The sequence below is a fragment of the Trematomus bernacchii genome, unplaced genomic scaffold (assembly GCF_902827165.1).
Source record: "Trematomus bernacchii unplaced genomic scaffold, fTreBer1.1, whole genome shotgun sequence".
Classification (NCBI taxonomy): domain Eukaryota; kingdom Metazoa; phylum Chordata; class Actinopteri; order Perciformes; family Nototheniidae; genus Trematomus; species Trematomus bernacchii.
Genome location: NW_022987686.1, coordinates 2222705 through 2278280, shown reverse-complemented (window position 1 = coordinate 2278280; position 55576 = coordinate 2222705). Strand labels below are relative to the sequence as shown.

Below are 55576 nucleotides of genomic sequence, written 5' to 3'. Positions count from 1 at the left end.
CACCCCAGTCTGGGATGATATCGCACCATCTCTGGCAGCCCATGCTCTCGATGTGGATGTAAATATAATTTACATGTGGGTTGTTATGACAAGTAGATTATAAAACCTCCTGCTGCTTTTTCAGCAAATCAAAAGAATGGAATTATTTTGAGTTTAGTTCATGACATGTGTGCATCATCACACATTTGTCACGGGGCTCACTCATCTCTCTCAGTACCGAATAGTCTCACCCATCCCCGTTTTTATCGAACCTGAGCAAACAGAATGGTTTGATCCGCTGCAGGTGTCCAAACCTCTGTCAAACCCAGCTCTTTTATCTGGGGAGTGGATGGAGAGATAGCATGGGTGTGGGGGGGGGGGGGGGGTGGATTGGGGCATAAATAGATTGCTTTGACCCAATGAGGACAGACCACATAAAGCCACATATGAAAGGACTCCTTTAGTGTTTTATTAATGACCCAGAGGCGATGTCCTGCCTATTTATTGATTTCTTCATCAGACCTTTCATACAGTAAAATACTTTCTTTATGACGATGCAAAAGAATATGAGGAAGAATAGTTCAGCAATGATTCAAACTGCTGACGACTGTATTTGCGTTGGATTGGAAGAGCATTCCTTCAATGGAACCACAGGGTCACACATGTATTGTTGCAGAGAGTTCATGACCACACACTGAAGCAGGGGAACTGTCTGTCTTGGCAGCGGCTGATCCAGAGCCGGAGCAGACTGTAACCTGAGTGTGAGTGTAACAGATTGACAGTGAGCCACTAAGCACATTGTGCAGACACACTGCATTCATTATCATTAGGAGACAGGAGCGCTCTGAAGCCAGCCGGGGCTCCAGTGGGCAGAGCAGCCAGCACGTGATGGATAGCTCCTGCAGGAAACTAGGGGAAAAGTCTCATAAAACGTGCCGGCACACTGATGAAGAACACATTCTCACATGCCTATACGGGAAGGGTGTAATGAACTGCTCTTATAAATAATGTACAGAGATCACATGTGCAACTGCTTGTGCATGCAATATTTTGAACTGCTTTGCTGTCAAAAAATGCAGTCTTGTTATCGAGATGCATTTTTGATTAGTCCTTGTCGAGCTCACTGACAAACACATTTCATTTCCAGTGAGTACTTCAAAATGAAACTCAACTTTTGTGTCACCAGTTAAAGGGGCCCTATTATGCTCATGTTCAGGTTTCAAAATGGTATTTTGTGCCTCTACTGCGACATGTTTACATGCTTTATTGTTCAAAGAAGTTTTATTTTTCACACAGGAAAAGGAAAACCCTAAAAAGCATAATAGGGTCCCTTTAAATGCTTTTACTGAGAGGTTTTAGTTTGTATTGGCAGTAAATGTATACAGTATTTTTCTAAGAATACCGCCCCAGACACACAGGTGGTAATACTGCAAATATTTTGATATTGCAATACTGTCCTCTTTGGGCTGTATTCAGTATTCTCATTCTGCTATAGGAAGCCACTTAAGGACACTTTCATTAAAATTATAATCTGGATTGCCACATTAAGGTACATTTATGAAAACACTGTTACATTGAAGGTGTTGTTTGTATATTTAAAAACAATTATACTTGCTAAATAATGCTGATATTAGATGGTGAGATCCTCACTGGTTTCTTCTTAGCATCCTGGGGGAATATGTCTGCAATCATAAAAGAAAAGGTAGCTCAGGCAGTATTGTTGAGCACTATATTAATATTACATTCTAAATGTGATCATTTTAAGACCTGACAAGCAGTGTTTTTTGAGGAAATCATAGAAAGGGCACTTGTAATTTGCCACCTCAAGCTTGAGAGTAGTTACTGTGCCCTGCATTGGGTACAGAGAGTACAGTGTAGTGTAAAGTACTGCTTTTTAAATTATCCATCTTTCTGTCCAATAATGAGCCCATCACTGTCATCCTTAACAAAAGGCTACATGTTAATGACTCTCTTACACCATTATACCATTACAATGTGACGCAGATGGATTTCATGGGGAGCATAAATGTATAAATGTTCATTGTGATTCTGTGACAAAGTGGGTAAGATTTGTCCTTTCACTTGCTCCTTATTTGTCAATCTCCCTCAGATTTAACTATATTATTTGATGTGTTCACGTTGCTAGTATTGACAATTGCTGTTGTAACATTGGATCACCCTGGGTTTGTTGGTGTTAGCATTATGTAAGAGTTGGTTGAAGGAAACAAACAGCGGTAAGGTCGTTTCACTTACCTTTTTTCTGAGATTTCTAGGATTTATGTGACACAAAACAGACAGCCACTATGAGACATAATGACCACAAAAAGACACAAAACCACAGCGAGATGCATTACCATTATAAATACACTCAAACAACGACAAAAATAGGGTAAACACATATAAAGTCTATGTGTCTTGCTCCTAGGAAGGTTGGTGGTGGGGCCTTTTAGCACAATATTATGTGTATAGAAATTCATTAATTTGTAAAATGAGTCAGTTGGAAACTAACTAATTTCACCATACTCGTGAAAGTGACTCAGTTAGTCAGCGGATGATATCTGATCGTCACCTAGTGAAAGTGTTACAGTGCATTTGTCAGTCACGATGGGAAAATAAGGGCCTATTGTTTTGGAAATGAATAAGAATTTCTTGCTGCATATTTGCCATGCAAGAACAGAAACCTGAAAGTGTAGAACCCAAACTAATGAGGGTGTGGCTCATTTAACTGTCAATGCCAAATAAAGCTTATGAATATTAAGATGAGTATGATTTCCCAATTATCCAAATATACGTTTTTTGTTATTTCAGCACTTTGGGGGTTTTACACTTTCTGGAATTGAACTGCAACGGTGGCGTTTTTACATGTTTGTTCTAATAGCCAGTGAGTATGTTATGAAATATATAATTTCACCAGCTGTCTCCTAGTTCTCTTTAATTGCCATAATAAACACACATTGTCTTTTATAGCTCTGGCTACTTTCTTCTCTCTTCCTCCACACACATACGTTCAGCTGAATCCCCAGTGGCAGCAGTTTGTCCTCTCACAGTATCCTCGTCTTACCTTTACCGTGACCTATTTGCCTTAAGGGTAAGACTGTATCCAAAAAACATCTTAAGGGCATTTTCCAGGCTCGAATGGCCTTAAAAGTGTGGACCTGCAGTGTGGTGACTCAGCAGATGCACACATCGGATATTTATAAGGATTTAAAGGCTGTGGAGTGGCACTTTGGTTCCTTATGTCAGGTGTACAACAGTAAGACAGTGGAAACATGAGGACTAAAGAAGAGGCTGGCTTGTATTGCACAAAGGAAGTCTGCTCCACTTCCAAAAAAAGCTCACGGCATCGGTGAGCGAGTTTCACGGCTCAGTTGCCAGAAGTACAAGACTGTATTTTTACCAGGCAGTTCCCAAGTGTGTGGGTGTAATATTTCCTTGTCCTACAACTATTCCCCCTGCGTGTTTTTATTTAAAAAAAGAGTGTGTTTTAAGTCATCCTGAAGCTGCTGTTCATTCAAGGTGAAGAGCTGATATAATTTCTTACAAAAGCCAGTCAACTTTAATTATTTTTCCAGAACCATTTAGAGCTTTCCCTGTCTATCATTAGCATTAGCCAAAGCTAATAAGAAAATAAGCCTGGAAGCTTATTGCAAAGGTTAAAGAGGGTGTGAAATAAGACACCTTATTGCACATCATGTAGACAGAAGGTTCTGACAGAATGTAAAGCAGATATATATAATGTGTGAGTGTTTCACCAGAATGTGTTTATTCCCCCCAAACAGCACATGTACCACCTGTACAGACGTTAGCTGGAGCTTGCTAGCGACCTACACACCACCTGGTGTAGGTGCAGTGTGTGTGGTTGTGTTAATGTGCGTAAACACACTAACTGATCTATGAACTCAAACTCAAGAATTGGAGCTTTACAGATTTTACATAAATATTCATTTTGGTTCAAGTAGGAATTTTGTCACTTCAAAACATTTGCCACGGCTAATATTTGCCGGATTTCTGTTCAGCGTTTGCTTTAAAAACAATAAAATAAGGCTTACAAAACCAAAAACAGCATTGAAAACTTGATGAAATTAAATATGGCTTGTTCAAAACTTATGAAAACTTATGCCACTACATTTGCCTGTGCAGCTTTACAGAACACAGATTCAAGTCTTAGAGTAGATTCTGCTTTAATAAAAGAAGAAGGCTTTCAAAAGCACGAAACAGCATTGAAAGCATGATGTAATTAAAAGTGTTTGGTTATCTAACTTTAAACTTCTGGGTGAAACTTTGGGGACTAATGTTATTCTTATTTTTCGCTATATTTTATCCAGTGGAATTACATCTATTTGTGAAGAGAAAATGAAGCAATGGACTTTAAATGTCTCGGTTGTGGCATTTAAAGGTTTCAAGAGTTTTATATTAGGTTACTTTTTTAGAAATATAGAAACTGAGTAAAATATATACTATAATTTATGCTTTTCTTCTTTTAAACATGTATATCAGTGAGATCCTGGGGTCATTTATGTGCAGCGCGGGATCAACACTCTTCATTAGTGATAAAAGTCTGAAAGTTCAAACAGAAATATGACAAATTAAGGTCCACTGCTTGGACCTTTTCATGGGGGTTTCATCATTAATTCAGGGACATTTTACACAAATCAGGGTGATTCAAGTGATGTGGCAGCTGTGAGCCAATTAATTAATGCAACGGCAGCACACCATGCTTTTCATTGTGCCGCCTGTAATGGCACGATTGATTCTGCCACACCGGCAGATGTCATTACTTTTTCAGCCTGGTCCATGCAGTATTAACATGTGTTACGTAACCCTAATCAGAGAAGTAAAGCGAGTCGTTGAGAAACCACCACACCACAATTTCTCGTTAATCTTGAATTAAGCATAAGGTGCAGCGTTGATTCATCCTTTTTTTAGACCAGTGCTATTTTCAGCCACCGTCTCCCCCTCTTTCCGTCTCTGGGGACGCAGAGGGAGTCTTTAAAAGCAAAGACGAGGCGATCAAACTTCTCTGTCGAAGCACGATTAGATTGAGGAAAGCTATTTTAGGTCAATGCCCTTTTTTGATTGTAGACATGCAGGCTGGTTTAAATAATGGAGGTGTCTGCTATATGTGGCTTTTGGTGTTTTGCACCATGTTAAAGATTTAGATAATCTCATTAGCAGGGGGATATTCAATCACAGGAAGTCCCTCCTTATTCTAAATGTCTGTGTTGTCGCATGCAACCAAGATTACATTGTACACCCATGTTTAATGTCATTGCATGGTCATGTTTCTGACAGTAACATGATTATGACACACAATACTCTCAAAGACTGCAGCACTAAATATTGCAGGCCCATTTCTTTCACTTGATTGAGTGCTTGCATAGTACAAAGGTAAGTGCGGTATACATACTTCATGAGTCATTCTGATTCAAATATACAGTTGCAAGAACAAAATCCTATGACATCAATAATCTGCATACATATTATGCTAATTTTCAGGTTCATATTTGTATTTTCTGCCTCTAATGTGACATGTGTACATGCTTTAATGTCCAAAAAGTGCTATATTCTAATCCATACTCAATCAAAAAAATAAAATGTTGAAGGTTAAGGTGTTATTTGGTCTAACTACTTCTTAAGAAACTGTTAATTCAGTCAGACAACTGATCAAATGTCAGGAAGTCACTTGGCTGAACTGTTGTTGGACAATTTCAAATTCTTCTAAAACCACACAGTTTTTCTTCTATGCTTGGGAACAGATTAAATCCGGGGTTTCAGGTTCATTTTAGTCCATGGGCCTCTTACTGCCCAAAGTGAACTCAAGAGGGCTTGACAAGTTCAACCATTGCATAACAACCTAGAAGCAACAACACCTCTAAATATTTACCTTTCTTTTACTTGAAAGAAGACTAAGTACATTCTGAAAACATTCTCAATAAATGAATAGTCTGAGAAGCCTTAATAATCTACGACTAAAAACACACTGCTCTTTCCTCAAACCTGCAAACAACTCATTTATCTTCTCTATTCTCAGTTATTGTTGTTTCTGAGCCTGATTCTGGCACTGCCATGAGCACACAACCACACTGGCTTCTCTTTTAGAGCTGTCAAAAAATAGTAATTGGTCCATTTTTCTTCACTCTCTTTTGTTCTTTTTGACAAACATCACTGCAAATCCTGCGTAGCATTAGCCTTTGTAGTGTTGCGTTACGTAGCTAGCCCGGGGGGATGTTTAAAAAAGGTATCCAGTATCCAGAACAATTACTTCCCTTTAAGTCATCCAGTGGGCCAGACTGGACCTTTTTTCAAGGAGTATTTTTGACTTTGGCTTATTTTTGAACATTGGACAGAGCTAAGCTAGCTGTTTCCCTCTGTTCATTGCCCTCATGCTATGCTAAACGAAGCAGATTGCCTCCTGGCTCTACTTGTTGCAGCACATAAAGGACATTTATAATATCTAAACCAACAAACAGCACAGCAGCAGTCTGTGTTTGACACTGTTTGCCCTATTCTGTGGTCACATGTTGAACAGTTTCACTTTTCCTAATTGGCTCCAAGCAAACACACCCACACACACACACACACAACTATAACACTGTATTTAGAGAGGCTGTGCTAGATGAAAGGTAAACACAGATGCTTTTTTATACATAATTTAAATGCAGGATTATGTCCAAGTATTATGCAACAATATCAGGGTTGCAACCATGATTTGACAAGAGACTTCTGGGTAATGCAGTGCGAGAGGTTTTGCTATGAAGTGTAGCTGTCACAGCACAGAGGTCCAAAAGGATCAGCTGCTGTTGTGCCATCTGGGTCACCTTGGCCCGTCGCCCATGGTAACGTCAGCCCATCCCAATTTGTGCCTCTATGGTAACCCCAATGTTCACTTCATATCAGAGCTGCTGAGCCGCTTTTATTTTGGTAAGTTGCATTTTTTTTGTTCACTTTAGCAAGTAAGTGAAGGTTTAACTCATGGGAGCCTAACACGTAAACGTTCTTCCCATGATGACGTGTCGAAGGCGTGATGTAACACTAAAAGCAGAAAGATATTATGTAATATTGCATCATGAAACCAAACTGAATATGCCTGTGTACTGGGAGAGTGATACAATACTGTTCAGTTCTGTAAGCTAATGACGCAAATCATTAAAGAATGTTATTGTAGAATGAGACACTGATGAATTTTAATTACGTGTCTTTTGTTTTTATAAAGAAAAATATTTTTGACTTTGTTGATTGTATGGATAGTTTTGAATCAAAGACTTGCCATTTGTGTCATCCAAACTGGGCTCCCTGTTTCTAAGAAAATGCATTTTAGCAGTGTGGAAAAACTGTAATTGTCTAAAACTAATTACATGTCATCACTGTTTGTTTATTCCACAAGATAACAAATAGTTAGTTGTGATGGTTATACATATTTTTCCCTTTCAGACCAAACAAACCGATGGGAATTTCTACTATTTGTTTACAAGTTGTGTTTTTTTCCACCACTTAACTATGTATTTGTTGGGCTTGTTTGTCTACTGTAATAATGTCGTAAATGTTTGGTTACAATAACACAGCATCAGCACTTCTTGCACAAAGCATTTACCCTCACCACGGATTTCTGTTTATTTGTAACAGTTTTTGTTAGGTTTGGTTTACCATTCATCGGTTGTCTTCACATGTGACATTTTACTCCAAAACATCTTTATAAAAGCTCGATCTGAATTAGAAATATGTGTAAACACTTTCACTCCACATATTCATGCTTCCTGGACACTACAGTTGCTCACCAGGCGGTCATTTTAAAAGTGCACAAATAAAGAAAATCTATATTTCCTGGGAGAGAATCACACTTTCAGAGGCATCGCATTTTGTGCAGAACACCGTATTAAATTAACATCTCATCAAATATTAATTCAGTGGATTGGCTCCGAAGTGGCAATTTGAAAAAGCAAAAGTATGTTGATGCTGTGGATCAATCTGTGTTAAAAAGACAGGGTCTGTGTTCCCTGGACATACTGTTGCACAATATATCTTTCAGTTTATATTTAACAAATGAGATGGATCAGTAAATACACATTTAATAGATCAGACAACTTTCTACTTTATATTTAAACTGTGTGAATTGTGTAAATGCCAAGGAATGGCCCATGTTTGTCTATTTCCAGCTCTGTGTCGAGAAGAAGCACCGCCCTCGCTCGGTGCTCTCCACCGCCATCTTTTTGAAGAATGTCTTCAATGGTGAAATGTCAAATGAAAACATTTCCCCCCCCCCCTCCCCTCCACACACATGCACACACTCCCTTTTTCTCTCTCACAGTTCACACAAGGGAGCACCAGCCTAACACCCTTATCTTCAGAGTGTCACCGAGGTCTGAGTGGTGACGAAGGAGGGGGTGTTGCATTTAGTGAAGTGGGTATAGGTCTCCTGCAGGTACAGTATAACACAGTCAGTAGTAATTACATTAAAAAAAGACTAGAAATGTGTTATCTGTGTGACCATCTGGTTGTCAGCTTTGAGATATTGATCGAGTGCCTGGATGAGAATATCAAACTTGACTTATCAAGATGGAGAGGATTTAAGTTTGTGGACTTTTATGTGGTTGGAAAAGCCTGCAAGAAACTCCTTATGTTCAGTTAAGACAAAGTTAGAAAAGGTTGCTGTATGAGTATTAAATACAATACCTTTATAGTACTTTCAACATCATCCAGCTAAAAGATATTGCATCATTACAGAAAATGTTTGACAGTAATTAAAAGGTGACTCACCGATTGTATAGCTCGAGCAGATGTTAAGTAAAAAGTAAAAAAAATACATACATAGTAGGACAACGTCATTTCAACACATTGATTAAACAAAGTGGACCATTTAATCCATTATTCATATCTAAACAAAGGTAAGACTACCTCTTATTTTATAAATATAATTTCTGTAAGTATAAGAAGTTTTTTAGGGTTAAGATGAACTAACCCTCTAACATAAAAACTAAAATCACTTCATGAAACAAAATGCTATAGAGACACAGTTTACCTGACCATGTTAGCGTACGTATCGACGTTAGCTAACCGGTTTACTACCGATATTTACCTAGCATAATATCCAGGCCATTTGTTCGGTTTGGTTAGATCTTAGATTTGTAAAAAACAACGTTTGCGACAAATACATCTTCTGTGTAGCATGTTGGCACGGTGTGGTACAACCCAGTCTCACGGCATTTTGTGTTATTAGTCACGAAATTAATTTAATCTATTGATTCGTGTTCACCAACACGATTTTCACATTTTTTTCGTGTCACACAGAACGATTTTAAATGCAATGTATTTCTATTGGTAGTATGTTTCGTGCCTGCAACACGTCTTTTTGTCCGGTCGGGTCTTGGAAGACCAGAAGCTGTGTGGTTCATAAAAACATTTTCTTACTCAATATCTTACCCTAAGCCTAACCCTATCCCTTTTATTTTAAATTGTATAATGTCTGAGTTTTTTTGCCGTCAGTGAGGAAAATAAATGGCTCAGAGCCTCAGAATACTGAAATCTGTATTTTATGTCATCTTTTTTTCCTTCTAATTTGTTATTATTTGGTGCAGGCACGAAACATACTACCAATATAAATACATTGCTTCTAAAATCGTTCTGTGTCAGAATCATAGACTGTATATATAAAGGTCAGAATACTTAAATCTGTATTTTTTTAAATGTGTTTTTCCTTCTAATTTGTTATTATTTACATTGCTTTTAAAATCGTTCTGTGTGACACGAAAAAAAATGGCGAAATCGTGTTGGTGAACACGAATCAATAGATTAATTTCGTGACTATAACACGAAATGCCGTGAGACTGTGCACCGTGGTAACACGTGGATTACTTATTTAGCAGCCTTCCTGCTCCATTATCTAAACCTATCAAAGTTACTTTCGCCAAAAAACATTGATTACTCCTCTAACACGGAAAGTACAATTAAAAGTAAAACATAGCAACTGTTTTAAAATACAAGACGCCAGGGACACAGTTCTCAGACAACCGTTAGCTTGATTAGCTAGCAACAGCTAATACAATCTAAATCCAATGTCTGAAATAAATAATTGCTTCAAAAATTACAGTGGGTAAATCTGCCCCTGTTATCATTGTGAGAAGGAAAAGAAGATGTTTTTTAGGGCAACAATCAAACAAAAGAATACATTTAAGTGACAGCTGTCAGCGTCACATTGGTACACCGTTCCCTTCGCTCAGAGAGGCTTCTGTACGTGACCAGGCCCTATAGTGGCACACTGAATAAAGCATGAGGCAAACAGAGGAAGATATGTTGGTTTAGGCACAGAGATGCATCAACGTCTCCATGACCTAGATGTCAGGCATTGGGAGGGATTTTGTCTTTCTGCTCTGTGTTTCATCTGTCCTTTCACCATCCTTAATTTATTGCGTGAGACATTTTAAAAGCTGATGGGAATCATTCTTTGGAATAGCACAGAGTAGGGGTAAGAAACCAAGAAGAATTGAAAGAATTTCTCAAACATGAGAAGTACCATTTGGAATATAAACTGAATACTGTTTAGTATCAGACGTTGTGTAAGAAAGATCCACTTTGGAAGGTCAAGGAAAATGTTTTGTTTACATAGTTCACCACTGAAAAGGCAACACAATCCTAAGATGTAGAAACCAATACTGCACAAACAGGAGTTCATATTGATATGTGCGACTATTGATCTCTCCAATATAAATATGTTACTGGTTCTCAGCCTTCTTAGCCTGTTGCCTTTCAGCCCATACTCATAATCCCCCATCCCAGTATTGAAATGTACAAGTTGTGAGCAGTTCGACCGGAGTGACTTCCCTTTATCTGACAAGAAAAAAGCAAAGATTGGGGAAAGGTTTGGAAAAAATAAGCATTTGCAGATTATAATTTATTTCAAATATATTTATATTACATTCATTTAGAATATAGGAACAGAACAGCTCAGGCTTGAAATGACAGTTAAATTATTAGGTACGTGTATGCAGAGAAAACTGTTTTCTTGATTGCAGCAGTTGTTGTTTTTGGCACTAAAATGCATTCTTTGGGTGGGTGAGGAGTTGCCGACCTCCTATTCAGTGTTTACGTGAGGGCAGATTCCTCTGGTCTCTAGGCATTGGTGCAAGGCAGACACAGAGACATAATGATGGCTTATTAAACTGGGTTCAAAAGGTCATAGCAAGAATGGCTGTAAATGTGTGTGGAGTTGGGGATCTGGCAGTTGAACGCCTCCATGTCTCAATCCTCTGTAGCTAAATGTAGGGCAGCAGGTCGATTGCATCGGCAAATCTTTTCAGCAGGAGTATTTTCAAGGATGAATTTCTTCCTAGAAGCCTAATGACACAAGGGGGAAGGGCAGGAGATGGTGAAATGATTTGAGTAAGTCATTAAAACCCACACAAGTGAACATTATGACTGAGTACTACTTGTCAAAATACAACCACAATCAGTTTAATCTATCGCATCACTTAAATCTAAATGGCCAATTGTTCAGAAAACAATTACAGCTTTAGGCCTTTTCTCCATGTGTCGAACCTGTGGTCAGACTAAACACATGTATGTCTTCATCAATACCCAGTGGCACAGCCATTGAGCTGCAGAGGATACGGGGGCATCCAGTTTCATAGTATGTTACCAACCATAGGATCTCCATGTCAACCACAGTATGGATGTCATCCTCTGAACAGGGACACAAAGGAAGGGAATCTGTATATGATACACAACTGCTACCTGAGACAGGATTCAGATGGATGCCTCACTTCTTCAGTGTTTTAACTTATATTCTAGATATTTTCTATAATAAATATGTTGAAAATGGTGGTTTTAAGCTTACCTGTGAATCGAATCTTTAAATGTTGTCAACGTGACGGCCGTCTTGGTGTGTGGTGCGAGACGGGAGATGTAGTTCATTGAGCGGTTTCACACAAAAAAAAGTGTTGCTTCACAGTTTTATGACACATTTTTATTTGTTTGACTTGCAAAATTATCTTTTAAATTGACAAACATCATATGTGTAATTCGTGGCACAATTCAAACGGGATCGAAAGATAGTCTTTCTCTCGCCATTGACTTCAATACATACTTTTTCCGAAATAAGGTCCCATGGAGGTCCCCCGGAAAGGGAGGGACTTCGCCTCTCTATACGTCCACAGAAAAATCCAACGGGCCAGCCTCACATGCATACACATTTGGGTATCTGTTTTCTTTACCTGGCAGAAAAGGGCTTCCATAAAATACCATAAAAACTAAGAAAATGTCTTGCATACCTTTCATGTGAAGCTTTTATGAGGGAATACTGCACACAGCTTGCTGACTTAAAAAAATATCCTGACAGTATTTTCCACATCTTAATGTCAATTTCAATTCTTCATCTGAATGTGATTGTTCTAAATAGTCTGTCCTTATTGCACCAATAGTTTGAGATTGATGGCACAGACATAAATAAACTAACCCAGAGGATATACTTCCCATCACCATGCTGCAGTCCCTGGGTGGGCCTTACTGTTTTTGACATTTGAGCCACGGGGTGAAGGCAACTGTTAAGAGAGACACAGCAGTGAGCGCCCGTCCAGAGGGGACGACACGCAGCTCACCCCTCAACTCCTGCCAACAAATAATTCATGCCAGTAACATTTACTTTGTTCAAACGCCGTCCGTTCTTTATCCACCGCCCTGCCTGTGAACCTCAAAGTACCTGTTTGAGGTGAATTAACAGCCTTCAAAGAAATATATAACAGCTTTTAGAGTTTTTTCTGCAGTGGGAAAAAGTTGAAAAGTGGTCAACAAAAGAAAAGTCTATGAAGGACTTCATTATCTTAAAATAAAAGGAAAAATGTAGTTTGATATACACTTTAATCGATATTCAGTGTACAATTGTCTGAGCTTTACACAAATCTATTCCTTGAATAAATAAAAATAAAAGAATCCCTTGAAATTACAGATGTCAGCGAGCTATAACAGTGAAAGCTAAAGCTGCATCTGGCTCAGAGGGAGAGAATATTGTAAAAATTCCCCAGAAATGACGTAATGTTGCTTGGATCTGAACTTCTTCCTCTTTGTGGCTTCAGGGCTGGGAGTGGAGACTTATTCAGGAAGTTCTATGGGCAGAGATGGACATAGTGTTCATTAGAAAAGTTCCTCAAGTTCAAATAAAGGCGTTGTGTCTCATCTTCTTCAGAGGTTTGGTCGAGGGTCGCAGCTCATCAGGTCCATGGGCGAAGGCACAGAGTTCGGCCTGCAGAGGGCAGCGCTGAGGGTGGTGGTCGTAGAACCAGCAGGCGCGAGTTTTCAGGGCCCCGGGGGCGAGGGGCTTTCTTTTTGTATCCGCCCTGGAGGCCTTCCTGTCCCGCCAGTCTCTTATATACACCCGCCCTCCTTCCACTGAAAGAGAAGGAATGACGAGATGTAAAGCCTCTCCAGAATGAAGTGCTCCTTCCAAAAACTACAAATAAATCTATTTTCAGGATCCAGAACTCATAATATTTACTGCGTATCAGAGACGACACCTGGTTGAATCATCAGCAAAGATCTGAGTTACTGTGTTGGAAAATATCTGACTTGTATGGGGGAAAGTGGGAGACCTTGACATGGAATTAAGAATATTGAGGGAATGAGGAAAATGTACTATTGGATTTCACCAAAGAATAAATATTATGTCATTTTTCAGGTTCATATCAGTATTTTTTGCCTCTACTATGACATCTTTTTAGCCTTTGCAGACCATTTACATGCACAAAAACCTATATAACAAACTACAGGAAAGAGAAAACCCCAAAAAGCATAATAGGACCTCTTTAAAATATATCTATATCGTAGGACTTATGCGATAGAGAGACATTTAAATAACACATTTAAGACCAAATACCTGATATTAATATTGAGACTATATTGTAGCTTTCATAAAAATGTAGACACAATAAGATTTTTGACGAATAAATAACCATCAGTAATTTCGATATTGAATTGGTGGATAAAGACATATTGTGAAAATTAGAAAATCACATTGACGTATTGCAGCCTTTCAAAAACAGGGAAAGGACAATATGCCAAATGATGATATCGAAATCTAAGTCTAGTATCAAAATATTGATATATTGGCCAGCCATATTGTATTCCCTTTGTTAAAATCCATGTGTCCAAACACTTGTAGTCCTAATATGTTGCCCTTTAGGGGAAAACACACAATTTCCTCTATTGTATGATAGCTAAGAGAATGTATATAAAGCGTATGGTCCAACTACCTCTGAAGACTTGGTGGTTGTTCTTCAGCAGCGTCTGGAGGCCTCCACACTCCTTCTTCAGGAGCTGCAGGGTTTCCTGCTTCATCAGTCCAGCCGCCTCGTTCACAGAGAGGCTTCCTGAGGAGGGGGACAAAGGGATAGATAAGAACAAACACGAGTGACAAAGGCGCGGGAGGAGGTCTATCGATGTCACAATCATCAATATATTAACAAGCTGCCTCAGGCATGCACAGAAATCATTTTTATCCCACCACTACAGAGTTCAAAACAAGATTCAGATGAAGACGATTGGTTGGAGCCAGTTGTTTCAAGAGAGGCAGTGCTATGAGAATATGCTACAGAATATGCTAAAGGAGAAAAATGTGATTGATGCTATGTTGGAACATTTTAAAAGGACACCTCAGTCACTGTCTTTCTGTGTGAGTAAGGCCACTGAAATGTGCTCAATTACAGCTGCTCAAACAAGCTGTCAGAACGACCAGCATGCATTTCACCGCTGCATCCCACTAACATCTATTTCAGTGCGTGAGTCACTGTTGTCACCCCCCACTGGGACATTCATTTTAAGGGTGGATATTGAAATGCGTAAAGTCCTAAGTTAGCGAGTAGTAAGCATATAAAGGGCGTTGGAATGAGATGTTCTGTATTTTTGGAGTTGCCCTTTTACCCCCAGAAGACAATTCAATCATGGTTGACCTTTAGTTTGTACAATTGACAGTCTGGCTCCTTCTTCTCTGACATATTGGAGAGGGACACAAACGCATTCGTGCAAACAATATTTGACTTAAATCTGCAGACACCATAATGCAATCTTCATTTCAGGTATGCACTGTTGGCCTAGTGATTATTGAGAATGAGAGCATTTCAATGTGTCATATATTTTCCTTCCCTTTTGATCAGTCTTCAGTTTGGCAAATAAATAAATGTACAATTTGAAAGACAATATATGGAGTTGTATTTGTACTTCTACATGACATTTTTGATGGTGATGGTGATGGTTCTCAGTTTTCTGAAACATATTTTCCACCCAAATGCATCCTGGTGAGTTAATACTTAAAATATGCAACACACTCCCACATTCACAGACACTAGCAACGGCCAAAAGCAGTCCAGTGCTGATTGTGAATAATATGTCCTATAGCACAGACTCCAGGGAGCTCAAGGCCTTAATATAATATCAATACAACGTTTAGAGCTGCCCTTTAATGCCTACAAAGTTAATGGGGATTAATGGGAGAGGGGCAGTATTGACAGAGAAGACTGTGCTTGGCGAAGACCAAAGGAGATGATTATTAATTGATCGGCTTGATGTACAGTACATTTTTAAGGCTAAATGTCCCTTGTGCTGAGATGGCCGGTGATTGATTGCTTTTTGTGTTTTTGCCGCTCAAGCCAATTCAGAATCAGGCGGGATGGAGTAAAAAATGAAAGAGAAAAGCTGTTATAAAAATAGCATTAGCTTTACCCGAAAATCTGAGTTATCAAAATGGTTTAAGTCGTTTAACAAGTTAGGAGATAAAAGGAACAGAACTATCTTTTATTTTTGTATTATAAAATACAATTGTGTAAAAATTGAGAGAACAATCTCACTCATCATAATAAGATATATTATAACCAAAATCAAAAATGAACTGTACTGTAAATAATCCCAATCAATTGCCTCTAAATGAATGGCCCTGAAAACCGAAACATGCCAAACATCTTTTGTTTTTATTTCCCGACATTATATAATGTATTTTCATCATAGGATAATGAGCCATTTGCATTCCAGATTAATGGTTTGTTCTTTGAAACATTAGAAAATGCAATTTCCGAAGGTTTAAGTTGACATTTAAATTGCAATCACAAATGAATTCTCTACCATCATCGGTGCAATCTTTTAGATGGCTCATCAATAAATTCAACAAATGGTTATGGTTTTAATATTATAAGCAAAGGAATAATCGTATGTGTTGGGTGAGTGCAGCATACACTAGAAGAGTGCACTTTGATGTCCACCAGTTGTTTGTCCTTTTCGACTTCCAAATCAAAGAAGGGTTAAATCTCACTGAATTGTCCCTCTCAGCTTCCTTACAGTGAAAAGGGTGGCTAAGCTAACAAAAACACAGTGTTATTTATCTCAGATCATGCCTAATTTTAGTGGACCATCACATATCGAGTATAGAATTAATCTGCAGATGCTCCGGGTCAAAATTAGACTTACTGATGACAGTTTTAGAGCCCAAAAAAAGGCCCAAATGTGGCCTGCAACATACAAGTCAAGGCTTGTTTTTAACTTCCCCGTACGCTGGAAAGGCTTTTTGCTACTGAAGCAGTTGTTGATCACCAAGGGGTTAGTGGTCAATGACGGTATACAGTTGATCAAATAATTTCTTTTTTAATTGTGAAACCATAAGAGGTCCTTGAACACAGTCATATATTAGCACAGCTAATATTAGGCTCATGGGTCGAGTAGTAGTCTATGCAACATTAGTCATAAACAGATACACACACACGAACAAATGAATCACTTCCAAGCAGAGATAATCAGGGAGGGAGGATGATGATGATGATGATTGTGCAAAGAATAACAGCTGGGTCTTCTGAAGGATTGTGGGAATAAATTCAAAAAAATTGAATGCACCAGTCCGTTATAATACTGTACCCACTCTCTCTTTAATGCAGGCTATTTCTGTTTAGAACATGTATATAATAGATGTGCGAACTATACAAGGAACATTATCATGAGTCACCATGTGAACTTTTGGCTTACTGTACATGTCTTTTGAAATTATAAAATATTGCATTGAGTATAGTACATGTTAGATGGAGAGCAATACACTGACTTTCATTCTGAGCAGCTTACATAACTACCTGAGTCCGGTCAGCAGTAAAGCATGCATGAATTAGTAAATCCACTTAAAGCTAAAGTAGCAGCATCACACGTTTGCAACTTTCACGCAATAACGACTATACAGTATTTAAACCTCATTGCACAAATATGAAGCGAAGTAACAGCAGCAAGGCTTGTGTATTTGCTTCACATAAATAATGACATTTGCTTCAGTAAAACATAGTCTCTCATGATTTTGATACAAATTGTAATACACAAGCCAAACAATCACTTTTTAAATACTCAATTTCTATGAATAGAAAAACCCTAGCCCTAGATAGCAGTATTTTACACCCATATTCAAAAATCTACCTTTCTTTCCCCTTAATTATTGCTATTTAAATGACTGCTTGTGTTGTATTAAAGCTTCATCTTGCAACAACTCAGGAGCAACTGATAAATTGCTAATATTTTTAACAACATCTGGGCTTACACTAAAGCGAGGAAGCTATTTAACCAAACATCTATAAGTAATCATTCCAATATTAAAAATTAGTAGATTAAAACATCAAAAATCCTCAGTCTTTGAAGAGGCCATTTAAAATGGAGAGAATTGAATCTCAAATGCTTTTCGATGACTGAGGTTCTTGTGGATCTTTCCAATATAGGCTGGTTCACCCTGAATTTACCCTTTGTTCCTTCAGATAACTGGTAGGAATACCTCAATACAAATGCATTCTCATGCATAAATCATAGATGCTGGTGCATTATTCATCAAGTCATCTCTATACAGGGTTACTGACTCCCTTTATTTGCTCTCCCTCATATTTTCTACAACTAAATGCAACACTGACATCACGACATACCATTTTTCTGTTTTTAATCATAGTAGTCCTTATGTCCTTATCTCTTTCATATGGGATGTGTGTGTGTGTGTGGCAGCAGTGGTGCAGAGGCGTTGACAAAGGTGATGCGTGGGCAGTGCATATGTGTGTGTGATGCGGCGTGCGTATGTGGCACTCTCTGTAGCACGCAGTGAAGGAAGTGCGGCTGGCAGAGAGATAGCTACAGAGTTCAAAGTGGCGTCACTGTGTGTCATGAAAGCCTTTCCGGATGATGCCGAGAGGGGGACAGGGATAGAATACATGAAAATATATTTTAAGGTAGTACTGAATGTGAGAAGAGATAATTTTGTGTTGTTTTGGAAACACACCCTTTCACTTTTGCTGCTTCCTCGTTTGTATTCCTCGTGCTAGGCTAAGATAACAAGCTGCTGGCTTTAGAATTATATGAATGTATAAAATATTTAACTACCCATTTAATACCTGAATTACGTTTTGAGATCTGTTATACCATATAAAAATAATATGCCACACAAATGTATACAAATGTAGAGGTTTTATAAGTTGCTACAAAACTTAGCTAATGGTATGAATGCTACTGCTAGCGTTAGCCAAAGCTAAAACTAAATTAACTTATTGAATATTGCCCACCTGTTTATAAAATGTAACCTTTTTCATGTAGCCTACTGACCTCTTCTTAACAGTGTAAAAATACTAGTACCACATAGCTAAATGAGTCAGCTAAACCTAAAGCCTGAAGGAAAAAACAACAACAGGCCAACTCCTGCTAAAGCTAACATAACTAGCTTAGCCAGAAGCAACTATCTCAGATTTTGAATCTAGTTGAATTCATGCCATAGCAGGTGCCTTTAAAATCACACAATGTATTCAATTGAAAAACAGACACCTAGAAAAAGAAATGTAAACAATGATAATTATTTGATAAACACACCAGTTAAAGGTCCCATGTCATGCTTTTCCGGTTATTACCCGTCCCCTTGTGTGTTATGAAGGTTTGTATGCATGTAAACGGTCTGCAGAGTCAAAAACCCTGAAAGTACACCCTGTAGCGAGTAAAACTCTAACACAGAAAATACCTCCCCAAAACGCCTCGTTGGAGATTTGTCATTTTCTTCCGGGACTGTGACGTGTGAATACCCAGAGGCCACACCCTCTGCCAGCCTTTCACGAAACAAAGCTTCCCAAACCTTTCAGCGATTCATGCCGGATATGTACAGCGTAGGGCACTGAATAGACCCTCCAGAAAAACGCGATTATGCGATCGCATAATTTACGGCATAATCAGCAAAATGGCGCAGATTTTTAAAAGAGCGCATATTTATTAAAAGGTCGCATAATCCCCGCATTTTTCCACACAAAGTTGAGGGAAAAAAAAGTTAACGTGAAGTAGTGATGTCATCAGCTCGCGCAGGTAAACAACACCGTAGAGTGAATGTGTGGAACTCACACGAGAGAGAAAACAACAAGATCAGCGCCATATAGATTATTATATACTATTATACTATTATTATTATATACTATTATACTATTATACGGCTCTGACCAAGATGAAAAAATCGAATCCATCTCATTTGCCTACGAACATTTCTGCTAAAGACCGGGCAAAGCAGTACCCCGATGTCTTGCACGAAAGTGGGGGGGAACTATTCTGCACCCCGTGCAACTGTGTGTTGGAGCATAAGAGAAAACGTTGATTCATTCAAACATTCTAAAATGCTTTCTGCTGCTGCGGACAAGAAAGTCAAACAACTCACGTTCACCGAGGCATCAACCTCCAAAACCCTTTCGAGGGCTACAAGAAACGAGGTGAGTAGCCTACAAGATTGAAGCTGGTCAGATAACGAACGAGTAAATGAAAACAGAATGAGGCGGAGAAGAGTGTGTGTGTGTGTGTGTGTGTGTGTGAGAGAGAGAGAGTGATTAAAATAGCCCATAAATACATAAATAACACTTTGTGATGTAGCTTGCTTCTAGTATGCTTGTTTATCATAGGAACTCTTTAAAAGGGCTCACTTTCATTCAGTAGTAGCCTAGTAACAGGGTGTGGGAGAAGAATCACCTTTTTTCCGCCTCCCGCATATTTCGCAACTTTTCGCATATTTAGCATATTTCCGCATATTTCGCAACTTCACCCATAAAATCACATAAAAACCCCGCATGTTTAATCGCATAATCAAGGATTTTAGCCCGCATAATCAAGGATTTTAGCCCGCGTTTTTCTGGAGGGTCTAACTGAAGAACGATGCTGTTCCTACTTTGTTTGGACCAGCGGGAGATTCGGGTACACAACCTGTAAGTATTCATTGTTGTTTGTGTATTTATGATGTTTAAATCAAACAAGGTATCTACCATGACTGTTTAAATGGGTAAACGTTTTTCGGACTACTACGTTGGGATCGCGGAGAAATGCTCTCCGCAGACCCATGCTCACAGCATTATAAACCTTTTTCTTACTCAATATCAAGCCACACTTATGGTTTTTACTTCGGCTGTGAGTGTTTGTGTGCTCAGGATGAGTTTAGCTTGTTCACGCTGTATCGCCAAGCCTGTCTGCTCCTGCAGCAGCCCGCAGCAGTGTGTGTGTCTGTGTGTGTGCGAGCAGCAACGAGCCTGTCAGCTTCTCGACCAATCAGAGCACACTGGGCTCACAGGGAGGGGGGGCAGGAGCTCGAACAAGCCGTTTAAGACAGAGAGTGAATACCGGTGAATACACATACTTTACAGAGATGCTGTATGAGAAACCAATGTGAGTTTGGAAAATTGCACAGTATAAATCTATTTTAGTATACCTCAACAATGGAATTATGATCAGTAGAAATGGCCATGACATGGGACCTTTAAAATGTAGGACAAAGCTAAACTAAAACATTGTGTCTGTAGATCCAGAGTGTAGCTAGCACCTGCAATGTTTTAGTATTGTGTTGGTTTCAAAGCAGTGGTTCTTTAAGGTGACTTAATAAGTATTAAAAGTCCTATCACAGCCTTAGTATCTGTAACGTTTGCCAACCAGCCTGGAAACTTTGGCCCTTATCTCCTCAACTTCCCTGCTTCAGTAGATACTAATCTCTCCCTTTGTAGGAGATATTTATAGCTGCTCGGCAACAGAAGTAATGAATTCAGAAACTCCCAAAGTGCACAATAACATGACTGGATCAGTGAGATTCTCTGATAATGTGTTCTACTCTGGATTTAATTTGAGCCTGTTCATCGCTTCTGTAGCAGCTCATGCCCAGGGAGACAGATTTTTGGGGTGTTATGTGGGTGTTGTGGTTTACCTCCTCGATTCCAGTCACTGGAGGACCCTCCGCCATCCTCTTCAGTCATTCCCAGGATTACATTAGCAACCTGCAGGACCACACTGTTGACTAAGTCCCGCGGGAGAGCAGCACAGTTTCGAACCGTTTCCACCTTGTCTCTGGGCTGGAAACCAACTCCCCAGCTGCTGTCAGGGGTCCTGTCAGGGTCTCCCTCTCCATGGCAACAGTTCCCGTCACTTCTGATGTCTGACCTTTGAACTGTGGGCCCAGGGGCCTTCTGGCGGCTCTGTATGTATCGAGCTCTTCGCTCCTCTGCCTCGGCCTCGTCAGATATCTGGTAGTTTCTTGACTTTCCCACCAGACACACCTGTGGAAAAATAAGCTAAATGTCAGGGTTTGAGTCCCATGGGTGCCGAGTGTCCAAGGTGTACAAAAAACACTTTAAAATGAAGAATACGAGTCCTAAATATAGGTGTTATTGTGGACAGAAAACTGAATTATGCCCACGCAAATCATTTTGAATATATGTAGTACTGATGTTGGGGAAGCTTTCCCTCTTTCAAACAAGCATATTTTGACTGTACATTAACAGCCCTGTAAACACTTGCTTGTGTTCATTACGTGTCTGTGTGTATTGAAGCCATTAATGGCCAGCTGTGAAGGAAACGTCCCTTTGGGAATGATAAAGACCTGATTTATTTCTGTCTGAAGCACTAATTGAGGATCAGTTGGAGGAAAGGCAGGGATGTACAGCTGTGCCTGTTTGAGGAACAGTAATACACTTTATGATAATTTTGCAGAGAATTCTAATAACCTCTTTTATTAGAAAGAAATATGGAAATGTTATCTACTTTATTAGACATTCACAGTGGAGAAAGATTAAAATCATAGAGCAAAAAGAGATGAGTAACACCTACGACTTCATAGTTATATGAAGTTCATGTGCACTAGCTAATCAAGAAACCAACATTAACTTTATACCACCAACTGATTCACTATTTAGTCATTTGACACACTTCTACTGCCAAGACTGTGAAAGTGTTGTATGTATATCAACAGGTTACAACCATCTTTGCTATTATTGTGGTATTTTCATGAAAATATTCTAGGTAAAATGAATGGCACAAGTGATACCTTAGTCATGTTTCCATCTGTTTTGTTATTTAGGCAGACCACCACACTGGTACCAGCTTTACACATAAGGGTTATTTCATTGGTAATATAATGCATTGCTCATAAAACCAGTCTCTGATTAAAAACCAGAGTTTAGAGTTTGAAAGACGTTGGTATTTATCAAGAATGGTCCAATGACACCATTAAGTTGCATTGTGGGAAGTGAAGGATGTAGAGGTTTTGCTGCGTGACCCAGGATAAGTGGAGCTTTGTGTGTTGATATTAACCATTCAGGACCATAGGACCTTTTCACTTGTTTTTGAGTATACAATAAAAAGGAAAAAAACATGTTTATCCCACAATATGACAAATATTTAGAATGAGAGAAGTCTTATATTATATGAAGTCAACAACATAAGCATTGGTGTTTAGTCCCAACTCTGTGAGCCTACCCGTTTGGTGGAAGGTATTCTCAGGCAGTCCTCTTCCGTGTTGAAGCCACTGACTACGCTGACCTCCGTGATGAAGTCAATGTATTCTTTATACTGAGACTTCTTACAATGCCGTCTCTGGTATTTTGCAAAGAAGTCGAAGAAGCAGCAGGGGAGGACGAAGTACCGACAGGAATAAGATGATCTGAAGAGAGAGAAAAGGAATATAATCATACCCTGTGCCATCGAAAATAACAATTACACATTTTTTGTCTTTTCAACAGAAAGGAAACAACAATCCATTCCTAGAGATTATCCTCTGTGTCACTTCAAAGTAGATTTCTCAGATTGAGGCTCAACATCGCCACCAGGTGGACGCTTTAAAACACACTAACTTTTGTACTGACTAACACACACACACACACACATTCACACATCCTCTCTCTGGCCATAATGTTATTCCAAATTGGGGAGATCAGCTGGCCCTTCAGCTGCTGAGTGAGATTGTGTCTGCTGATGACTCGCCTGGCAGCTATAACGGGGATCCAGGGTGTGAGTTCGTCCGAATGGTTCCCAATCAGCCAGTCCGTATCCGGGAATAAGAAGCTCTCGCTGGGAGTAATTGCCTTTTCCTAAAATAGCAAAGACCCAAAAATCACAAGAGATCCTTAAAGCGGGGAAGATGCAAGCTGGTGTGATTTAATTCTGACTCAGGAATTTGTATTTAAAGGAAAAGTCTTATCTCAAACTTTTTATATATCAGTGTGAAATGTATGAAAGCTGATTTAAACTTGGGCTTGGTTGGTTGATTGGATTCAATTGCTTTCTTGGCAAAATAATGACTTTTGGATGATCAAAATGGGTTAGACAATTCCAGCAAATCAAGCTAATAATCTATGTAAAAACATGGTATATCGCACCAACATCCCACATATTGAAGCGTAGTAGCACTGAAACCTGTGAGGTTCAGAGAGAGCCTCCAAATAAAGGTTTGGGACTGCACACAGCACCCCTGGGGGCCCAGAAAAGATTGGTCTGGCACATCCGCTCCCAAAGAATCAGTCAATAATAGATGAGCTGAAATGGAAGCAGTCAGCAGCTTGATGTCAAATAAATGAGGAGGCAGAGAGGAGAGTGAAGTGTTTTTGGGACAGGGTACTCTGCAAATGTGTGAATGTTCACATGGATCCGTCTTGATTCACTGTTAGACCCCTGTGCAGCAGTGCTGTTTCTCATTTTAGTTTCTTTAAGTGTAACACTGCCAGGGTAAAATGTCAGGGTGAAAATGTTCCCGTTTTATGACGGGTAAATAACAGGTAAAGGTTTTTTCTTGCTGATTTCTGCAAAATGCTTCGAATCATCTGCAAGTATTGGATACATTAATCAATTAATTTTTTTGTCCATTTAACATCTTTCAACCCAAATATATTGTTTAATAACTTATACTGTATACAACCAATAAAAGAACGAAACCTCTAAAGGCAGGACATCTTCACATTGTCCATATAAAACAATGAATGGGTTATCAAAATTGTTAACAATGGATTTTTTTGTCAATCAATTAATCGATTAATAGACTAATCTTTACACACAGCATCCCGAAAGTCTAAAACAAATAATAGGATTGCATGAATTCAACTTTTAATGGCCAATGTTGGGTACAAAAACAGACATTTTAAAAAGGTGTTTTGAGTGTTATTAAAATGGAAAAAACAATGGAAATTAAACATGACTTTTTCTTTTTACCAATACATGTATTCATGATGTCTTATTATTTTATATCTGCAACTCAAATGTAATCCTTACTTTCTTTGGATTTGTACATTCAAAAAGAACAACACTTCCAGGTCCATAATTAGCTATCACATGACACATAGTGTTTACAAAATGATCATGGAGTTAAAGTGTACTGTTTCGAATCCAGCTAAACAGACACCTACAGCCTGTGATATGGCTTCCCTGTATTGTGTGAAGTTATAATAAACCTAAATAAGTTACAATGAGCCCCCCCTCTTCATGCTCAGCTTGCTCACCTCCAGCAGAGTCTGGGGGCCGAACATGTCCCAGATCTTCCTCCTCCGAACATCGATGCCCTTTCCAGGATGCTGCAACACAAGACGGCATGACGGTCAGCCGATTGCTGCGTGGAAATTCAATTACACTTGTCCTAGTTTGTGATTGGCCGTTTAAGCGACACGGTACTGTGGATGTTATGAATTCAGAGACGCGAATCCCCCTCACTACGCCCCACCAGCCCTGTGTCATTGATTAGGCTGCTGGTGAAGATTTAAAAGAACTCCAGTATTTAAATAGGCAGTTTATTTGTATTTATTAGTAGTTACATTTGTTATTCCTTCCTTATTATAATAAGCAATTATATTCATGTGAATCCATCTTATTAGAAGTGCCACTAAAGCAAGTAGCATGGCTCTGGCAGTCGGTCCAGACAGGAGATGCAATCGTTTTCTTTCAATCAATTGATTAGATGATCTAAAGACAATCAATCGGAAACTTTTTGAATAATTGGTTCATTGTTTATGTTAAAAAAAAAAGATAAAACTGTCCTGTTTTTCTATTTGCTGTTTGATTTAATCATATGTGATAGTTAACATAATATGTTTGTTTGTTATCTTTTAGATTTGGCCATTAAATTCTAAAACAATTGTCGTTTTTTTTAGTTAGTAGATATCTCCTGTCAAATGTACAAACCTCCACCATGGAGACACTACTGGCAATTTTCATAAAACTTTGTGGAAGGGTCAAGGAGGAACCAATTACATTTTGCAGCAGATACACATTCAAGAGCGAAAGCATTCATTATTTTTCATAAGTTAACATTGAGAGATAGGGGCATCTGGCCTTTGCGGAGGTCACTGCTCTCGGTTGTGCTTCTGGGTTCAGTCTGTTGTGGGTTTTAGGTGTAGGAATTTAGTAAAAAACTAGGCCTATTTAAGTTACCACTTATCTAAATAACACCATTGGGTTTTCTGGTACTTTTCCAGGAGATTCAGTTAGCTTTTAACCAGGGAGTACTGTAAATCAAACAGAGCCAACATTTATACACCACATTACTTACCCCTTCATTGGCCAGTATGTGAACCAGGAGGCCGTTTCCACAGCCCAGGTCCACAAAGGACTGTTTTTCAGTCAGACCTTTCTCCACTCGCTCCTCCTCCCACAGCACCTGCAGTTCAGTGACAGAGATTGAACACCACTGTCTGATCAAGAAAGCTTTTAATCACCTGCAGATGCTGCTCACACCCTTTCACCTGCCTCTGGTGTGACACATAAATCAATTTACTGAGTCAAAGCCTTTTTTCATACTCAGATTGATTGAGACTCTCTTGGATTCATGACCTTACAACATGTGACAGATAAAAACAAGAGCTTCACCTTAACATATATGTACAGAATGGATGTGTTTGTGGTGGTCATACAGGTTAAAATGAATATGAAAAGACATATTAGGTATGTTGCAAAATAACTCCTTCTCAAATCGATCGTTATAAAACAATATTAAAAACCAGGTTTGAACTCACGAGGAGATATGTAGCAATGGCAACATCCTCATAGACAAACTTCTCAGGATCTGTAACCTCAGGCCAAACCTAAAAAAAAGCATTGGTATTCAGTATTAAAAATCAAGAAATAGAATCAACAACACAGTTTATACGCCTCTGTCGCTGGGCAGACTTTACCTTGACCATGGCCTTGTACTTCTCCTTCAGCGTCTGGTACATGACGCTGTACTTCTCCACCGGCAGCAGGGACAGGGTGCTCCTGAACTCGCTGCTCTTGCACTCGGTGGCCCAGCGCACCAGTTTGGGCAGCAGATCTGAGGACAGCCAGGGCAGCCTCGGGTACGCCACGCCATCGGAGAACCACTGGTCTGAGGCCAAAACATGCAGCTCCAACGACCTGCAGAGGAAGATGATTGTTACCGTCTTAAACTTGTTTATTGTGAAGTATTGTACGATCACTAAGAATATGCATTGTATGTCATGTCAGGTGACTTTACCGTTAACACCATGAGCACAGGGAGCTTCAGTGTTACTCTGAGTTACCTAATTTAAATGAAAGTGAATACAGGAATATGCGCTAACTGTATCACAGTAATGAAAAGACCAGGTCTTTAATGTTGGAATGTCTCCTTGTTAATAAACCAATATTAAGGGTGTGTCTTCAGGAGTCAAATGTCAAAATCAATTGTTAAGAATAAAAAATGTGCTGTATTTAAAGTACGCCACAGCAAATATGGACCCTGTAGTGTTTTAACAAAGTGAGGAGGGAATGGAGAATGACTAATGGCGCGTTTCCACTACACGGCCTCGCTCGGCCCCGCTCGGTATGGCTAGGCCTCGTTAGGACTGGCTCACTTTATGGCGCATTTCCATTACAGTTTAGGAACTGGGGTAGTATCTATAGTAACACAGTGTAGGCGGAGCCGTGACGTCATCTTCAATGAGAACCCCAGAAAAACAACACAGCCGTTAGCTGTTAGCACTCAGTGCTCACAGCTCCTCATATATGTTCAGAAACTAGACAAAAGTTAAACAAGTACAAACCACAGACTGCCTGTGTCATGACGAATACAGTCGCTGCTTTATTTATGTCTGTATAGGTCGTTGTTGTGAGTGTGGACGGTCGGAGCATATACTGCGTTAGCTTAGCCAATCTCCATTTAGAAAACACGCATTTTAAAAGGTTTTTCGCCTGCCGTCTGTCTGCAGACTTGTCAAAGCATTAATTCATGGTTTTTACTAACCGGTATCAGTATGTTGTTACTTCGGCATCATTTTGAAACGTGTATTACAATTAAATCACGGTCAAATATGTCCATCTTGTTGTAGTTGTAGCCCCCTTGCCAGCGATCCTCTCTCTAGTTTAGCATACTCAGCCCGACTCAGCCTCGTTGTCTCTGGCCCTAGACCCACGATTTTATGAGGCCAGAAAAACTGTGAATTAGGACCCGCCGGCCGGTACTAGGCCAAGTGGAAACGCAACCAAAGACGGGCCGCTGACGTCACAGCCCTCTTAAACCGTGCTCCGCGCTGTAGTGGAAACGCGCCATAATAAACACCCTGCCGATAACATCCCCTCTGACAATTTTGTATCCTTTTTTTAATTATTTGTTATGTTCTCTATGTTGTCTTTCCCCTGTTCCTATCATTGTTGTAGCTGTAAAGTCACTTTTGTTTTGGTTTTGCTTGAATACAAATAGATTTAAAAAATGATCATGTAAAAATGTTTTTGTATTAGCCACTCACCATTCCTCACAGTCCTGATGGAGGAGCTGGAACTGATAAATGTTTCCCCTCTTGAGAGAGACCTTTCCTTCTGAACCCTCTTCAAACGGAAGAAATGTCACCTGTTGTCTGCCGAAGTCTAAAATGGATTCAAGAGATATAAAGAGGTTTTTAGAGGAGAACAGAGTTTGGTAGAGCTTTTCATTCAAATCCACTCTCAGAGGTGGGAAGTAACAAGTACATTTACTCCAGTACTGTACTTTTTAAAATGTATTCTACTAAATTCACACAACAACAAAGAAGTATAATTCATACACACAAAATGAACGAAATTAGTAGAAGCGGGAGGGCTGAAGCATAGCTTATGGGAAGTAGCCCTCTCGTGAATCATCATTGGCATCAATATAAGATTGGCATTATTGCGTCAAAAACGTATAGAAATGAAGGAGTAGGCTACAAAGAAATAAAGAAAACGTACTTAAGTACAATATTGAGATACTTGTACTTTTCTTGAGTATTTCCATTGTATGTTACTTTGTACTCCAATACAATTCAGAGGTAAATCATGAACTTTCACTCCACTACATATATCTAATTCCTTTAGTTACTTTACAGACTTTGGATTAATGATGTGAAATATAATCAACACTTAAATACGACTTTAGTTACACCTGGAGTAAATTCACAAGCTACCCTGCAGTATACAAAGTCATTCAAACAAGCTGCACCTTTACCAGTTTTGATAACACTTAAATGCATTAATAATTATAATCAAAACATATACTATATATTATTCTGAACTGGACCAATCTGCAGAATGAGTACTTTAGGGATATGTGATGCTAATACTTTTGTAACATTTTGATTTACTTGTAACAGAGTATTCCTACACTCTGGTACTTCTCCCACCTCTGTCCACTCTTACCTTTGAGGATAACCTCCTTATGCAGGTTCGTCCCATAGTTGTTGACTTTAGGAATAAACGTCCTGACGCTGGAGACCCAGGGGGTTTCCTTCTCGTGTGTATTCTCAGGTGTATTCCTGCAGCAGGTCATGAAGGAGAGCACATCCTGAGCGAGGTCAGGCTCCTCCAGCAGCGACAGCACCGCCTCTCTGCCCACATCCCTACTCTCCGTCTCCTTCACCCCGCACAGACGCTTGTTCACAACGTGGGGTTTCTTTATCCACACGTCCACAGCTGACCAGAAGCCTTCGGGAAGAGTCTTACATTCTCCTGGAAACTTGATCTCAAAGAGTTTTGGCATAATTGAGCATCAGACAGGACAACAAGCCATGTGTTTACATCTGCATACGGAGATAAAAGGACTTCCGGGGTCTTTTTGTATGTAGATAAAGACAACTAGATGAAGTGGCTTGTAGAATTAGCTCGCTTAGTTTCCCAATTCACATCCTAAGATTACAAAACAGATGTTGAGCTTTACTATCAACGTTGTCCTAGGAAAAAGTAGAAACATGTTGTCGCGGTGTGATGACGTTGCCACTTACAGCCAATGACTGTTATTACAATCACACAGCAGAGGTCGCTGTTGCTATTTATTTCCATTAAATCAGCAGACAGTGTATGATCAAATGTATATTTTTTACAGTTTTTTTTTTCTCTAACCAATAAAATAATTAAACAAACATATTCCTAAAAGCATGACCTCGCTATTTCTATTGTGATCATGATTATTCTTACTTTTTTAGGATGCATACTCAGTGATGCATTGGTGCCTGCTACTCTTTAAACCATAATGACCTCCATTAGACCCATAATAAGATAACATCCCTTTGACATTATTCCACATTATTTTTACATATTGCATGATTATTATCTCTCATGCATAAAAAGTATAAAACAAATGTAAAAAAACATACAAAACATAATCACATTTGTATACAGGCAATCTGCTGTGCATAGCTTTCTTATCTTTGTTATTTTTATTTATTTTCACTTGAATGTGTCAGTTTTTTTTACTTTAGACACATTCATCGCAAGAAGTGTAGCAAAAGTCAAGGCCGCATATTCGTCGATTTATACTGCCACAGAGCAGATTTGTGAAGTTGTAATGACTGATTTGAGAGGTTGTAATAACCAAGTTGCAGTTGTAATGAAAAATATATTTTAAAAATATATATTTTTCTGCAAGTGAACATTTCCTCACTAAGTTCATTTTTTTTCTACAAGCTACAACACTTTTTTTTTGTCTGTGACTTCAAATTTGGTTCGAAGATACTTGGATATTTTATACAAGTGTAAATGTATGCACACAAGCTCAGAGAAAGCTCTCTCATTTTGCACCATATTTACCTTCATAAGATGTACCCATGCTGTAAACTGACACTAAGTTATTTCAGCCTCAGAGACTTAAGACAGCAGGAGGAGTGTAAGCATCTGAGCCACACACTCCTTGTTTGGCCTGTACACAAGACTGCTCATCAAATCCTGGAAATTACATGTTGTAGTGGGTTAAAATTAATGAATTCCTTAAACTGTTCATTCTTGTGATGCTTTCATTCCTATTAATGAAGTCATCATATGTTTTATTTGTATTGTTTGTTAAGCTCTTGGTTAAAAAAGTTGGCCTTTCACAAAGCTTTCTATACACTAATGATTTAAAACTCACATGTATTCCTGCAACATGTCACTTTCTTTTATTAACAACAAACTGCCATTTGGTCTTAATCCATATCTAGTTAAAAGTGCATGAGAGAAGTGTGAAGCTTCTGTTTATGAGTTCCTTTGGATGGCTGCTCCATTGAAATCCATTGTGTGGGTGGTATTGAATAATCAGGAAACGAGGCAGGGAGGAACGACTAAGGGAGATACTGTAACAGGAAGTGCAAAGTGCAGGCAGGTCCTCCACAGCGCTGCCTGGTTTGCATTCAAATGAACACACATGTAGGAAGATAAAAAAAAATCCTGTCCAACTTGCTTGGCAACAGCAGGTATGGAGAAGAGAAAGACAAGGACACAAACACATTTGAGTTTCTTCATTTGACTCATAGCAAGTTTCTGTTGAATACAAACAGAAAGAAAACAACTGAACATGGCAAATGGAGACAATTAATCATGTTATTTACGCTAAGGAAAACATTTTAACCTTAGCAATGACTCATTTTACAAGTGCATAATTATCCAGGCCAAAAACATAACACATCATACCCACTTCATATGACTTGATTTTATTCAATTTCCTATTTCATTATACTTCTGGCTTATAACTAATGCAGTCTAATAAAGCTGCAATACAATAATTCATTCTGCAATGGAGGTTACAGGTCTAATGTTTATTTTTTTAACTGTTTTACTTATTTATATGAAAGGGGTCATGTGGATCACAAATACAGCCTACAAAATGACCATACAGTGCAATTGACACTAATTTCTTACAAAAACGTAACATAATACACTTTATGAAAGTATTTATTGAATGGTTGATTAATTTAGTTTCATTCAAACTAAAACTAATAAGGTGCAATAGCTAAAACTGTTTCAGCTAGGTGTACCCGAAAACTAGCATTACATTTTAGCTATCGTTGCTTTTAAATGAGTGTTTTTAAATGTAATTTCATAATATGTTTCTTAATGCTCTTAATGTCTTTCATTTTTGTAAAGCACTTTGAATTGCCTTGTGTTGAAATGTGCTATAGGCTATAAATTAACTTGCCTTGCCTTGCCTAGTACATTGTACAATATGTGCCATGACAATAAAGCCATTCGATGTTGGTGTACACAATAAACTAACAATTTGTTACTTTTGGTGTAGCCTATCAGATAAACTAGCATTTAGTTTTAGCTAGCACATTGTACAATATGTGCAATGTAAATATAGCCATGCGATAATGGTGTACACAATAAACTAGCAATGTGTTACATTTGGTGTAGCCTATTAAATAAACTAGAATTTGTCTTTTTTTTGGTGTACCAAATAAACAAGCATTTAGTTTTAGCTAGGTGCATTAGGTAGCATATACCTAAATGCTAGTTTGTTTGTTGGAACATATAGATGTAGGCTTACCCAACTAGCTTATGTACACGTATAGCCTACCCAATAAACTAGTAACTGAGTTTATTAGCTATATTTTCTTGACTTTATGACAATGTGTAATATTTTAAAATACAGGCTAAACACAATGTATGTGTGTGTAATGTAATTTCCCTGTCAGGTTAACCCTGTTGACTCATTGTTAATGAGTGACGTAGATACTCTGTTTTGTGCTTACAGTAGGCTATGTCGGTAACGTTTTTACCTGTGCAGGTCATTTCATATCGTCTGGAAGTTTGAGCTGTTGTTGAGAGCTCAGGTGAGAAAGGCAGGAAGAGGTGTGGTCAGTGAAGAAACTGCAAAGAGGCGGAGAAAAGAGCTGAAAAACACACAGGTAGATCTCACAAACCCGCTTCTAGTGCCTCAAAGAAACACGATACAAAAACTTTGACATCACCTGCCAGAATATTTTTTGGAGAAAGTTTAGGATTGAGAGAGGAGTTTTGATTTGTGGGGAAAAGCCTCCGTCGACTTTTCTGGAGGTTTCAGCGCCAACATGGATCACTTGTCTCGGGCGTATAAAATTTAGGTGTCAACTAGCCTACCGGATATCTGACTAATTTGATTAACGGTGAGTAAAATGAGTTATCTGACCGGGTTTTTGTGGACTCTGAATTATGAGGAGATGCTGAATGTCAGAAAGAATATCAACATATCTGGTTTCAAAAAGCTCTGAAATATTAAATTAATACCTTATAGCATTGACAAAAAAACTGTCACTAAATTGTGTTAATAATATATTTTTTTAAAAGTACTGGTTTTTCTTGAGGTTTAATTGTTTTTATAAAGGCTACAGAAATGGTGTTCATTTGTTCATAAAATATGATCCATTATTATGGATCAAACTACCAAACCATCATAAATCACTTTACCTGCAACACTAAAATGCTGCTTCCTGCTACTATTAGTGATGGATTACAGTAATCCATCATTAATAATAAATCCAGAAATGTAGCATATCATCGAGTGGCTATTCTGCTGAATTAAGTACCTTTTAGTCTTTATACATAAGTACAATTTGCTGATTATTGTGATGCATTTAGATATGTTTACCTTGTATTTATTTAAATGCAGTATTTTACATTGCAGTATTGCTATTTTGATTTAATTAAAACAACTCTGCTCATGACTGCACTCCTATTGCTGTACATGAAGAAACACACAGTATCTTGGGAAAGAGGCACACTCGTGTAGTAATATGTCTATGACATTTTTCATTAATGGGTGACTTAAGGGGTCAAGTGGGTCACTGCTGGTTGATCTCCATGTGTTCTTGGAAGGAAGCGGCCATCACCAGTGTAAACAAAGGCTCTCCACTCTTGGATTGGATAAACAACAGTGCAGATATTGAAGTTGCAAGATAAAAGTCAAGCAAGTTCCACGCCTGCCTTTTTAGCAAATTAAGCTATTAACTAAATAGTTTGACGCTTGGTCACACATGCCATTTAGGCTGCAAGAGTTGTTCAGTAGCTGCCAGGCAGGTTAAATATTGATCACTCTGTACATAGAGAGAATGATCACAGAGGTCTCTTTGTTTACCATCTATCCCTTCTGAATTAGAATATAACCCGCAGACAAGACTTAGTCAAGTTGGGTGCAAATTAATTGGGAGTAGTCCCTAGAAACTAATGCAAGCCCAGGCTAGTACCCTGTTGCACACTCCTGGATTTTAAAGCATCAGTTGGCCTAGAGAACGAGCCCAATGATTGCAAACAATGTGGCTCTGCTCGTGTTTAGCATGTTGTTAATTTTTTCCCAGGGTAGCTGACAGGGGAATGCTGAAGGCCTTCCCTGAATCATACCTGCTGGCCTGATAAGCATTGGGTGTATTGCTGTACAACCCTCTAGTAACACTTAGAGCAGAAACCAACACAAGATGTATTACATTTTCATTTTAAGCAATAAGGAAGTTGTGCAAACTCATTCTCGCTATTGCACCTCTGAGTAAAGGCACTGGAATTTGCTTATTAAAAGATAAGATTGCACATTAGAACAAATATATTTAAAGTGGACCTATCATGCTATATTTGAATAATATAGTGTAGGACCATACCTATATAAGGCATATTTATACTTTTTTTTTTTCAAAATACCAAACAGATCATGAATTTTAGCCATGCCTCATTTTGCTCAATTTGACAATTTCTAGCTCTGTTTTTGGAGGGGCAGATTCAGTGAGAACAGCACCATCTACAGGCCTGGCATATGTACTACAGCGTCTCCAGCGCTTTCGAACGGCAATGGCCGTGGCTGTCTCCTCCTGATTGGTGGAGTTGGCCCAATAGCCGTAGCGCCACTGACGTCAGGACAGTGTTCAAATCTGGATCAGTCTTTATCAGATCCGTTGCAGCCCCTTTTTTAGAGATTTGGGTATGGAGGAAAATGGAGAGGGTTGTGTTTTCTGACACTTGGTGAGTTCCCTGGAACACCGGGGACACATATTCATGTATAAAAGACGTACAAAAGTGCATTTTGCATGATAGGTCCCCTTTAAGTTTAAAGTGAAAATGAAGCTACAAAAAGAGCTGCCATGCTGCTGTCAAACACATCACATGTTTAGCACTTACATGAATGCTGTGTGTGAACAGGATCCTGAATGACTGCTGCCCCAAACCACAAGCAAGCTAATGTTTCCACCTCTCAGTTTTTCATGTTTCCTGCAGTGTCATCGTCTTTGCGGTTCACGTTAGTCACAAATAAGTTCCCAGCACTGATGATGAAACTACGAGTCCATGCTTCTAATGAAAAGAGGATCTTTTACATTTATTTTTGTTTTCTCATTGGGTCAGTGAACTGCCTGTTTGGAAGTGTGAACTTATGCAAATGACTTAAGCTTAAAGTTGTAGTAGCTGTAAAGAGTACACAGGACTCTCATTGGATACAAACCAACAACTTGTTAAAAAGTTGGCACACAGCTAAAAGCTCACCAACCCCCTCCGGCATCTCACATCAACCGTTTTTGTAAGGTTGCCATGGTTACCTAACAAGGCCCAAGTGGGTTACTGTTAAACAGGCTCTTTAATGAGACGAGGAAGACTCAAATAGAGAACTGGTTTATTGTGTCAATAGTTTGATGTGATTCAGGGCTTGATGATCGTGAAGTTTCAACGACCAAATACCAAAGATTTAATGGAAAGTATTTTTTTTAAATCAACAAAAAACACTGAAAAGTTGTTATAATTGACGTTGAACCTTTGACCGTGCAGGCGGGTAGGTCGGGTGATGCTGATGGACCAGGACACTCAGTGGCTGTACCATCTCCTGGTAGAGGTCCAGTTGGAGAAGTTCTACATGCGCCTCAGAGATGGCCTCAACATCACCCGCATCGAGCACTTCAACTACGTCAAGGAGTCCGACCTGGAGCACATAGGAATCAGCAAACCTGGTGAGCAAGATTGTTTCCTTTGAACATCCATATGAGTACAAATCATTAGGTATCTGTCTCCTCAGACAGGGAGGATTTCCCCTTTGGCACAGTTTGTCTCTCCACAAGACGGTTCAATTATGTAGAACAGCATTCATTTGTCAATGATTTTGACAAATATGACCATAAGTCATTGGTTTACTCATTGTGACTTCGCTATTGGATGCAAAGAGTTATTGTTGAGTACAATTTTTTTTAATTCACTGTTGTAAAACATTTACTTTAGATGTAAAGCCTGTTGAAATCAGATATGTATTGCTTGTTGTATATAATTATATATCTTTTTTTCTCTCAGCACAAAGAAGATTATGGGAGGCTTTGAAACGCTACAAGACAAATGCTCGAGGACGGCCGGGGGTGGCCAAGGTCGGACACATGTAGTATATCTTTGATGTAAAGTTAATATATATTGTGTGCGAACTACATGTACTCAGGCATGGTTATCAGTAATATGTTTTTATTCCTTTAATGATACATAAAGGTGGCAAGCTCTCGAGATACGGAAGGAGGGGATCAGTGGAGAGGGGGTGGTCCGGTTCAGGAAGTTAGCCGGGCTCTTCCCAGTCTGATCCAGGACAGCGAGCTGATTCTGGCAGAGAAGCTGGGCTCCGGCTCCTTTGGGGTGGTGAAGAGGGGGGAGTGGCACACGCCTAATGGGAGAGTGGTGAGAGACACATTTTATAAACTATCTTTTTGGGCAATTCCTTCTGATAGATACTGTAACATCTTCTACAGATAGTTACCCTCCATTACAAGTGTGCTATGAGATAGATGGAACATTTTCTGTTTGATTGCTGCTTGCATGCCAATACAGTATAAGTACATATCAAATGCATTTATTTAAGGATAAAGGAAAATGCTTTTAATTTACTTTGTCGAACATGTGATGTGATTTTAAAATCAACTAAGTGTTGGTAAAGGTGTGTGTGCAGGATTCAAGTGTTGTTCACAAAGTTGGAAGTTACAAACCCAATAATTATCAAGCATCTTTCGCAATTCTCCTCAGCTCATGTAGCTTTTGTTCTCTTAGAAAATAGCACATAAGAGTATTTAAGTGTCTATCGGCACTTTGTTCTATTATGTTAATGTTAGCGTTATTTTCAGTCGCAGCAGACAGCCATTTTCAACCATTAAAGGCTCTAATAACACACTGTAAACTACTTTTTCCACACTTAACAGCAGACAGACACAGGTAGTGCCTAACTGTTGATATATGACAGTATCCAATCACGTTGCACGAAAGAACTATGAAAAACTTATGAGCGCCAGTAAGAAAAGTTAGAGCAAAGATAATAATCATAGTGTAAATGAAACTATGCAGTGGTCGACCAATATGTGCTTAACATGCAGGTCTAAAATGGCATTCAGTTTGTTAAAGAAGGCATTATGACTCGTAACTCAAACTCGGGGACAGTCTTAATCCGGGAGTATATGCTTGACGGGAAAGGGATAGTGACAAATGACAAGTCTGGTCTTGCTCTCAGAGGGTTACCATGTCCCGTTACACCCTATCTAGAAGTCCCAAACACCGTCTGGTTTTTAACATGGCGCACCCTTATTGTGAAAAACCAGAGGCTGTGGGTTTAGATGCAGGATTGGGATTGAACCCGTGTCTCTTTTCCATCCTCTCAGTTACCTGTAGCAGTAAAGTCACTGAGGAGCAGCATGTCCAGGCAGACAGAGACACTGACAGACTTCCTCCAAGAGGTGACCATCATGCAATCCCTGGACCACCCCAACATCATCCGGCTTTATGGTGTGGTGCTCACACAGCCCCTCAAGATGGTAAGATGTTTTCATTTGATGTTTTAACATTGAGATCATACATGGATCTATTCAAACTAAGATGTTTTAGAGGCTGCAATACACAATCACATATTTGTCTTTCTTCTAGGTAACAGAGCTGGCCCCCATGGGCTCACTATACGACACCCTGCGCTCCCGTCAGTTTGAGTACCCTCTGGTGCGTCTCTGGCTCTTTGCTACCCAGATCGCAGCGGGTATGGACTATCTGGAGATGAGGAGATTTATCCACAGAGACTTGGCTGCAAGAAATGTCCTGCTGTCATCCAGGGAGATTGTGAAGATCGGAGACTTTGGCTTGATGAGAGGCCTGAGCCAAGAGACGGACCACTATGTGATGAAAGCACACAGGAGGATACCATTTGCATGGTGAGGAGTGTTGAGAAAATGGGCTGGAGGGGGAGATAACATTGAAAGAGGACAAGCTATGCTCATTTTAAGGTTTCATATTTGTATTTTGTCCCTCTACTGTGACATGTTTACCTGCTATAATGTTCAAAAAGGTATTTATTTTTCTCATACTTTTCACCCTCTGTCCAACACCAGAGCCCAGTCTGCTCTGATTGGCTAGCTGGCCGGCTCTGTTGTGATTGGTCAACTGCTTAGAAATGTGTCGGAAATATCCCACCCTTTGGCGTACAATGTGTTGGAGCGCTAGCCAATAGAAGGGCAAGTGTTACGTAGTGAAAGGGGAAACCCCAGAAAGCATGATGGGGCCTCTTTAAAATTCTCTATAATCACGTCTTTATTTACTTCTTTCTTGCAGGTGTGCTCCAGAGAGTCTCCGGGTCGGCTCCTTCTCCCACTCCTCTGACGTGTGGATGTTTGGCATCACCCTGTGGGAGATGTTCACCTACTGCGAGGAGCCGTGGTTCGGGCTTTCAGGCAGACAGGTACACGCTTGTCGGCAACATGTGAACATGCTTTTAGTTTTTGTATCCATGCCAATCAGAGTGTTTGTCCTCGTGTGGAATGCGTGTCCCCGCCCTGATGACGGTGTGACTCACAGTTTTAGTGACTCTGACATTCACTCTCTTTAATCCAGATTTTGTGGCGTGTGGAGCGGGAGGGGGAGCGTCTGGAGAAACCGCCGGATTGCCCCCAAGAACTGTACGCCGTCATGAGGAAGTGCTGGGCCTGCAATCCTGCTGACAGACCCAACTTCGCACAGCTCATCACTATGGCGTCAGAGGTCAGCAAAATAATGTGAAACTTAATATCCCCGGTGAAGAAATCAGTGGAGGGACTATTGATCAACTCTTATTGGAAGAAACCTGAATTAAATGTAATGCATTTTTACCCTCAACTCCTCTGTCTGTATTCACAGGCTAAACCAATGGAAGTGCAAGCAACCAGAGACTTTGCTGAACCCAGAAAACTTGCACTTGTGCCCAACGACCTTGTGACCGTCATAGACCATGGGTGGGTGAGAGAAAGGAGGGTGGGACTTAAAGAGTAAAGGATAAACTTTGACCTGCACAATGGGCCTTTGTTAAGATGAAACAGGGATTTAAATCAGCCTCTCGAATGGCATTCCAGCCGTAACTCGAGCACATTTTGCTTTGTTTGTTTGAACAAGTCGAGCAGCTATGACACTATAAAGTGTTTCTTTGCTGAACAGGCTTAAGATGTATTTGTTGTGCCACAGTCTGCTGGTGTTCTTTTGCATACAGAAATCTTCATTCAGCAATAAATACACCTTAATAAGTATTTTAAAACATAACTTTCTTTATTGCTATTCAGCCTCTGGAAGGGCCCCTAGTCATGCATTGAAACCCGCCTCTGTCAAATTAGAGTGCTAGTGTTTAGTGCCAGTAAAATACACAAAATAAACTGGTGTAAGAATACATAATATACCACGATTCAACTCTGTAGGTATTGTTATTAATAACACAGTGTGTACACACACATCGGTACAGAATTATTCAAGCTCAAGCCATTTATATTAAGCATTTTATGAATCAATGTATGCAATATATTTTTGTGTATCTAATCATGAAGTCCACTTATTACAGTAATTGTTGCAACACTTAGGTATTTTTTAGCAAATGGAGGTGTTATTTAGCCTCTAACTCTTCTAAAGTAAGGCTTATGGCGCATTTCCACTACAGCGCGGAGCTCGCTTTAAGCGTGCCGAGCCGTGCGGGGCCCGTTTTTGGTTGCGTTTCCACTTAGCGTAGTTCCGGCTAGCGGGTACTATTTCACAGTTTTTCTGGCCCCATAAAATCGAGGTTCTTTCCGGGCCAACAACCAGGCTGAGTCGGGCTGAGTTTGCTAAACTAGAGAGAGAATCGCTGGCAAGGGGGCTACAACTACAACAAAATGAACATATTTGACCGTGATTTAATTGTAATACACGTTTCAAAATGATGCCGAAGTAACAACATACTGATACCGGTTAGTAAAAACCATGAATTAATGCTTTGTCAAGTCTGCAGACAGACGGCAGGCGAAAAACCTTTTAAAATGCGTGTTTTCTAGATGGAGATTGGCTAAGCTAACGCAGTATATGCTCCGACCGTCCACACTCACAACAACGGCCTATACAGACATAAATAAAGCAGCGACTGTATTCGCCATGACACAGGCAGTCTGTGGTTTGTACTTGTTTAACTTTTGTCTAGTTTCTGAACATATATGAGGAGCTGTGAGCTCTGAGTGCTAACAGCTAACGGCTGATGTTGTTTTTCTGGGGTGCTCATTGAAGATGACGTCACGGCTCCGCCTACACTGTGTTACTATAGTTACTACCCCAGTTCCTAAACTGTAATGGAAATGCGCCATAAAGTGAGCCAGTCCTAACGAGGCCTAACGAGGCCTAGCCAAACCGAGCGAGGCCGAGCGAGGCCGTGTAGTGGAAATGCGCCATTAGAGAAGTTAAGGAAGTCTGGTAACACAACATCACATGCATCCTCCTAGGAACCGGACAGTTTCTGCCAGTTAAAGCCAGACTTTGTAACTTTAAAAAGAAAAAATAACACATCTATCCTCTTAGAAAATGAAAAGTGAAGTTACATTCAGGGGTTTTGTTGCCACAGACTTACTCGATCTAGTATTCCCAGTATCTTATGGTTTCTAATTCCAAGCTTAAGACACATGCCTACTTGTTCCACTGTTATAGTAGAAGTCAAAGTTCACTTTAAACAAATGAAGCTGTTTCTGTTCAACTATTGTCTCTCTCTGTGCAGTCTGGAGCTGTGTGAGTGGAAGGGTCAGAACCAGAGGACCCTGACAGTGGGCTGGTTCCCTGCCAGTCTCACCGTGCCGTCACTTCCTGCCGCCCCCCCTTCTGCTGCTGCTGCCAACAACAATGGATCCAACCCTACTTCCACCCCTTACATCTCAACCCCGCTGAGAGGCAGCCTGCAGCATGTCGCTCATGGAGACATCAAACCTGAGTTCTGCAGGGGGACACCTGAGAACCTGGACAAGTCAGTTATTCGTTACTCTCGTCTAAAACAATATCTGATCGCACAATGGTGCAAAATCTGCTCTGAAGAACAACAAAAACTCACATCATTGTTCTTTAGTGATCAAAATTGTCTGCTGTCAAACTCTATTGACGCTAAATTGAAAGTACTTTGTGTTGAAGTTTTGAATTTACTGCAGGGATCAAATTTAAGTATGTGATAAACTGGAACTTACATGGCAATAAAATGACTCAGGAATCATAGTTTACAGACTCAGCAAAGTGATAAAGTAGTCAGGATCTCATATAGGCTTCTTTTTCATTTTCATAGACAGTGAGTCAAATTACTTGCTGATAAAATGACACCATGTAACAAGAGGAAAAGGCCCAGAGATTCAAAGTTCATCTGGACTGGCTGTTTTTCACAATATACTGTAAACTGTTTAGTGTAGGCGTACCTTTTATTGCTTTGTGGCCTTTGCCTCATTTTTCCTCAGTTATTGGTTGCCCTACACACAATACTGCAAAACTGAGAAAAAGAGTTGTTAGCTGTGATTTCCAAGTTCCCTTTACATAACCAGCATCAGAAATAGAACGTCCATCTCAGGCCCATTAGTCACTGTGTTTTATTGCTAACAACAGTGCAGTGCTGAACTTTGACCTGCTGTCAGTCAATAATAAAGTTAGTGTGAGGCTGTCTGACTAATGTGTGTACTGTTCTGACCTGTGCAGCAGCGGCAACTGGAGGATAGGCCCCGGCAGGGAGAAGGAGGGCTCCAATCTGCAGAATATGGCAGGTAGGGAATACAAATAAAATGAGAGGAGTGAGTGAAGCTGCAAGATGTACGAAAATATCAGAGACATTTTATCATGATCCAAACATCAATGTTCTAAAATGTGTGATGACATCAACTGTAACATATGCTCTACAGAAATGAATTGGGAAATATGTTATAGCTGACACTGAGAGCACTCAGGGGTTAAGGTTACACAAGAAGCAACGGCTCATTCAAGATTGAAGATTCAAGGCTTTTATTGTCATTTGCCCGTTAGCTACAGTGTGGATATGGCAATGAAAAACTTAAGTCACAGGCTCCTCCAACAGTGCAACATTAATATATATAGGACATAAAACAGATAAAATAGTGCAAGAAGAGTCTATATACAAGTAAATGGAATGTGATATATTGGATAAATAATTTGCAAGATGCAAACAGATGAATGTTTGTGTATAAAATCAAAATTAGTTTATTTAATTTGTGGAAATACAAAGAATGGGAGAATGTTTTTTTTAGTTACATAGGATAACATATTAGATTTTTATTATAATAAGTTTTCCCATTTAAAACTATTTTACATATAGCTAATAACGCTTTTTGTCCATTTATTTCTTCACACACTCTATTTTTATATTTTTGAAAGCTGTAGCTGTTTGTTATGCTATCACTATAGGCATCTTATCCATCCAGGAAGTAAATGTATTTATCCATTCTGCCCTCTAGTGTCTCTATCCGTTCCCACATCCAATCTCAGCTAGGAGAACTGCTTTATAATTAGTATTTCATTTTGCCCCTGTCTTCAGGTATGTCTCATAGTTTAGAGTCCGTTATGAGTGGATCCCGCTCCCGATCTCACACTGTGGGCGCGCTCAGAGTGGATCAGCACGGCAGACTCATGCCCCCAGCTCACAATGTGTTGATACAGCAGGACCCCCGGCGCTTCAGCGAGGCCAGCGTCAACCCGCCTCCACGCCCCCCGCCCCCCAACCCCAACCGCTTCAACATGAAACCTCAGAGGAAACCCCCAATCCACCCAGTACCGGGCACCACATGGCCTCCCCAGGTGAACGTGGTCCCTCCATCCCAGCCTCCAGCTCAACCCCCACCCCCACAGGGCATCGGAGGCACCAACCTGGTCAAGATGAGCCAGTTGGCACGCTCCACCCCCCAGCTAGATGATTACCCTGACAGAGGGAGAGAGAGAGACAAGTCCACTCATGTGCAGAATACAAGAGAAAGTCTCACCGCACAGGTAAACCACTGATTGACAGGATAATCGTTTTGCTTTTCTGTGTTAAACGTGTTCAGTTTTCTAAATGAAGCAATGGTCGCTCTGCTCTTCCCAGGTTATGGAGGCAGTTCACGGAGTGACCCTTGAAGAGGTTCATGTTGCCCTTCACCGTAGTGACTGGAACCCGCTGCGAGCTGAGCAACAACTCAAGGTCAGAAATAAAAAATATAAACAATATTAAAAGAAATATCAGTAGCCCATAGAAAATAATAAAGAGATACAATAAAATATAGAAAATACACTGAAATATAGCACAAAATAGGCTAAACTTAGTGATATATTGCTGTGGAAAACTGAACATTTTTAAGCTTCAATTCAAAATGACTCACTTGAAATAAGTACAATATCACATATAGAAATACAAGACTGCATGAGCAACTGGGTGTGGAGGACCTAGAATATAACTCACTGCATATCAACTGGATTTGGTCATTGCATTTTATTAGGGAGTTTTCCCCACCAAAGTACAGTATTTCACATGTGACATGCACCAGTTGCCTTTTTATTATTTCAATAATTTTGTATATGTCTAAATATTTAAATAACAATTTAAATAGTCCTGCAGGAAACCTTGGGGTTATCTGGAATAGGACTGTATATGGGTAGGTGGGGGTTGTGGCCAGGGTTGGGTTCACATTACAGGTTAATCCAGGCGGTGAAAAAATGTAAAGCCACCCCAGGGATTTAGCAAGACTTTCATTTAAGTTCTATACCAAGCAGGGATCAAATCAAATCGGAAACATGTTTTCTCTAACTAATTCATTTGCATATTTAAGTGTTTATGTTTCTCACAGTTAAGCTCATTATATCATCAATAGGGAATTTGTGTGCAATTTTCTGAGCTGAGTTTTTGCAATTGATTGCTGGTTCGTGAGGTCCAGGCAGAAGTGAAACCTGCCTGAAACCCTCAGAAAGATAACCAGCTGGTTTTGTTTGCTTTGTCTCCATAAATGAAGGCAGAGTCAATGAATTCATGTCTCTACAAAGGTATATTTTGATCCTGATCCATTTTCCCTTGATGTGTGTCTTTCAGTTGGAGCAGTTGTACTCGCTGAGCCTGTGCTCCAGAGAGGACTGTCTGAGGGTCCTCTCCAGATACCAGTGGAACCTGCAGCTGGCCAGCAGATACCTGATCCGTTGGTCCCGGGACGACAGACCGGGCCCCGGGGACAGGGAGCGACCGCAAATAAGCGCAGAAAGGCGCGTCTAAAGTGTTCTTTATTGGCTGATTTTACCGTTGATTTTCCTGAGATGGTTTACTTTTTCAGCAATAATGCTGGCACTGGAAGCTGCCAAAAAAACCTTTCATTGACCACCTCGATGTGGGAACAGATAGGAGGTCATATAAAAGTGATGGTCTTTCAATGGAAAATGGAAAAATTAAGCAGAAATTGGCTCACTGTTTTTGTATTTGAATGATACTCTCCAGCAGCACATTTTGTGAACATAGTTTTTTGTATCTTAATGAATGTGTACATATTGTATTAGAAATTATTGTTTTATTAAATAAAATGATTGTTGTCTTTGTACTCAGCTGCAGTGTGATGTATGAGCCGTTTATTCAGCTGGTCTTCAGAAAGATTAAGTGTCTTTATTGTGTTATTAAATATAAAGCCTTACATATTCCTGAATGCAAGGTCAAAGGTTTGTAAGCCTCAATTATATTTTAATTGTAGTTATTTCCCAGCAGCATTGGATGGACATGTCCACACGAGGAATACTCTTCTTGTATTTTCCATATTTTCCCAGAGGGTGGAGCTGTATGATATTCAATATGTGACCAGAGGAGAGGTTTGTCACCCTTTGTTGCATCTAAAATAGGTTAGATAAAGGACGCTGATATGGACACCATAATGTGCATGTTGCCCAGTACCTAAAGCAGAGCAGGACTTTTGATGTTTTTGCAGAGAATTAGACGGGATTTCCCTTTGAATCATTTTTTCCAAGTGAAACCAGATGTTCCACATTTAGTCTTTAGAGCATTCCCAAAACTCTCCCTGACAATAAGTGTAGCGATAGGAAACAACACCATAACAATGGATTCAATATCTTATGATTTATTTTTAAAGGACAGGGTACTTTTGATCTGTAGAAAAATTATATTGACAACATAAATTGTATAGAATTATGATAGAAACAGGAAACTGATGCCAAAGAAGAAGCAATTTAAACATCACACAAAGAAGAAGTAATCGCAGTAAAGGTACTGTACATCCTTTGGCTCCTTTTTCTTTCCTTATCAAAGGTCAGCAAGCTCAAAGGCTGAGGGTATCACACACACGTATATAAAACACAGTACATACATGAGAGCACTAGTGGCAACAAGCCTCACTGGAGGCACACCCATGTTATCTCACAAGAACAATTATGACGATTAAATACAGAGCTTTACATTCAACAGCCATTTCCAAACATTAACCTGCAAAACTACGGAAACCCGATGTGTTTCCTTAAACCTGCCAATGACCAGGGTTTTCCAACCACTGTGTAGTCAAAATAATATTCACTAACCTCAGTTTCTGCTTTTCATTTACTTTCTTTTACTCTTTTTTCAAGATATCCCTGCTTAACCTACACTCCCATTTCAGTTCACATGAATGTTCAAGGCAGTGACATCTGGAGAATAGGACGGCAAGGTCTGGCTGTGGTTTCCATCTCCAAGGCAACCAGCTAACCACAGAGGGAGCATTGACACTGTAGGCTATGCTACAAATTGTATTATGTTCACTTGGAGAGAAAGAAAGAGCCCTTTGGTAAATGCTGTCAATAATAAAACATGTTCCCATCCTTCTGCTAACATAACCACCACTTCCCTATACACACTAAATAATGAGCAGGTATTCTTGCTAATGATTACATTTTAAATAAAGCTTTTGTTAACTTATACAATGACTAAGCCACATCAGTGCTTTGAGCTAAAGCTACCATGCTAACATGCTCACAATGCTAACAGATACAGCAAATATAATGTTTACCATGTTCACTTTTTTAGTTAGCTTGTTTGCATGCTATCATTTGCTAATTAGCATTAAACACAAAGTAGCAGATAGCATAGCTAAATATAAAAGGCAATGAATACAGCGTATACACCCACAACGGTATTGCACTTACATAAATCTATTGTTAGTTTTCATAAAAGATAGTAAAGTGGGATGATAAGCATAAATATGAAATGTGAATGCCAGTGTAGCGTAAAGCACATCTAAGAGATAATATCTCAGCTGGAGGTACGTTCATTCATTCAAAATGGTCAAACCACACACTGTATGGAGTGTAAAGAACATGAGCAACATGGCGCAGTATCATTGGGTCATTGAGTTTGGAAATATTTTTAAAAAAAAATCCCTGGCAGGCATCTGGAGTCAGAGTTCTTTAGCTCGTTTTGGTCTGTGTGTGTGTGTGTAAAATGATGGCCAGATTGGCACCGTTTTGGCTGGAATCTGATGGACGGAATGATTTAAAAAACAAATGCATCTACATACAAGTAGATTAACTGTGAATGCATAACTGGCAATTGCTCTCATGCTGTTTCCCCTTCCTTTTTCCTCTGTTATGAGAACACAGAGCTGCGCTGGTTGGCCTCCCCGACCTTCTCGAAGAACATGAAATCCTGGCAACACAGAAGGAAATGACCTCTTTAGACACATATTTAAAAAACAATTGCTGCTATTCAAATCAAAATAACCGAGTTACTTACAATGAGGAAGCAGGCGCCCATGAGAACAGCTTTCACCTTCACGTCCAGGTCCAGCGGGAACTGGATGCCAAAGTTGTCCGTGTCTGTGAAGACTTCCTTCAGAAGGCCGCTCCACTGCTTACTGATGCGACCAACCGACTGGCCACTATCTTTACCCTTCAGCTGCAGAGGAATAAGAACCATTTCTTAAGGACGGCATGTCAAGTGAACTATACTATGATCCTATAATGTTATATACTAAAAGTGCAAAACTTAAGTGTGTCCATATGTTAATTCAAATATATAGTTTTAGAATTAGACTTATTCACTTTCTTGAAGAGATTGAAACCACCCATGTTGGTAAGATAACAATTCTATGTGCAATATACACTTTTTTTTAACCATACTTATAACTGTCTGCTACTTAACTACTTTTATATGTTCACTTTTCACAATGCTGCTTCTTGCTTTTAACCATGGATGTGTGTAATGTTTACTTGCCTCTTTAGTCAATTTGTTAGAAGACACATCTTTCGTTACCCTTTTATCTTTTTCCCAAAGCGGTATCAATGTAAATTCCCCCGCAGTGGGACGAATAAATGATCCCTTTTTCTGATAAATATGAAGCTACTGGGAGATTAGCATACTGAAATCATAACAGGAAACAGCTAGCCTTGCTGTGTACAAAGGTTTGTCTGTAGCTTCATATCTAAAGGACAGATATGAGTGTTCTTGACCTTTTTCTAACAAAACGGTCAAATAGCCTCACCTCAAAGTTGACGTCCCCACAGCAGTTGCAGGCGAAGCAGGGCCCGTCCAGCTTCAGCAGGGTCTCCTTGTTAGGTCCCTGGATGGAAAACTTGGGCAGGCAGGGGTGCCAGTCCTGTTTGACGTAGCCTATGGTGGTGCCCGGCGGTGCCTGGACCTCCATCTGTGGGTCACAAACATGCCATACAATTATAACGTTATCGCAGAGAGATTGAAAATTCTTCCTGACAGCTATAAATACAACATCACGGGGTTTAGCGTGCCACAAATGTCCACGGGACAGCAGGATTGATTCTCACTGCTTCATTGTGGCGTTACAAAGGTAACACATCTCACATGGCTCCTGTCTGAACAGAACCGCAGTTTGTGCAGCTTGGGTTCGATCCAATGGGAACATACCATACAGAGATGAGATTAGACTGAGAGAGAGCTTTCTCAGAGCCGTTGCAGAGGATCGGGGGAGTCTAGGAGATAGTTTGGACGGACAAAGGGCCATTCATAGTCTTAACAAAACCCTGCCTGAGCACGCTGATGCACAAAGACATCCAAGCGCCACTCAGAAACTCAACAGTAACACAAGGCGAAGGGAGGAGAGACAAAAGCCTCTGAATATGAGCCACTGAGAGCTATGAGGGAGCAGATTTGTATGTTTAATCAATGCTATTAGAGGTAACTTTGCTGGGGTAAAAAAGTTGACAGAAATTACCCGATGACCCTGTTACACACCGCATCAACAGTTTCCTAATGGGACTATTGGTTCAAATAGTGGTCGTTAAAACGGAATATAGCGCAACAGGGGACATTGTTTCCAGAAAGCCTAATTGCTGATGAATTTTGAATGCTCTGGGCACAAGACATTGACATTGTAAGGATGTAGCAGAAGAAATATCAGCGAGAGATGTCTCAAAATCTGGAATAATAATACCAAGATCTGTCTCTAAAGGAAAAGGCTGTTGGCAACAAAAAATAATCTAATATAGCAATTTGTGGTTTGTTTTGATTTCCTGGGTGTTTTTTAATCTGGGAAGCACTTTATTCCTGAAAATGACCCTCTACGTTTTTCAATCATTGTTGTTTTTATGTCCTAACCAGTAAAGCTTGATTATGAATCAACTTCTTTATCAAGTTATTTTCCATTGGAAACTCTTTAGAACTTCAATAAGGTTAGGTATTAACAACATCATTAATGGAACAAGTTATCTTGGCACACTATGAGCAAATATGATAACAAAGATATCAGTGAGTAATCCTAATGAACTATTGATTCAATATTGGTCTTGGTGTGGTACATCAATATAATGTTAGGCTATTAAAAGTGATTTTGACCTCTTGCAGGCAGCAGGGAAACCAGCAGGAGACGCAGCGGAAAGGCCGTATGAGGCGGATCACCTCCCGGTCCATGGTGTCCTTTATCTTCATGTCGAAGCTGCGCAGCGAGCCGCAGCAGTTCCTGGTGCAGCAGTCGTTCTTCTCTTTGGCGTTGTAGATCTTCTGGCCCAAACTGTTCTTTATCTCGTACTGGTTGTTGGTCTCAAACCCGATGAATGCTGGGCGGGAGAAAGGAAAACGGGTGGAAACAGTGAATAACAAAGGGCAGATAAGTAATGAATTCCAGGGACAAGTGTCACATTATCATTTGATTTATAGTGAGAGGTTTAAAGTTTGCCAAAGCTGAACAACTGCTGAGGGTTATGTGCTGCTTGCATGAATGGATAAACAAAACAAATCTTACCTTCTAGGAGTTCCACTTTTTGATGGATCAGGATCTGGTCAATCTAAAACCACAAGAGAAACAACGTCAGACAGGTAACAAAATACAAAATATGTTCATCTAAAAGTCTTGTTTTTCTTAAAACAAAGAGGAAATTGCGATTATATAACTTATTTGGAATGCAAAGCAGCTTCTTTCATGAATTAGCATCAGCCACAGACTCAATGCTAGTTTCTGTTTAGTCATGTTCAGTAGGAGGGGTTGAGTACTTTCCCATGCAAACTCAGTATTTGTCTGAGACCACATAGTCATTTGCTGTGTCTTTGTTTGATGAAGAGTACATGTAGGTTAGTATGTACAAATAAGGAAACTTACAGTTACGCGAGCAATAATCTTAAACATTTGAAAGGTTGTGATGACTGAGTTCATACTATACTTTATTTAATTGGGAATAATAATTGATAAGTGCCCAAACTAAAGCCAAATAACCTGTTTTACTGTCATTTACTAAATGACCATCCACTGTAACTTTACTGTTGATTTGAATTCAGATCTCGAGACGTGCAATAAACTAAGCAGTACAAGAAGATAAACGGTAAACCAATAACAGCAGCTTTTTCAACGTCAACGTCTGTTCACAACTGCTAACAATAGGGAGCCCTCAGGCCATAACAGGTGTCTTATCAAGAATAACTATGAGACTTCCAGAGTACAAATTCCAGATGTTAAGGTGTGGTGCATAAATCAGACAAACACACGAGTCTAAGCAAAAGTTAAATGCAGTAGCTATTCAAGTTGTCCCACGTGATTTCCCCCTCCTACCTGTGTGAGGTATTCGAGCCCCGGGGGGACGCCGACCGGGGCCGCAGCTGCCATGGCGGGGGCGATGGCTCCGGGGGGGGCACCGTACTCCGGGACAGGGCCAGGCTGATACATGACAGGAGGCGGGCCTTGGTTGTAGCCCGGGTTGAAGCCTGGTGGAGGGGCTTGATGGGGGTCTACGTACCCCCCATGAGGAGCGGGATAAGGGGCTCCCGATTTGTCGCCGTACTGAGCCATGGGGTAGGGTGAGTTGTTGTAAGGGCCTGGGTAACCTGGGAAAAATATACTTTGATATCAGGTTCCTGTACAGTCTTTTGACAGAAGTAATACGAATATTTTAAAGAAGCTACACAGTCGTGGTTTTGTAACAGTAGAAAACCACATTCAAACTGAAACTGATAGATACATTTTAACCTTGAAACATTAACAAAAGATAAGATAAGATAAGATAAGATGGACATTTATTAATCCCCGTGTGGAAATTCAGTTGTACAAAGCAGCAACAGGGTAAGCGTGAAAAAAACAGGACAGCAAAGATTCACACAGATTAATAAAATCAAAATCAAGAAACAAATTAAAATAATAATGATAATAATAAAAGACTATGAAATAGGAGATGAGTAAAAATAAGAGTAAAATAACTGTCAGCATATATACATATTTGGTCATCTAAGTTATGAAGTACGGAATAACATAACATAATAAAATGGATTAAAATAACTCAAACTAAGAACAAAACAAAGAAATAAAAATCAACATTATAAACATTAAGGATAGAATTACACAGAAAAACACAAGTATCTAAAAACTGTTATCAGACGTCACAGACAAGTGCAAGTTCTTACCTAATAAAATGAAAAGCTGTCGACAAAAACGCAGCTCATTAATACAAAACGGTGGTATACACAGAGGAAATCCTGATCTGTGTGTCTTGATCGCAGCGCGTTGTGCTCGTAAGTGTGAGAGAGTGTGTGTTTACTGCGGATCATCCCCCCTTCTCTCTGCTGTTACCGCAGAGCCAATAAGCTACTTATTACCCAAGCCACAGAGGAGAGAGGAAGCAGTTACAGGGGAGCACATCAACAGGCAGTTTCAACAGTAAAACCCTATTGAGCGGGCGGTACAGTACAATCAGTAAGGGTTTCGGGGCAGTTAACTATGTCATGTGCACTTACTTTTCTGCTTATTTTGTTTACCATGGATATGTAGTCTACTCATCTAATGTTTGTCCTTGGGCAAGACACTTCACCTGAACTTGCTCCTGTGGGTATTGTCCACAGTAGACCATTACATGTATGATCTGTATGTGTATTTGTAAAGTGCTTTGAGAGTCATTGATAAAGCGCTATAATAAATATAAGGATTATTATTGGCCTTTATCTTATCTGTATCTGTCCTGTATTGTCTTTTACCTTCCTTTATCTTCACACAACAGGCAGTATGAGAAGAATAGATCACTTTTTGAACGTTAAAGCATGTAAACATGTCACAATAGAAGCACAAACTACAAATATGAACCTGAAAATGAGCATAATAGGGACTCTTTAAATCGCCCTAATCTAAGTCACTCCTCTGTGTGACTAGTCAGTGACAACACATGTTAAGTATTATCTTTGTGCCATGCACTGGAGTCAGTTTCATAGCTGACCAAACTGGTTTTTGTTGTCATAGCAGGACAGTCCATCAAAAACCAGTCTTAAAAGTCCTTTTCATAGTGGGATTAATATCATGGTCATAGGTTAGCATTCAGTTTAATTACCAAACCTATGTGATGTTTAATCTCAAAACAAATGTGGATTAAAGCCATGTCTAAAGAGTGCAAAGGAGGATATGAGTAATCTGCTTCGTGAACTTAGAGGCTTGTTGTTGCCCCACCCCTTTCAACATTCCTTTCCTTACTAGCAGGAAACAAACCCAAATGTTAAACCTTAGCAGGACGGCAGCCCTCGTGTATTTACACAAACAGACACACCCACACAATAGTTACCTTTTCACCTCCTAAACTTTTCTTTTCCATCCAGAGGGAGGAGTATGCTTTACCAACGGCCAAAATCATGTTTTTCATCTCAGGTTGCGTGCAAGCATTCTGGGAATTTATTTCAGATTTCACCAATTTGGCAAGGATAACATTCCTAAAACCCCCATTATGGAATCTGGGGGTTGAACAGGTTGCCTATTCATGTCAAAAATGATGCTCAGTGAAGGCCTAATGGAAACTTCTACTTCATCACCTAATCATTTCCAGAGCGGCAGCTCTGGAAATGAAAAAAGAGGAAGTACTTAAGCAAACATGTAAAACTTTTATAAAAGTGAAGTAGAAGCTAATGATCTTCACATTTTCTGACTTAAAATTCAAACTACAGATCTGAAAGCACTTCTTAGTTGCTCCACACTTCAAGCTTCTTACCAGGAGCAGACATGGCGAAGAGTTGGATGAATCTTCCCTGGGCTCGGAGTAAAGGAGGTTGTACTTCCCTGTCCTGTCCCGCAGTCTCTATGGGAAACTGGAGGAATGAAAGGGTAGGGGTGGGAGGGATGGAAAGGTTGGGGGTTTCACATAAACAGAAAGTGACCATGAAAAACAGTCCAGCAACATTTAACCACAATCATGTGAAGAGACTTCTATTATTCTTTAAGCATGTTTTTTCCCACATCATAATGGTTGCATGTTTACAACCAGCTTACAACATAGTTCATAAGACCAGTCTGTACTTCAGCCAGAAACATCATGTGATGTGATGGAAACTAAAGGGCAACTCTTTTGTTCTTGAAGCAACAGGTTTTTATTTATAAAATAATGGGTGTGACATGTTTTAGCTGAAGCAGGGGTCCGGTCATTACTGTTTCTATTAGTTCCACCTATTGATGCTTTTATTTAGCCATCATTACTATTCGTATTTGCTTAATTAACCTGAACTTCCGGTTAAGACAAGGTTTAAAAACAAGTCTCTTTGAATAGATCACTTTTTAAAGCATAGCCCACATTCATGGTCCTCCCCTCTATTTAAATCTATTTCCGCAAAACACGTGTTAAACCCAGATAAACCCCTCTGATCCTTGACGTATTGACAAGAACAAAACATGTAAATAACGCAGACATCTCACCTCTCTTGGAGCGGGTTACTTATCAGTCCCAATTAGACAAATAACAGTGAAAACCAATAAATCCAAGGTGGGGGGAAATTGTCCAATAAAAGGTGCCAGAGGCTTTTTTCTCTCGGCTTCTCCCTAACCTGTTCCTCGTCGCCGCTCTGCTGCCGTCACTCCTCCCTCCTATCAATATTTTTGATGTTCCCCTCCCACTTTTAGGCTCATGCGTCCTTGCATACGACCTTTATTTCGTTTTCGGTCTACTTCTTCCTTTTATAAATATTAGAGTTATCAATTAGCTGGCGGGAACTTGAACCTAAGTATTGTGTTTTCGCCGTGTCTCCATGTTCTAGTATCGCATTGGCTGTCGCATACGGGGACTTGCATCATGGAATGGAAGCATGTTATTATCTGCAGAAGTGGGCGGGTCTGTCAATGTTAGCACCAACCACGAGAGGGCGTCAATACCCCAGTAATGACAGGCACATTTAAGTATACTCAAATAAAAAACGATATTAAATACAGAAACAACTCCAAGTAGTAACCAAACATTGTATAGAAATACAAAGTTAGGTAATCCTACTTATTCTGCCGAAAAATAGATGAAGCCTTGTTGGACTCTTATCATGAAATAGTTTGGGGTCTTGAAAGCTGCAGGCCTTGTGTTCTGTACCTTAAATCTTAACCTATGAATACATTAACGTTTCAGCTGTCGGTAAATGTTAGCTAAAAACTAAAATAAAAACGTGTCAAACAATAGTTTATACTTTACTTTTCCCCCCTCTGTAGTGAAGTACCTTCACGTTAGCATACTTAGTAACTTAGCATAGTTGGGTGATTCTCTGAATCGGGTTCCTTTTGGGTCTTTACATTTTTGAAAAATGAAACTACATTTTTTGCATTTTTGATCATAACATCTGGTCGTGGACTACTTAAAACTTTGAGAAAACAAATGTTCGCACCTCAGGCACAAAATATATATATAATTACTAGGAATTTCCTTGAACAAATGTGACGGGGTTGAATGTGACGGGGTTGAAGTTTTTGGCAAAAAGTAGCCATGAGGCCTTGTTTAGCTAGCACCACATGGAATTTGCAAAACTATTGTTTAATTTTTCCTAAATAATTGTTTACTACAAGTAATTCATACAACAGAGTTGAAATGTTGAGTTTGACAATCTCAATCTGACAATAAAAAAATGAAATATAGGTAAGAAAAGACACTTGCCTTTCTTTGCCGCCTTTTCCTCGACTTCTGTGATGTCACTCCCTCAATGCAGATGTCACATGGACTGATCCATTATTTTAATAGGGGGGTAAAATCATAGGGTAAAATGTATAGCGTGACGGGGTTGAAACAAACTGAGGGAGAGTGCAATTTCATAGATAATTCATGTATTTTTTCAGATTTCTTTTTTCTCAGTTAAAAGTACATACGCATTGTGATTATAAGCATCAAAATGTTGGTATAATTGGCAATTATTATTTGTTTAATATTCAATGAATATGTGATGATGCTCAGTGAGGAAATGCAAAAATGTGTGTTGTCTACTACTACTACAAAGACAACTAATTATTATAAAACAAAAACAAAATATATATATTTAGTTTTACATTGTAATGCAAAACACCCTGTTTCTTTAATTCAGTGCTTTAAAAATACATTTTGTAGTTTCCTTTCATTTAAAATCTTTGAAGTAAGTTTGGGGGACACAAAGGGCACCCGATTCAGAGAATCACCCAGTTACAAAACAGGCCTGAAGTGTCTCTGAAGCAGTGTGCTAAATAATTCGACCTACTTGAATAATACAATTAAATACTTTTTCACTACTGACTCCAAAACAACAGCAAAATAGACGCAATGTATAACTTACAACCTGCCCTACTAACTTAATTAAATTACTAAAAATGTTGGCTAGCAGTAGCACTTAACTACCCAAAATACCTGGCTAAAAGAAAATAAGAACAATAGGGAACAAACAAGTAGGCTAAGCCAGAATGACACTGAATATTGAACTTCATTTTTTCAAGTATTTTGTGTTTTGCAGTACACTTTAATACTTATAACTTGAGTAAATAAGTAGGTAATTTATTTTACAGCATAGAACATGTTGTAACAAATAACATTAATGATGCTGCATTTAATTTCAGTTGGTGTTTCACATCGTTAATGCGATTGATTACACACCTGTGGCAAGTTAATTACCTTATGTGATCCCTTCTGTTCAGTTCAAGTGTCTGTAAGTCTGTAAACAACACAATCATAACTGATTTGTAGTGATTGCGCCGAGGCTTCGGGGAGTGTCGAGTAATCGCCGAAGCTTTTTGTGAAGCTTGTATCGAGGCTTATATCGTTTTGGGCCAGTGACGTCATCGATGACAAACGAAGCCTCGCTGCCTGTCGATACCACGTGACTGCTTCAGAAAGTGCTTTAGATCGGTTGAACCCCTTTATATACAGTCTATGGTTGAACCACAACGCTAATTACCCATGGATGTATATGATATTACCCCTCCTGTACCCGGGCCCGGCGACACGATGAAATTAAGAGAGCTCAGACCCTCACTTATATAGAGGTCGGAACATATCATAAGTGTAATTAAATAAAAGCGTAAATAAAAGTAGGAATAAAAACATAAATAAATGAATAAATACAGGAATGTGTTTTCAGGTAGATTCAGCGTGTGGGCTGTGGGTCAGCTGGAAAGCAGTTGACTCACAACCGCAAGGTCCCTGGTTCAACGACTTAAGTCTTTTTTTTTGTTTATAAAAGCTACAGCTAAATGAGATAATGTAGTTAATAAATGTATTATTTGAT

General features: G+C 39.5%; 3 protein-coding genes across 4 annotated transcripts; 1 reads left to right on the top strand and 2 right to left on the bottom strand.

Moving 5' to 3' along the window:
* Positions 1-12806: 12806 nt before the first annotated feature.
* trmt44 (tRNA methyltransferase 44 homolog) lies at positions 12807-29444 on the bottom strand. Its single transcript, XM_034136983.1, has 11 exons — positions 28861-29444; positions 27957-28074; positions 26388-26607; positions 26229-26297; positions 25766-25873; positions 24723-24794; positions 23215-23321; positions 22711-22894; positions 21164-21512; positions 14214-14330; positions 12807-13353 (listed from the first exon to the last, which is right to left on the bottom strand). Exons 1-11 carry the CDS (start codon positions 29198-29200, stop codon positions 13118-13120), a joined length of 1920 nt encoding a protein of 639 aa, XP_033992874.1. The 5' UTR covers positions 29201-29444; the 3' UTR covers positions 12807-13117.
* A 2831-nt stretch (positions 29445-32275) lies between these two features.
* On the top strand, positions 32276-44224 carry tnk1 (tyrosine kinase, non-receptor, 1). The gene is made up of 14 exons (XM_034136944.1): positions 32276-32555; positions 35191-35369; positions 35704-35774; positions 35890-36072; positions 37041-37193; positions 37303-37580; positions 37978-38104; positions 38257-38403; positions 38539-38633; positions 40400-40642; positions 41353-41417; positions 42203-42651; positions 42746-42841; positions 43724-44224. The coding sequence occupies exons 2-14, from the start codon at positions 35207-35209 to the stop codon at positions 43898-43900; spliced, it is 2247 nt and encodes a 748-aa protein (XP_033992835.1). The 5' UTR covers positions 32276-32555; positions 35191-35206; the 3' UTR covers positions 43901-44224.
* Positions 44225-44731: 507 nt separating this feature from the next.
* Positions 44732-53070, bottom strand: LOC117488098 (phospholipid scramblase 1-like). 2 transcript variants are annotated; one of them, XM_034136848.1, is made up of 8 exons: positions 52773-53070; positions 52075-52171; positions 49668-49939; positions 48867-48909; positions 48461-48681; positions 47136-47297; positions 46388-46549; positions 44732-46300 (listed from the first exon to the last, which is right to left on the bottom strand). In XM_034136848.1, the coding sequence occupies exons 2-8, from the start codon at positions 52085-52087 to the stop codon at positions 46241-46243; spliced, it is 933 nt and encodes a 310-aa protein (XP_033992739.1). In that variant the 5' UTR covers positions 52088-52171; positions 52773-53070; the 3' UTR covers positions 44732-46240. The 2 variants fall into 2 exon arrangements, with proteins under 2 accessions (XP_033992739.1, XP_033992740.1); XM_034136849.1 differs by lacking the exons at positions 52075-52171; positions 52773-53070 and adding an exon at positions 50513-50839.
* Positions 53071-55576: the final 2506 nt, after the last annotated feature.

Excerpts from the sequence above, each read along its gene's own strand:
- trmt44 (XM_034136983.1), bottom strand. The coding sequence starts at position 29,200 with ATGCCAAAACTCTTTGAGATCAAGTTTCCAGGAGAATGTAAGACTCTT. Across the intron at positions 25,874-26,228 it reads CCATTGCTACATATCTCCTC|GTGCTGTGGGAGGAGGAGCG; the intron begins GTGAGTTCAAAC and ends ACTGAACTGCAG. Across the intron at positions 13,354-14,213 it reads CAACCACCAAGTCTTCAGAG|TGGAAGGAGGGCGGGTGTAT; the intron begins GTAGTTGGACCA and ends CTTCTCTTTCAG.
- tnk1 (XM_034136944.1), top strand. The coding sequence starts at position 35,207 with ATGCTGATGGACCAGGACACTCAGTGGCTGTACCATCTCCTGGTAGAG. Across the intron at positions 37,581-37,977 it reads AGGAGGATACCATTTGCATG|GTGTGCTCCAGAGAGTCTCC; the intron begins GTGAGGAGTGTT and ends TCTTTCTTGCAG. Across the intron at positions 41,418-42,202 it reads CAATCTGCAGAATATGGCAG|GTATGTCTCATAGTTTAGAG; the intron begins GTAGGGAATACA and ends CCCTGTCTTCAG.
- LOC117488098 (XM_034136848.1), bottom strand. Across the intron at positions 48,682-48,866 it reads AAAAGTGGAACTCCTAGAAG|CATTCATCGGGTTTGAGACC; the intron begins GTAAGATTTGTT and ends TCTCCCGCCCAG. Across the intron at positions 46,301-46,387 it reads TGGGCGCCTGCTTCCTCATT|GATTTCATGTTCTTCGAGAA; the intron begins GTAAGTAACTCG and ends CTGTGTTGCCAG.